A 72,089-nucleotide genomic window follows, 5' to 3' on the forward strand; every position below is an offset into this window, starting at 1 on the left:
ACGTTACAACAGGCAGCGGCAGGCGACAGCTAATTGCAGGGGCAGCATCACAGGAGGACCGTGTGGCGGCTGGGGGGGCGACCTACCTGCAGGCAGGGTCAAAGGTCGCTCCCTTCACCGCTGTGCGGCCTCCATATGAGGGGCTGTGGGAGGGAGGAGCAGCTGGGAGGCAGGAGCAGGGCGGCGAATGGGAACAGCGGGGGCGGGGCCGCAGGGACGCAGCGGCGGGAAAAGTGGCACAGAACAAAAACGGGGAAAAAGGACACGGAAGGCAAATCAGGGGAGAGGGGCACAAAGGGCACAACAGTTGAAAATAGGTGGTACAAAAGGCAACAGGGCAACAAAATACAAAAGGCAGCAAGGCAACTGGGCATCAAAATACAAAAGGCAGCAAGGCAACAGGGCAACAGAATACAAAAGGCAGCAAGGCAACAAGAGGGGCGAGGGACAGAGACCGGAGGAGGTAAAGGGGACGGCGGAGGACTCACGTTACAACAGGCAGCGGCAGGAGCAGGCGACAGCTAATTGCGGGGGTAGCGTCACAGGAGGACCGTGTGGCGGCTGGGGGGGGCGACCTACCTGCGGGCAGAGTCAAAGGTCGCATTCCTTTTCCTTTTGCCTCATCTTGCTTTTCTTCTTGTTTCACATCAACAAACCCAGTTTGCTTCACACGCATGTGTGTTTGGTGAAAATGATCGGTATTTGCCGCTACTTCTGTCGCACAATTTATTTTATTGCTACAAGACTGCCAGAGCAAGGTTTGCTTTTGTGGCTTAACAATACTTTGCATTAACCAGGATCAACATGCCAAGCTTCCACTGGTGTGCATGTCTAAACACTTATATGGACCAACATGTGAGACCGATTGGCTCTACCAATGCTTGTTTTTATTTAGTTACTGTATAGAGTGGCCGTCAGACTGCTCGAGGGGGCCAGAGTGCTCCTCATATTAGACATATTAAACAGAACCAAAGTATAATACAGACATGCTTGCTGGTCTCAAAATTATAGTTGGTCATATCCCTTGCATCCCCCACTTAAAAAAATGTGTTTGCTTCCCAGGTCTTAACTATATTCCTTTTCATTTTACTATTTTAATTTGCTGTCACAACTACAAGCAAAGACAAAATCTATGTAATTTGACTAGGTTTTAATAGTTTCAATGCAGAAGGAGCAATCTCATGAATCTTGTGAAATAAAGGCATGCCACAGTACAAACTCCTTGTTATTCTCTGCCAGGAACAGAGATATGAAATGTAACAAAACGAATGACTGGCCACAGCGGGAAACCATTTGTAAAACAGTCAACGAATGAAGAACAATACATTTGACTGGAAAAAGAAGAGCTACGGCAGACAAGAAAGCGGGCGGGAGGGAGAGTAAGTGTGCATTATCACAAGAAAGGCGCTATTTGTTAATGAGATCCGTGAGACAAAATGAAGTCCTGTAGCTGTCACAGCACTTGCAATGGTAGAAATGTGGCAAGCAGTGCTGGATTAAAACGTGTTAATATAAATTTATTTTCGACTGTTGAGTTTCTGCCGTTTTTAGGTCGAGCCCGAGACCGCTAATGCTCTGCATGCGCTTTCGCTTGCAAGACACTATTGTTTGCAACAAGCATTGGCATAGCCAATAGGTCTCACCACTGGGACCTTATAGGTATTTAGCCACAAAACACATTATCCTGGGTTTTGTGCCACCAGGGACTGAAGAGCTATAAATTGCTACACACTGGGACTTGCAGTCCTATTCAGGAACACGATTGCCTCTGCCATGCACTTCTTCTTCCTGGGTCGCATTTGCAAATTAAAAGCCACAACAGAAGGGTGGGGTACATTGAAAGCAACTACGGGACGGTGGGAGAGAACTGAAAGCAAAGTTGGGAGGATAAGGGTAATTGAAAGCAGCAAAGGGGTGTTGGGTCAGCGTTTAAAAAAAACACAGTGAGACGGCGGGAAGGTTTGAAAACATTATTCCTAAAACTAATGGTTCCAGCCTGCAGCAGATCACAGGAGCATCAGGGCAACCTTGTGATTCGCAGATACTGTGTCAGCAATTAGGGCGGGGTATATAGTATAAAAAATGCCACTCTCTCTTCCATTCTTCTGCCTCTGGGCTCGTGGTGTAACAGAAAGCAACTGTAACCACACACAACCGCAGCATGGTCCAGCCCTAGACACACTTCTCCAACTCCAGTCAACAATTCCAACAAGAGTGCTACTGCTAGGCTACTCATAATGCCTACTCTTCTCACTTTCTTGCTTATGTAGTAATTAAACGAAGTTCGTTTTCACACATTTTGGTACACAAGATAAAACTATTAACTGCGCACCCATCGCACTCACAAGTCTATGCTGAAGTCACGCTTCGTGGGTATATCCTCTCTAGTGATTCAGCTTCAGAGATCGAAGCCAGCAGTTTTGGGTTCAAATCAGCACATTCTCCCTTGATCAACCTGTAAGGCGTTAGGCACATGGAGTGCTCTTCACATGGCTACCAATTATTCAAGCCTGCTGTCAGGACCACTGGAATTAAGTAGCGGATGCAGTGTGGGACCAAATAATGAGCATGTTGACAATATTATGCGTCGAGAAGGCAAATTATGTGGTGTAATGTGGCACATTTTCTGATAGTATTACTTCATCATTTTGTTATTTTTACTTGTGTCATCGCAGTCTGGGCAAAAGTTTCACCTCATTAGTACAAGTGTAACTCCCGAGCACAACAATAAGCAACTGACAAGTGATCAGCCAACCTTTGTGAAGTACCTTCCACTGCCCAGCAAAAGGTGTTGCAGTGTTTTTAGTATCTTTTGATCCATTTGGGCTAGAAGCAAAAGTTTTTGTTAAAATCTGCAGATTATGCAATGTATGATGGATTATGTGGTAAATCCATAACTATTCAGGAACTCTACCAGCACAAAACTGCATAATTCCAATGGCCCTGCCTACAGTCCATTTAGTTGGATATGTTAAAAAAATGTAATGCTGAAAAAAATTCTATAATGATGATCAGCACAGTTACACCTTCATTTATTTGGGTCGTAGGAAGGAGACCAGATGTTGCGAGGAGTATAGGAGTACGCAAACCCTGCACAATTGATTCTCTTTAAAAACATAACATATAGGAAAATGAAAGGGTGATGTTTATCGTGACTCAAACCGTGGGTGAGGCTTCTCCTGTCATTAAAAGAAATAGCAGCTAAAACTTTCAGGGTGGGTAGGCTTAAAACGAGACCTAAGCTCATTCTTCTTCGGCGATTCGTCTCACATGTTGCAACCCAAACCCCGAGCAGGAAAACAACTACAGTCCGGTTACAATAGCCTTGAAATCCCAAGTAGCGGAAAGCAGGCCTCCAAGTGCTTCAAAGTTAGAACTTTGTGTGTAATGAATGAGGCAGAAAAACAAGTTCACAAAAGCCAGACATGGCATTCAATGTAAGTGTAGTCAGTCTGCTACAATCGAGACCCTCTATCTCACTAGTGCATTCCCCTATAAAGTTCTCTGCATAAGTGTTCTTTGTGTGAGCTTTATCTTCTGCTGTTGGCAAAACACACACAGGTGATGTACGGAATGCAGAGCAAATCAAACATTCACCCTTAGTCAGAGATCTGGTTTAAATCCATCGTTCTTTTGCTCACATTGCAACCCCAGTTTATACCCAGCCATATGCAAATCAGTCTTGACTCTGTGCCTCATGGAATCAGACCAGCCATAACTGCTAAGACAGGTCCTCCCTGAACCGGAAACAAGCATCCTGGGACCAGTTTCGGGCCATCACCTCTCATTAGCTAGGCTAGCTTGAATCCAGGGACACAGTGAGCCAGGGAACCACGTCTGGGCATAACCGGCGAACTGATGGTGAGAAATCAAAAGACACACAGTTGATAGACGGAATGCAGAGCAAATCAAATGTTCACCCCCCCCAGTCAATAGATCTGAGTTAAATCCATTGTTCTTTTGCTCACCATGCAACCCCAGTTTAGACCCAGCCATATGCAAATCAGTCTTGACTCTGTGCCTCATGGGAACAGTCCAGCCCAAACTGCTAAGCCAGGTCCTCCATGGACCGGAACAAGCATTCTGGGACCGGTTTTGGGGCATCACCCCTCATCAGTCAGGCTAGCTTGAATCCAGTGACACAGTGAGCCCGGGACCCACATCTGGGCATAACCGTAAATTGGGATGAGAAAGCAAACGACAAACATGATGGACAGAATGCAGAGCAAATAAATCATTTACCCCGTCAATAGATCTGGGTTAAATCCATCGTTCTTTGACTCACCATGCCACCCCAGTTTAGACCCAGCCATATGCAAATTAGTGTTGACCCTGTGCCTTACGGGAGCAGTCCAGACTGAACTTGAAGGAAGTGACCCATTTAGGGCCACCGGGTCACTCTCCACCTCCTCTAGCCTTCCTCTAATGAAGAGTCGATAACACAGTAGAGAATACAAGCCAACTAGTTTATACACAAAATACACTGCAGTGGAGTCCAATCTGACCAGACTCCGATGATGGCTGATGAGGGACTGCCTGAAACAAGCACAAAATTACATTATGTGTGTTGCAGAGCCCACAAAGATCCGCCTACTATGGAAAAACACGGGTAGCTGTCGCAATACAATGGGGGTACAGAACAGAGGTTTCAATTCCACAGCCTGGTACAATTTATCTACTACTCAAGGTCGTCTGGCCTATACTCCCCTCTAGACAGGTGGGAGAAAGCCTCCATGTAACAGAAAAGGTATGCGTTAATGAGCAAGATTCAACATTGGAGAAAGAAAACTTACTGAGGGTCATTTCTTGTAAATGAGCAAGTAACAGTTTCGATTATAATACAATATGGCATCTTCAAGAACTAAAATGGTGGCACAGTTGTCAACCTAATGAACGCAACAGCTGCATTTACTAATCGCATATACATACAGCATGCATATATAATGATTTAGCTACCTAATGCCAACATAAGAACTGGGTAAAATACGAGTAATATGGCAATTTTACTTTTCGATTCTAACACACTGCCAAGCCAGGTCCTCCCTGGACCGGAAACAAGCATCCTGCGACCGGTTTTGGAGAATCACCCCTCATCAGCCAGGCTAGCTTGAATCCAGTGACAGTGGGCATACCAGGCACACTTAGGGCCAGAAAGCAAAAAAAAACAAAGATGATGGACGAAATGCAGAGCAAATCAAACATTCACCTCCCTTCAATAGATCTGGGTTAAATCCATCGTTCCATCTTTCTTTTGCTCACCATGCCACCCCAGTTTGAAGTTTTTACAGTTTACATCTTTTTATTGTGTTTTCTGAACAAAGATCACCACCTACATCCTACCGGCCAGTGGGGAAACATCATAAAATAGATGAGGAAAAAGGGAGATTCTGACTAGAAAGAGAAGGAAAGAGAAAGAGAGGGGGTAAGAAACCCTGAACTGGCTATTTTTGTTTGTCGCTAGCGTACATCATCTTAAGTATTAAGTTCCTGTTGCGAGGCTATCTTTGGGTCTTGAGAGAAATCTCTAGTAGATGTATGATTGAACAACTACTGCCTAAACTACGAATTCCTTAACCACGAAGACTAAACAACGCACATTGCCAAACAACTACATTGTTAACAACGAGTTCCTAAACCACGACTTCTTTAAAATTGCTCATTAACCATTTTCTCCACTATGTTCTCGCCCATCACATAATTTATAAACCACCAGCACACATTGGCTGAAGCCAGAGCATTCCATGTGACGCTATGCCCCCGACGTGCTGCCAAGCTGGAAGGATGAAGGCAGTCTGCAGCCTGCGCTCGTCAGAGCCTGCCAGTCTGTATGCTGCAATGCCGAGTAATCCACCACACATCCCCGCATTCTAACCACCTAAGCAAGCGTGTGCCACCGGCAAGATGAAGGCAGGCTGCAGGCTCGCATTCTAACTACCTAAGCAAGCGTTTGCCACCTGCAGGATGAAGGCAGACTGCAAGCAACGTAATTAGTTTTGCAGTCCTTCCTCTGTTTTTCCTAAACATTTATGCGCATCACTTCCCCGATGGCTATGTGCCCTAGAGGGAAGTGAGGAATTCAAGTAGGGGCCCTCTGTGTAACAGAGATGGAGAAGTCAGGGGCGGAGTTGTGTCCGTCTCCTGCTTCGAATAAAAAACCAGCTCCGCGGCCAGCCACAATTCCATCTCTCTCCCTGACGGGGAGAGACCTTGTTAAAGCTAGCAGTGCCCTCCACGCAGGAGAGGGGACTGTAAGAGCACCATTTGCACCCTCTGCAGCATCCTTGTCAACTATTCCCCATGGTGGGGTAATTGGATTAGTGACGCCTCGGACGCGGTGGAGGTGCTCTCGCCTAGAGTGGCGTGTGACTGGCTGGTTAGGATAGGACAGGCTGGGGTGTCTAATGGACGGGGGAGGGTATTAAAAACGTGCGAGAGGTTGGTCAGCACCAGCCATAATAATAGTATGGATTTTTTTGCAGATTTATATAGTGCGAACTTGGCCCCAGGACATAAGAGCGCTTTACATGAGCACTGGGTTACATTACACGAGGTTTGATTCATTTTTAGTTCTCGGTAAAAGTACATCACGCCCATAGTTTACCTTTTGCCGGCTTTATTGTTGTCACTTTAATTTCCTTGTTAACTATTCCCGATTTATTATATACTGTTCATTAAAATCACGTCAGAGCCCTGATGCAGAACTGGTTTTTGTGGTTTATGTTAGTCGTTGTTAAGGATGTCGTTGTTAAGGATGTCGTGGTTAACTGATTGGTCGTTGCTCGGGATTCGTGGTTCCGGTCATTCGCTAATCAAACTTCGTTGTTAAGGATGTTTCCCATCTCTAGTAAGTCCGAGCACTCGTAAGTACATGAGACATGTAAGTTTGTTAAATTTAGTTGATAAGAACTCCAATGTGGATAAGCAGGGGAGTCTACATGATATACTAGCTGTTATCTTTTCCATTCCTACTACCTCCCATAACATATGCAAGCAATCCAACCTGGTCGGGATGTCCTCCTTGCACCATCTGGCCAAAATCACCTGTTCAGCTGCCCCCAGAGCCAGCGTAATAGCTCTTCCCCAGCATGATCCCAAGGGGTATGTTCAAACGTTAGGGAGGCCAAGGAGTATGTAACTTGGGAATCACAGCAGGTCGGTGTCATAAGTAGTGTTTAAGTCTGGCAGTATGGAGTCCCAGAATATCTTGGGGCATTGCCACAGCAGATGGGTCAAGGTGCCTATTTGGCCGCAGCGGAGCCAACATTGAGCGCCCCCCCCCCCCCTGGTTTCCATCGCGCCACCCTGTCCGGGGTATAGTACCAATAATGTGCTATCTTGAGGAATATCTCCTTACCTGCCGTACTGCAGGAGGAGGCTCTAGCTCTGTGTACTATGTCCTTCCACTCTTTTGGAGAAAATTCCAGCGTACATTCTGCCTCCAATCTAACTTCACTGTGTGGGTGTAAATAAAAATGCATATATGTCTGACAGTAAGAGTTTGTCTGACTGTCTAGTTATGAACCATTTTTCAAATTTTGTTAAGGGGCATCCTGCGTGTACACTAATATGGGGTTGTGTGACCCAGTGCGTTAGGGCGAGGTACTGCCAGTAAGTTGTTTTAGGGAGACCGTAGCTCGCTGACAGCTGCAGGAAGTCCATTATCCCGTTCTCATCAAAGAGATCACCCACCCTTTTGCAGTTGGCTTCGTGTCATGTAAGTAACCTTGTCTAGAGCGAGCCGGCGGGAACTCCGAGTGACCTATGAAAGGGGTCAAAAGGGAAATCGGAGTAGATAGACCCTGAGCCACCTAAAGCCTATCCCATGCAGTCATCGTGGCCCTCAACACCAGGGAAATTTCGACTTCCACTGGGCGGTGTAGTCTGGCTAGCCATGGAACCATCCACATATGTATGCCCGCTAATACCCGATCAATGATGCACCAATGTTTTTCAGACATTTGCCTGTACCATTCTATCATGCACCACTATTGGGCCGCTTGGTAGTACCGTACTAAGTGTGGGACCCCCAGCCCACCATCCGCCTTTTTCAAGTATGTTTGCTAGTGCGTCGTACAAGCTTTTTTCCCACCCCAAATAAAATCCACCAAAAGGTGTAGTTTCGCCAATACCTGAGGGGGGGCTGCAGCGGGAGAGTCTGCATTACATGCAGTATGTGGGGCAGTATAGTCATCTTTACGGGGGCAGCCTGCCCTCAAGATAGCATGAGTTGTCTCCAACGCTAGAGTTTTGCCCAGGTGTTGGTCAGTAGGGTGCCGCAGTTTTCGCGTGTCGCACGATCAAGCGTGGAGAATATTTGCAGGCCTAGATAGGGGTTGCCCACCCAAAGGGAAAGTCCGTTTTTAGCCACCCTAGTTCGGTGTTGGGGATGTTTAGGCTAAGAGCTTGTGTCTTTTGGATATTAATCTTAAAGCCTGAGACCCAGCCAAACTCGTGAGAATTCCTGCAGAAGTGGAGGTATAGAGGTGAGTAGTTGAGGGAGAAAGAGTACCACATCATCAGTGTAAATGGAAATCTTGAGTTCCTTGTCCCCATGTAGATCCCAGCGATTGTGGCATGTTGCCGGATGCGCTCCGAGAAAGGCTACATGTACAGAACAAATAGTAGGGGTAATAAGGGACATCCCTGCTGGGTGCCTCTCCAGATTTTAAAGGGTTGAGACTTTGACATCATTCACACTAATTCTTGCCTCTGGTGCTTTATATGTGCCATTGACCCACTGTATGGCCGCAGGTATGGCCACTGGACCCGATCAAAAGCCTTCTTGGCATCTACTGTCCGCAGCAAGATTGGTTTCTGGGAGCGCTGAGTTTTGTCGAAAAGGTGACACAATCTTCTGGTACCGTCAGTACAACCTCTTTTGGGTATGAATCCTGACTGGTCAGGATCCACCAGCCCCTGCATTTGTGGTGCTAGGCAGGCCGCAAGTATGTTAGTGAAGGTTTTAAGATCTACGTTCAACAAAGAAATGGGGCAGTATGAGGCACACTTCTTCAGATCCTTGCCTGGCTTTGGCAAGACCACAACTGTGGCCACGCGCATGGCCGAGCGTATGGATCCTTCTTTGCTGAAGGAATTAAAGAGTTGTGTGAGAAGCAGGATCAAGCCCGGCGCAAAGGTCTTGTGAAATTCCGAGGAAAACCCATCCTCCCTCGGAGCCTTGCCTGATGACAGTCACTTGATCACTCTCAGTACCTCGTCTGGCCTTACAACCGCATCTAACTTGCCTGCCTGCGCATCCGGGAGAGAGGAGACCTGTGCCTGAGCTAAGTATGCCGCCGCTGCTTCATCATCATCTAAAGAGTCTGCCATTTAGAGAGTTAGGTCATCTTCTTGCAATGTATTAGCGTTAAGCCTGGGAGTAGTTCGCGAAGTTCCGCAAGTGGCGGAGTGTAGTGCAAACTGCGGTTCACACTTGTCTTTCTGCCGCTCGGGTAGAAATTCTCCCCGAGCGGCAGCTCGCTCTCACAAACTTACCATTCATGAGCGCAAGTGGGGAAAAAACTCTGCTGCACTACGTAAAGCAGAGTTATATGCACTCCACGAGCTCTGTAGAACGAGGAGTGCAGCGAAAGGAGGAGAGTTTACCACCCAAGCCTAACTACATGTGGGGTTTCAATATCTACTACGCGGCGTTGAATTATTTGGGAGCGTATCTGGCACACAAATAACTTCCCGGCCTTATTCCTCCCGTCATAAAAGCGCTGCTTGGTGCGCAGAAGGGAGAATTCGGCCCTATCGTGGTCCAGTGCTTACAGGTGCTTGCAAACATTTGCAAGTTGGCTGCATGTCTGGACAGCGCCTGTACGGCGGTGCACCATTTCCAGTTCTTTGACCTGACCTCCAGTTGGCCCTTTTTTCCTTCCTGTCCTGTTTCAGTTTGGCAGCTATTGCGAGAAATTGTCCCCGAATGACCGCCTTCAAGGTGTCCCCTAGTAAGTGTACATTCGTGTGACCATTATTGTTGTTGTCCAGAAAGGTTTGTATACCCTCTTGGACTTCTTTAATGTTGGCATTATCCGTAAGCAATTTTTAGTTAAGTCTCCACACCCTATGTCTCTGAAAGTCCCCTTCTGGCTGCCAAGAGAGGCTAATAGGTGAGTGGTCTGAGAGAGATGCAGTGCCTATGGTAGTGTCTAGTATCCCTAGAGTAATTTGTGATGTAGTTAAGAAGAAATCTAGGTGAGCGTAAGACCTATGTGCCGCTGAGAAAAAGGTGTAGTCATGGGCCGTAGGATTATGCTGCCAACAGGCATCTACCAGTCCCACCCTCATCAGCCACTGTTGCATTGACGCCAATAGCGTCCCTGGGTGACCCGTCCTATGCTTGGTTCTGTCGAGAGCAGGGTCCTGTACTATATTGTAGTCTCCTCCCACTATAAGATTCTCACCTGAGGTTTCCAGGAGCAAGCTTAATGCGTCCAGAAGAAACGCCTCTTGTCCCTAATTTGGTCCATATACTGATACCTGTGTAGAATTGTGACCTCCCACAACCACCCGCAGTGCCAGCAGCCTGCCTGGTATTTCTGTCTGCACATTCAGTATCTTCTCAGAGAAGTGTTGTAGGAAAGTAGTATCTGCTTCTTATGGTTTCCCCCACTTTTTGCTGATGTCACACTGTTTTTGGCCTAGTCTGGCTGGGATCCTGCTGTCCAGGACCCTAGTCTATCTGCTTTCTCCTGTAAATTGTTATACATGTACGTTAGGTACACTCCAGATTGGATTCTGGGGTACCCTTATCAGTCCCTAGTATATGGTACACCATGTACCCAGTGCATAGGTAGCCCAGAGGCCTCCCATGGGCTGAAGCATGTATTATGCCACCCCTGAGCGGCCATCCAAATTGACAAGACAAGCCTGCTACAGCAGACTGTGTAAGCTGGTGCTTGCACCACTAACTTAAGATAATGGTTCACTATATCTATCTAAATCAGTACACTTAAATATCTATCAGTCGCCCCTATGGCAGGCCTTAACAATCCTGAAGTCATGGTGCTGGGTTTTACGTGAGAGGGTGCCCCTGCATGAGCAGAGCTTTTCTGCAGCCTTCGGAGACCATTCTCCGGAGATGTCTGTGATGCAGCCAGACAAATATGTTTAAGTGCATTATAACCTCGCGGCAAATGCTAACTTTAAAATGGCTGCTTAGAAACACGTTGTGTTTGGTGTCAAACACCTTGGAATCATACCTCCACACCAGTAACTGGCGTGGGAGGTATGATTCCACCCTTCTGAAGGGACATATGTGGGTCACCAGTATACCCGGTACCAGCTTTCTCGACCTGGGCAGCACAAAATGGATGCTGCCAGCCACAGACATGATTCTGCTCTCCTGTTGCTGAGTCAAGCTCAAGCAGAGGAAGGCATGACAATAGGCATCCTGTCACAGGGAGGTGTAACCACCTCCCGGACAGGCTTTAGTGTATTGGGGCTGGGTGGGTGCACTCTTGAAGTGCCAGAAAGTCTGCTCTGGGGCCACATTTGGTGTCCCTGTGCATAGTCCAGCTCAAACCAGTTAGAGGAGCCATTTGCTTCTGCTCTGGCGCAAAACTGGACAAAGGACATGGGTGTAGCCACCCCTCTGTCCTACCCCTCCCCTAGGAGGGTCCACAGAATATTTCCAACCCCTTCCCATGGGTATAAAGTGGGTTACCTGGCTACAGGACTTTAGATTTTACCTGGACAAGATTCTGCTAAGAGGAAACCAAGTACTTCGACTGCCTGCATGACGCTGGACAACTGAAGTATCTCCCTTGGAGTAAATGAGTTATTCCCCGGCAAAAGCAGGCACCTAAACGCATCTGACTGGTTTGCTTCTCCCGAGCTCCTGAGGACTCTGAAGATTTCAGTAACACAGGAGGTGGGTTTCCGAAGGTCCCTGAGGTTGACCAGTATCCCTCGTGGGGACCGTGCCACCCGAACCTCTGTGCACCGCAAACTTTTGCAAGTGCATGTGCTTAGGACTCCATGTAGTCCTGACCCCGAGAAAGTATTTGCACTGAAGATTTCCGGTCTCCACTCCACGAGTGTCCTGTGGGCGGGTGCTTTGCAGACTTGCTTGAGGTCTCCTTGCGATCCCTAGTCCGTTGGCCTGTGGGTCCTGGTGAGGGTCACCTTGCTAGTTCTTGGGCTTAGTGGGTTGCTTAAGACGTGCCCTGCCTCTCCATTGCTTGACGACTCCCCTGGACCCTGCTGATCCACACCGTAAACTGTTTCCTCTGACCGAATGGGTTGCAGTTTCCAAGGCTTGTTGATGCTCCAGCCTGACATCGACCCCTCAGCCATCGACATCCTTCACGGGACAGCTCACCTCTGGACTCTGGCCATCCTCGACATCTCCTGGCCCCGTGGCTGCAGAGTCAAGCAACCCTTCTTCATCCCTGAAGCACCCAACATCGGTGGGCATTCGACTACCGAGCCCCTGATCACCTGAAGTGACCCAGACTCTGTCCCCTCTGCTTTCAGGTTCGTCTCACCTCAAATCCAGGCTTGAATTCCACCAGACAGTCTTCACCCTCCTGGCAGCAGGACTTCTTTGCAACCCTCCATTGAAAACGACAAAGGTTTCCGACACCACTTGACCCCTATGCAGCCAGCTCCTCTGGGATAGGTAACATGGGTACTTCGGTACTCATTGTTGGGCTGCCCTTAGAATCTCCTAAGTTCCAAAGGGTTTGCTCGAAGTCCTCTTAGAAGTGTCCTTAACTTGAACATTTCCAACTGCAACTTTCACATAGAGTTGTGCGGAGCACACCTCTGTGTTTCCTCACTGCACCCGTCCTCCGTGGGCTCCCTGTGTCACTCCTCTGAGTGGTTCCTTGGGGTCCTGGTGATTCTACTTGCTCTAGGCACTGTGTCTATTTAAGTCGTTGTTGTTATACCATTTTTTTAGTATATGGTTCGGTCTCCCCCTGGAGCCCGCTGTGTATTTCGCTATTTACGAATGTTCTATTGATTTACTATTGTGTGCTCTGTGCCCTAGTCTCGTGTAGAGACAAGTAGACAGTGTTGTATTAATAAATACATATTTTTATATAAACACTGTGTGGGTCTGCTTTCATTTAAGAGGTGATATTCTGATAAAACAAGCTGCTTTACATTCCTTCAAGATTAAGCCTGAAGGCTGCTCTCCATAGCTACCACTAGGATAGCTTTCAATAAGGTTATCTTTTTCCTCATACATCATAAGGGTCGTGTGGCCTGGCACACTTTAACAAGTGGACAGCATATACCAACCCACCTTCTCACAAGTGTGTAGTAAATAACACCGCTACACCCGCTTTCTTCCCTGACATGGAGGAAAAGAATTGGTGATCAAATCAGCGAGACAGAAGGAGTGTCCAGTCTGCGCGTTTCAAATGAGTTTCTTGCAGAAAGCAAATATCGCATCTAATTTCTTTGAGGTATGTCAGGAGTGCCAGTCATTTTGCTGGAGAGTTAAGTCCCTGGACGTTGAGGCTCACTATTAAGATGCTAAGGGGCACCATGGGGACATTATAGATGTGTGTCCGTCAAGCTAGGGTTCCCTCCCCTCCTGTCAATCAGATGCCCTTTCCGCTTGGTGTCCTCCTGGTGATGGGTGTTACCCGGGTCTTCCCAATTGGGGAATTCCCAACCTTCTTCCAATAAAGTATCTGTTCCTTCCCTTGTGTTGCATAGGGAGTGAGAGGACCCTGTTTCTAGCTGTGTTGGCCCCTGATTGGCAGATTGTCCCGCCTGTGCCTTGTCCCACCCATGTATGTATGTCTGGGGCTTATAAGGAAGCCCTGCGTAATGTTCATCCAGAAATCCCCGTTCAGGGTCATACCCAGTCTTATCAGCCTCTCACAGCATATGCAGCCACAAGTTATCCATGTATTCACAGTTCCTAGCTGGGGGGAGGGGGTGCGTCAAGGGGACACAAGAGAGGGAAGAAGAACAAGAGTTATCTACGAAAGATGAACTTAGAAAGTGTCAACAACAAAAAGACTGCCCATCCTTGGGCACCTATAGGGCCATGGCGCATGGGTCCATCTGGCCGGTGACATTGCAGCACCATCTATTTGTACAATGAGTGTGGGGTGGGCTCCGCCCACGATTGCCATTCTTATACATCGTCCTGGATTCACCGACAGCCAACAGGTTTCTATGGTCTGGCAGACGTGTTTGGGGCACCCTAATTTTGTTTCTTAGTCCCCTCTGCCATCTCTGGGCTGCAGCTGCTTAATGAGTGCCTCTCGCTCTTTCTGATTTTCCTTTTCTGAGGGTTGTGTATGCGAGTCCTTTCCAGTGCGGCGTCCTCTTCTCAGCTTTAAGGTTTGCTCAGCTCCCTCATCACTCAGGTGTTAATCCTCTGAATCACCGGCTGTAAAGTCAAACCCCAGGGCTGTCTGCGCCTCCTGTCTCACTGCATTTGCCTCTTTATTCCATATGAAGAGCAGTCTAAAGAGATGGCCCTACCTGTAGCGAATCCCATGATGCCGCAGGAATGTGGTGACAGGGTGCAGGGTCCTGAGGCACTGGGGCGTTAGCTGGGAGAGGTCCTGGTAAATACCCACTTGTAGGCCTTTGAACTGGATATTTACATTATCCCGGTGGCTGCAATAATAATTTCTTTTTGCCGATATGAATGGAGGCACGTGAGGATATCCTGGGACTGGCCTGGGTTTTTCGCCGGGCAGCCCGCCATGTGCGTGCGATCCAAAACGTTCTCCTGGCCCTCTAATGCCGGGGCAACGCTTCGAAAAAGCCGGGTCACAAAGTCCTCTATTTTCCCTGTGTCTGCGCAAAGGAGACTCCTTTAATGCGAACATTAGAGCACCGGGACCTATTTTCCAAATCTTCAAGACGCAGGCATAATTCTTCATTACGGTCTCTTAGGTCCATTAGCTCTTGTGCATGCAAGTTGAGTTCTTTCCCCCTTCCATCGCCTTCCTCTTCCAAGGAATCCACGCAGTCCCACAGCTTGCTAATGTGCATTCTGATCTGTTTTAGATCCTTGGAGACCTCTTGGCGCAACTCCGAAAAGTCGTCCAGCAGCATCGTAAACAGCTGTTCCATGAAGCGCCGCGTCATCGGCTCCTCTTTTTCCTGGTCAGGCTGGCCTAGATCCCCTTCCCGGCTTTGAGATGGTGACAAATCCACAGCTTGTCCGTTCAGTCTTTTGCCCCCCTGGTTTCTTTAGGAGGTCTTTGATGTTAGCCTCCTTCTTGGTACGGCTAGATGTCATTTTGGTAGATCCCCCAGTGTATGCTAAGCAGAACACAGGCCGACTCCGGCTCTGTTGGATACTCTTGGCTTCAGGTGAGTTCGGTCGGGCAGTTCCCAGCAAGCCTCATCACATGCAGTCCTCAGGTCTTTGCCTCACCGCCCAAGCTTCTGTCATGCTATCTCTGCTGGGTCTCCCCAGCTTTCCACCTTGTAGACCAGTGGGGGCCTGGCCTCTATGGAGCTATGTGTCACTGACTTTTATTGGTCCCTCAAATAGTTCCATAACCAGATGGCCTCGGCCGCCTTCCACTCCCAGGGTGGCCCTGGCTTCACTTGGAGCCTGTCACCACCAACTTCTCAAGGCCTGAGTAGGACCCCGGGTATGGAACAGGCCCACCGACCTCCGGCATTTCCATCGGGGCTTCCTCTGTACCGCATGCAGTTGCGCTCTGGCCGGGGGCCTCAGGCAATGTCTCCTTGGGCCTGTGCTATGGGGCCTCTTCGCTGCGGCCGTGACTCAGGGCTCTCATCTGAAGCCAGCCGCTGCACTGCTTGCAGGCCCTGCCAATCCCAGTTTCTTTACCCACAGTCCTCTCTCCTACTCTTCCGTGGCATCGCAGGCCTTTCTTGCGTGCTTACTAATCGCCCAACTCACCTAACCTCACCGTACAGGGGAGCGGACTCCTGACTTTGCACGGGGAAGACTTGTATCACTCCTCCGGCCGACGGTCAGAGAAGGCCCACCTAGCCCAGGGCCCACGATCTATGCCTCTCTGTCGTCCACTTTCTGTCAGTCTGCTGGGCCTCACCACGACACTCGCTTTCGGAGACACCACCCGCTGTTTTACCGGCTTCTCTATGCTCCCCACACCGGGATGGCCTCCGTCGTTCCGCTGCCTGCGGATGCTGCGGCCCGTCTTCAGTAATGGTGGCCGCCGCTCCACCGGCCGCTCAGGTCCTGAGATGTCTCGGTCGGTCGGGACTCCTCTCCTTCACTGCAGCCACTTCTCCTGCCAGTCACCAATAGCCCGGGATGACTGCCAAAACTGCTGAAATTCGGCCTCGATTGGTGGGGCACCGTGAGATGGCTGCTAATCCTCCGCAATCTTGCCACGCCCCCCAGTTTGAAGTTTTTAAATGCTGTTTCAGTTAACAAAAAACGAAGAAATGGACAAGTATTGCAAACTGAGTAGCTACCAAGTCAACTGCCCTCAAAGCACCATCAGTCTTGCAATGGGTTGCTAAGTACTCACCAAATGCCAATACTACATGTGTTATCAGCAACACAGAGATCCAGCACGGGCTTTTCATTTATCAGCATGATGCACCCTGAGAGCGGTTGTCCAAGATTATCACAATTAGAACAAGTAACGTGTCAGGAAGGAGAGGGACGGGGACCCTGCCTACAGCTGATTTAGTTGAATATATTTTAAAAATGTATTGCTGATAAAACATTCTGTAATGATGAACGGTACAGTTACATTGTCATTTATTTGGGTCATGGGAAGAAGCCTGGATGCTGCGAGGAGTATGCAAACCTGCATAGTCGCTTCTCTTTAAAAAACATAACATATAGGAATGTATGAGTGCGATGTTTATTGTGGCTCAGACCATGAGCAAGGTTTCTCCAGTCACTGAAATAAATAGCAGTTAAAACTTGCAGGGCGGAGAGGCTTAACATGAGATAGAAGCTCATTCTTCTTCGTTGTTTTGCCTCACGCGCTGCAACCCAATCCCTGAGCAGAAAAATAACTACTGTCCAGTTACACTAGCCTTGTGTCCCCAAGTAGCAGAAAGAAGGCCTCCAGCACTTCAAAGCTAGAAGTTTGTGTATACTAAATGAGGCAGAAAAATAGCTCCACAAAAGTCAGACATGGCATTCAGTGTAAGATCACCACAATTAGTAACATTGCGTGAGGGGTGAGGGACAGGGACGGGAGCACCAGGCATAAGGGGGAGGTGGAGGGGCGTGCAGTGACATGGGAGGAGGTGGGAGGAACGAATGCTGCATTAAAATGCAAACAGCTATGGGTGCCAAAGCTGAACACAAGCAAACAGTAACATTAACAGGACACCAAACAAAATTGGCCCACAAACGAAAAGATAAACAACCAAAACATAAAGATACAGTACTTCATCGCTGCCCTATGTAAGGAAAGAAAAGGCAAAAACGAGGTACAAAGAGGAAGGATTCACCACTAGCAAGCAATGGGCAGGATGTAAGCCCATAAACTGTATACAATACGTCTCGTAGCCCGCCAATCCCTTACCATTTGTTGTCGTCAGAGTCACTATTCTTTGTTGCCTCCTAATTGGCGAGCACATGGGAAGCTTCACTTCCATTCCTTTCTCTGGAACATGGACCAAGTGCAGCTTGATTCAACTTAATGAGTGCCCCTCCGCCGCTCCTGACATGTTTCAGGTACTATATCTTCTTCACCCTCCTGCACTTCATCCCCTCCCATCCAGCCTTTCTCAATGTTGCTGCCCCCATCTGGTGCTTCAAGACTAGGGGTTGCAGATACTGTTGGTACACCGGGCTCCAGTGACTCAAGGGGCCTACTGCACCCAATTGCTGCTGTTTTCTACTGCTTAACAGGGGTGCACAATAAATCCTGTTCCTTGTTGGTATCACTGCCCAGGAACTCTTGCTATCTCACTGCTCAGGACACCATGGGACCCACAACATATTTTCACACTCAAGTAGCTTGAACAGCGAATGTCTGTGCCCTAGTCCTTCCCAGTCTTTTGGCGGCTTGTCAGAAATCTCCCACTTCTTCCATAGGCCAATATGCTTGTCATGTCAGCAGAAACCAGCTGCACAATTTTAGTTTGGTAATTACTCAGTTGCATGCGATTTGCATCCATTGTCCTTGTCCAGTGGTGAGAAGCATGAAACTCAAAAGGTGTGGAGCTCTGTATATTTTTGGTCTAGATCAGCTACCCCCAGTCGTGCTGGGCCTGAATGTGCACTATGGTAGACAGCAGGATATCGAGCCCCACTTTCTGCTACCGATGACAACTCCTGTCTGCGGATGACATTTTGCATACTTACAATAAACTCTGTGCATGTTAAGAGCACTTGGCTATGAAGAAAGGGCAAAGACAGTTGTCTCAATGGGTTGCATAAGCTGGAAGATATTTTACTCCAGGTTTTAATTAATTTTGCTGACATCACCTCACTCACTTCATGTTCTCCAAAAGAAAAAAGCACCGTAAAGGATATATACCATGAACACAAGTGACACACACCTTTAAGTAAACCAGATGCACGCTTGTATGCACAGCGGCAACGGCTTGTCAGGTGTATCAAGGTCTATATAAACACAATTACAATACAAAACAATAATACTATACATACACGAATCACTCAACCACTTTGCCCTCACACACACACACAATGAAGCAAATACACAGGTGCCAGCAGCTCCATTGTAGGGATTTTTTGCCTGGTGGACAAAACTCAATTTTGTTGCTCGAGTTCTCCCTTTTCCCTAGCATCTGATCAAAGCCTATTGGTGGCCATTTGTAGCTAAGTTGCGTCCTTCTGAGGCCATATTTGGAGGAACCTTCGGATCGTTGCTTACAGCTGCCTTAAACTAAACACCCGAAACACCAAGTTTGAAAGAATGGTAAAGAGTGAAGGACCCTCAAAGGGCCATAGAAAGTGGGTCACAGTCAGTGTAGAGCCGGTGACTGAAGGAGAGCTGCGTCAACTTTGATGCGTAGAGAAGGAAGGAAAGAGTGGGTCAGGGAGTCCTTTTCCTGCCATCACATTGCATGCAGGCATGCAGAGGCACAGGCAAGAGAGGCCTAAGGCAGCAGTTACTATGCCACTCCCTCAAGAAGCTGCAGGATGTGACAGCCGCAGCACAAAGGCACCCTCAAGTTGTAATGTTTGAAGCTTTAATGTAATTATCGCCACCTCATATAGTAATTTCAAACATTTCCATACGGGCCAAAGCATCATACAGGGACATAATACGCATGATTTTAAAAAAATTAAACGAATTTTGTATCTCAAGCACTATACCCACACGCTCTGTGTTCCCTCGCTCTTTTTCAGCCATCCTGAGTGACTTTATTGCACAAGTACACTAGTACAGCAATGGCTGGTGGTAGCTGTATCAATATAACACATGAAAGTGACACGCTGCAAACACACACACAGTCACATTCATAGGAAACCACGCAACAGCTGTAAAAAGATCTCGATCGGATCAAACGCAAGCATTTAAACCTACACATCAGCCACCGCACTGGAGTAAATAGAGAAACTGACAAGCTGCACAGAGCAGCACATCCAGGTGTGCACGCACAGCTACACTAAGAAAGAGCTGCCAGGAACACGAACAGACACAATTAGATGTACTCCTGTTTACACCATGTGTGCACAGACGTACATTAGATCAGCAGAAATTAATGGAGTCACACCTTTAACTTGTGTGTTCTTTGACCCCTTTGATGCTGCGTTTCTTTCTTTTTACTTTTATTCTTGATTTGCTTTTACTGGATGGCACCTTTTTAGGTCTCGCCTACACAGCATGTGCTGTGAGACATATTGCTTACAATTCAGTTGTCTTACAACCCGCCCAAGGCATACCATTAGTTGTTTCATTGTTACTCTCATTTGTAATCTTTCGATTGCTTAGCTCCCGTAGGCTTCTCTTCTTTCTTGCATTAGCTCCTCCCTGGAGCATGGACCAAGTACATGTGTTCTTCCTCATATTTTTAAAACACGCATTTTCTAAATATTTTATAACCATTTCAGTATTATTCCTAGACAGGCAATGTGCTTTCCTACTTTTAACACAGGCAAAAAGCTTCATATTTATGTTGATTTCACCCTATCTACCGTCTTGATTGATGCTTTACTTACACCCACAACGGTACTACTCTACAGCACCCTACGCTATGCCACTCTAGGTCATTCCACTCTACTCCACATCACTCCGTTACATGCCACTCCATGACACTTGATGCCACTCTACGCAACACCGCTCCTCTCCACTCTAAGCCACTCCACTCAATGCCGCTCTACTCTGCACTACTCTACTCTACTACACATCACTCCACACCACTCTACTTCACGCCACACCACTCTACTCCAAGCGACCCCTCTCTATGTCATCTCATTCTAAGACACACTTCTCTATGCCAATCTACTCCACTCCAAGCCACTCCATCCTACTCTACACCACTCTACATCATTCCACTCCCTTCTACGCTGTTCCACTCCATTCTACACCACTCTTCCCTACGCCACTCTACTCCACTGTACGCCACTCCACTCAACTCTACATCACTCCACTCTACGCCTCAATGCCACATCACTAACTTTTAACCATGCTGAACAGCAGCTATGCTGCTGGACAATATAGTTAAAAGGCATTGGCAAAGCCAATAGTTCTCACATAGGCGAGACCTACTGCCTTTGCCAATGCTTGTTTTTTGCAAGCCATATTACGTTCATCATTATGGGGCACATTATCAAGCCAGGAGATAAAATTATCGCCGCTTTCGGCGATAATGGGCTTGATAATATCCTCTATGGAATTCCAATTGAAACCCATGTTAGATGTCCTTCACATCTAACATGGGCTTCAATTGGAATTCCATAGAGCATATTATCAAGCCCATTATCGCCGTTTTAGCAGCAGTTTTCTGCCGCTAAAGCGGCGATAATTTTATCGCCTGTCTTGATAATATGCCCCATAGAAAAAAACGCATGAGAAAGACCGCAGAGCTCATCATACCAGAGCGAGATTAGAGCCAGCTAATTAGTTATTTTATAACCAGGAGGTAATCCTCTCACAAATCACGGGATAACTCAAACAAAGCAAAGTCCAAAGCACCGTTGTTGGTGTCTGTACGAGGCCAACAAAGGGGCAAACGGAGAAGCGAACACCCCGAGCAGAAGGAAGGAGCGAGGCTGCGGGTCGGTGGCTCTTGCTGGGGAAGCTGACCCCCGAGCCATGGGGTATTTATTATCCGCCTTTGTTCGGGAGCTGCCTGGCTGGTTTCTCTTTGGTGGCCTTTTCCTGCCAGTCACCCTTCTGTTGCTGCTGCTCATTGCCTACTTCCGGATCAAACTAATGGAGGGTGAGTAGCGTCACGTGCTCGATCAGGAGGGGTAGCAACATGTTATAGGGCCACGTGACATATAATCGATCAGTGCTCAGCGATGTCACAAGACCTGGGGAAAGGAGACTGGGGGTTAAAACTGAATGTTAGGGAGGAATAAGGTTCATGGGAGAGGGAAGAGCTGGAGGCACCGAACCTCGGGATTAAAGGTAGGATGCAGGGGTCGCGGAGGTTCGCTCAGTCAGTCTGCGCGTCGACATCTAATCACGGAATCAAGTGGAAATCAGGATTAATGGCTCGGGGACTGGCCTAAAAAATAAGGTTCTATATTGTTTTCCATGAAGTGAACCCCCACCCCCAAAGCCGTGCAGGGGATGTCAGAGGCCACCGCCCTTGTGGCCTGTACACGGAAGGGGCATTGGATCCGGGGTAAAAGCTGCGAGTGACCTGTGCCCCATTTCAAGGTGCACTCCTGCTTTACCGGGTCACTAGCACCAAAACATTCATTAGTAAAACAGTGACGCGCCACTGACTGCAATCACTCATTTTTCAAAATATAAATGAGCATTAAAGGAATTCTGCATGTTCTCGTGCAGGCGCTCCTTCTCCTATAATAAAGAAGTTACTTCTCTCTCTACCTACGTGTCCCTGTAGTTTATGTGACGGGGACACATTGCAGGAGATGGCAGTACTGCCCTTTTAAAAGTATCCTCGATCTGTAAATCAGATTTAAGCAGAAAATACACAATACGTGTTGTCACAAAAATGCCTATATTACCCTTTTAAAATCACTGGCTTTACTGACTGCGGAAACAGAGAGAAGTCAAAAACACAGGCTGAGGGCATCACACATTTAGAACGTTTATTTGAGGGAAAACCTGCAGTTTGGGCTTGTAATTCTGCCGCCTTGGGCCTCACACGAGGTATGGAAAGAGATCATACAAGGCAATGCTGAGGTCCAGCTCAGACGCGCAACACCCATTGGACTCAAAGGGCTTCAGCCCCCCCCCCCCCCCCCCGTCGTGTGTGGCAGCCCGAGATGAGACATCTTCCCGGGTACAAACACAGCCGCACCCGAGCACTTCACAGGTCTTTAAAAAGACCATTTGCATGCTAATGAGGCCTTGCTGCTGTTTCACCCCTTCTAAGAGCCCCTGCAGATCCACTCTGCCTAGATTCTGCCCCCCCCACCCCCGAAATCAGCGCCACTCTGCCTACTGTTTAAAGATTCAGCCCCCCCCCCGAAATTTTTGCTTATCCCCCCCCCCCCGAAATTTGGCTCTAGTTGCGCCTCTGGTCCAGCTTCACTAAGTTTTCATGCAAAGCAGCGCAGGGTCCAACTCTCCTGCACAGCGTTGTGCAAGGGAAGAAACACAGCGCAGAGCCATGTCTAGTAAGAATCGCCTCCAGCTGCTGCGCTGTAATCCCCTGTGCTGCTGCGCTGTAAAGGCGCCTCTGTAGGACACACAGCCAGGGACATTTTAAGGATTTTGGGGGCCCTGGGCCAAGCATATTTTGGGGGCCCCTGTTAGGAACAGTTTTGAATTCATGATCCAATTTCAGCTTTTTCATGCCCTCTTTGGCTGGGTCATTGAAAATGCACATGCGCACTCGTCCAAATTCTAATGATATTTACATGTGCATGGGCGTAGGAAGCGTGGGGGACGCGGGGATATATCCCCCCCAGATTTTGGAGTGGGGGGACACGGGGGACAAGGGTGGGGGGGACGAGGGGACAAAGGAATTTCCCCTCTCCCTTCTGTTATCGCAGGGCCATTAGCACGAGAAAGCGCTACCTAATGGCCCTGCACTTGACCTGCGTGGAGTCAGAGGCCACCCGCCCTCTGCCTTTTGTTATGCTGCAGGAAGGCTCATCCGGTCTGGGAAGGGCAGAGAACGGAGAAAAAATAAACGCTGTCTCTTTTCCTTCATAGCAAGGACCGTGTCCACTACTCCTGATCTGCCTCTGGCGGCTGCCCTCCTCTCTTTATTCCTCCATATCTTCCTGTCTCTGTCTCGCTCCTGCTTACGTGCTGATTTCAAGAGGCAGCTCTTAAGGTACTCTCTCTTGCCTCTCCTTTTCTTTATTTGTTCCCCTGTGAAATTGATCCAAAAAGGCTGAACACTTTGGCTGTAAATGTCTGACCGTTTTCTATTGAAAAGAAACACCTCGGAATGGAGAGAAAAAATAGTTAAATACCTAAATAAAGCAATACAGAGTGGACAGCAGACAGGCCAGACTGTTATTTACACCCACACACATTAGCGCCACTTTACAGAGTTTGCCAGTGAAAGCGCTACTTTCTTTTTTATCTTCTTTCCTTGAACAACATTGTTTTCCCAGGGTGGGTAAGTGCGCCATTCCTAAAGGGACTGAAATACCTGGTTGATGGGTAGAGTGGAAACGTTTAATATGATCGTTTTCAACTTTTTAATTATTTTAGCTTATAAAATGCGGCTCTGTGTTTGGGGATGTGGTCTTTTTTAAACCAAACTGCATACATTTTGAAAGGATATAAGCAATGGACATTGAAAGGGGTCCCTTCCTGGTCCTGTAGCCATGTCTTGAACTTTTCAGGCAAAATCACTTACTGATTTCTGAATAATGAGTTTAAAACCGTTAAGGTAACCATGTTTTTTTCTGATTACAGTTCACATGCTTTGCTTATTCTTGCATTCCCTATGAGTGTTTGCTTTTTCCAGGGTGTTATTCATTTTTTTTCAGGCAGCATTTTACTGTTGTCTAGTGCATAATTTGAATTTAGTCGCAGCACAATTGAGTTGTGCTGAAGGCAGTGCGAGTTTCTCTCAGTGGGGCAGTATGTTGTTCAGTGTGGGAGAGAATGTGGCACTCTGGCCAGAGCGGCTGAATTTGGAACTGGAGAACCATGTTCAGACCTTCATGACCAGTTCACCATACCACACTCCTGACAGAGCTTATTCTGATGCTACACCTTAGAAGGCCCGATAGTCCTTAGAAGCCCAGGTGTCTTAGCACCCGCAGGTGGACCTGTCCACCACAATCCATACTGCAGTTCACTTCCAGTCTTACGGGCAGGCATATGAAGAAGCACATCCTAGATCGACAGTGAATCTGTCACTGAGGTCACAAGACCCTTGAGGCCAGTCCACCTCACCCATTGGTACCTCCATTGGCCTTTTTCCAGCACTAGCAGTGCAACTTGCCAGGGGTTGGCAATGTAGGATTTGCATGCACACCAAACTTAGGGGGTGATTATAATGGCAGTGGGACCGCCACGTCACCCCGTCGGTGGCGGTCCCACCGCCATTGGTGACTGCATCACAGCCCGCAATATTACAATGGCGGGTGGTTACCTGGCGGTCGGAAAGACCAACCACCACGCACCCGACGGGCTTCTTGAGCCCGCCGGTGTGGTGGAGGGGCTTGTGGTTCCTACAATGCTGGTGGTGCCTACCATGCACCGCAGCAGGGATTACGATGTCCCTTACCCGCCAGCTTATCAATGGCGGTTCACCTGCCATGGAAATGCTGGCGAAAGGGACATTGGGGGCCCGTAGCAGGCCCCTTTACCCCTGGCCCTCAGACATGGGTCCTGGGGGGCATCTATGATGCCCCACAACATATCACTGCACCATGTGGCAGGCACCGATATATTTAACATGTTCCTTTTTTTTTTACTTTGCGGCGGATGATGCAGCCAGCAGCACCTGCTGCAATGTAAAAGATAGGCACTGCGAACACCGTAGTGGCAGTCACATTGTAATGCCTATCGTGGGGCCCCCACCTGGAAGGCCAGCGGTCCCATTCCCTGATTCGATGGCGGTGGTACTGAAGTCCGCCTGCCATCGTAGTCAGCCCCTAAGTTTGCATTTTATGAATATGATTCAGCGGGAAATAAATTGATGTTTGCAATTTAATTGACTTTGGTTGGCCTCTTATCTATGAGATTTCCCTGTTGAATGTGCCTTTACATTATACATTTTTGGTTGTATGAATTGATTGCATACTACACTCTCCTACAGGTATTAATTTGAGTGTCATTAGGAGTGTCTGGGACCAATTGTTTTCTTAGGAATTGTTTTCTTTACTAACCTTTGCAAAGGGCCCTAAACTTCACAGCAACACAAGTCACATTTATTTAAGTAATTTGGGATCTGTTTGAGCTACAAAATTGTTTTGGAGGAAATCGTTAGATTATGCAGCAGATGATGTATTATGTGGCAAATATGATACAGCCATAGTTAAGTGTAAAACATTTTTCCACTTAATTTTGCCCCAACATTGTAGTTGATCAATTTGTAAGTTCCCCAAACCCAAAAGTCGAGTTTGGGCACAATTTGCATTTTAAAAGCAGCCCTATAACACAGGGCTACTTTTAAACTGACCTCAGGCTTCAGCAGTGCACACATGCAAGCGCAGAAAGGGCTGCTGGCCTCTAAACTGCCATGCCCTATTATATTCTAGGGACTTAAAAGTGGTTCTAATCCCCCTGCCCTATTATGTACTAGGGCCTTATAGGAGAGGTCATGCCAATCATAGGGGTACCCTAACCCATAGTGCACCCTAGTGTATGTAGGTGTTTTCACTGTATTTTTAAGTGCCTCTTTCAGAATAGCACTGGCTGTTTAGGCAGAGGCCAGGGTCAGTCAGTCAGGTACCACCAGTACCAGTCAGCATAAAGTTGGGGAGTGCCAGGGCGGCTTTGCAACACTAGAGAAACACAAACTCAGAATGTAAAACATAACACCATGTTTGGGGGGTTCTCTTCAATAATCAGAATTGATTTCTATCCTAATGAACCCATTTTCCAACATTAGGATAGGGAAAGACTGGGGAAAAATCACAACGTTCTAATCTATACAGTGAAGTTTTTATGCAGCTCTTTGATGACGGTTAATAGCTCACTGTTCAATGTTAGGATTTTAACTTATAAACTTCAAATACCAAAAGAATATCACGGACAAAAGCAGTAACTCACTGACCTATTGAATTAAAACTTTCAATAGACAAGCCTTCGATCTCTCTCAAAAAAAGAACGTTAATCACCAAAGTTATCTTCACATTTTTATTGTTGCCTGAAAATTGCTGGAGACCAGGAATGCAGCAGCAGGTACTTTTCAAACCCTAATGCACTTGCAAACACGACGCCCCGACCCTAAGTCAGCGGCCTTTGTTTGCTTTGTGCATTAAGATGCAAGATTCATATATATGTTTTTTTTAAACATTTGGTCTCATTACTATATGAATGTAAATAACAATAAAGCATACATGCAAACTGTGACTACATGCCCGCTTTTCTCAATATTTCACTCCGAAAGTATGCGATTGTATTTGTTTAACGGGCGGTGATTTGTATAGGGTCACTGGAAAGTGCACAAGGTTGTCCCTGTCCCCCCCAGAATTTTAGTGTCTCCTACGCCCCTGGTGATGTGTGTTTTCAATATTGTAACGTAGCAGCTGCTCACTAATATTACTGCAAATAATCTCTGTGACACTCTCCCATTTCTCATATGTGTGGTTCTGATTTGATTTTATAACTTGTTTATGGCTGTTGCATGTCACATAAACACAACTTTTCTCTACAAAATGTCTATAATAGACACTCACATATCAATCACATGGAAAATAAAGCAAAGGAAAACGGTATTTGAAATAATCTGTGTAAGAGTTATTCAAGGTCATCAGGGCAAGACTGCAGAACAGAGCTGGGTCTGTCAGGGGGCCCCCTGAAGGTCTGGGGCCCTGGGCCAGAGCCCACTTTGCCCCTGCCTTAAAACGTCTCTGCACACAGCCTCATACAATGATCCGCAGTGGACGTGCGCCGTCTAGCATTGGATTCACACTGGAAGCATACCCTTCCTGCACACATTCCTAAGTCTAGACAAACGCACTAACGGGTATATTTACTAAGTTTTAGTGCCGCGTCATAAAAGTGACGCATATCGAGGCTAAATCTTTTTTTACTAATTTTACTTTCCAGCGTTAAGCTTGTTTAGCGCTGGAAATTCACTCGAAGGTAGCACAGAGCACTGCATAGCACTGCTGTGCTTTACTTAGCGCCAAGGGGACGAACCATGGGTGGAGGCGGCGGGCAACTAGAGCCAAATTTCGGGGGGGGCTGAAAAAGATTTCGGGGGGGGGGGCTAAGTCTTCCAGCCATATTAACGTGTAAATGGTCTTTTAAAGACCTGTGAACTTCGTGAAGTACTCAGGTGCGGCTGTAATTAGACGGACGCCAGCCCGCGAGGCTGTCTCAGCCGGGCTGACACACATGAGGGGGGGGGGGGGGGGGGGCTGAAGCCCGGTGAGCCCAATGGGTGTTGCGCGCCTGGGTGGAGCATGGGAGTTCCAATGCAACCACCCAAGGTTTCTGATGCTAAACCCTATTTACGAAACAAGCATTTGCAATGCAATAGGTCTCGCATTTACGCGAGTTTGAGCTATTGACATTGCAAATAACAATGCCTTTTATTTTTGTTTTCAAATCATAAATAAACACATTTTCATTTATAAATAATGGCAATAGCTTAAACTCGCGTAAATGCGAGACCTATTGCATTGCAGTCTTTGGAAAGAAGAGATGTCAATTTGCAGAAATGTAATAATAGAAGTTCAGGCAAACATGTGACGGAGTAGGCTGTGTTCAGAGAAATAAGGTGCACCGCGATGGAAAGTATGAAAATGTAATTGAAGGAAAAAAGGAGAGGAGACAAGCTTAGGTTTTAAGTGGTGGTGGGTTTATGCAGGGTTTTAGGAATATAGAGGAGGCTTTTTCATTTAGCATGCAATCTGAGGATGCCATACTGTAGAAAGAAACATCATTATTTGCATGGATTATAGCGCTGATTTCGATACTTTGAACAGGCACGAGATTCAGGTGAACAGTAGTCCCACTGCTGAGATACCACTAGAGCACTGCCTGAGCAAGAATAGCTGATCAGCCCAGGTCTTCACAGACCATGGAAGTGTATTGCCTCCTTCCTGTGGGAGGGAGACAGTGTGATCACTGAAGTGAGAGAAGGGGAGACAGGGCTACCTTCAGAAATGCATATGCACTTTGTTAGCAAGATAATTTCTTCCTGAACACTGTCCTTTGTTAGATCATTGGGGGAGGGGGCTGTGGTTTCTGTTCAATCTGGGGATGTTTCTTGGCCAGGCCTGTTCTTTTGTCTTTCTCTGATTGCTGTGTCAGGAGGGTTGGGGTGTAGAGATCCCACACTTCCTCCTGCCTCTGATGTGGGTACTCCTGCTTGGAGCCAGCCCTGTGCTCCCTGCTGGCTGAGGCATGACTTACACAAAGACTGTGTGTGGGCGGCTCTAAGCAGGACACTTAAAAGAGAACATTCCTAAACTGATCTGCAGCAAGATTTAACAAGAGCAGGAAAAAATGCTCCTTCAAATAAAAGTGAGGTGCGTTCATCAATATAATCGGTTTCCGCTCTGTGGTCTCTGTTCCTCACAGGTCATCTGTAGCTTTCAGAAGCTGGAATACTGCTGATAGTGAGTTAAATGGGCTCGGGGACTGCTCACCTACAGCAGCAAATCAGGGAGCAACAGGCTTTCCAAATAGGCATCAACACAGTCCAAACTGCTGCCCAGAGACTCCCATAGCGCTTGTGGATTCGAAACGAAAGGAGGGAAGGGCGGCATCGCATGTCTGGCCCACGCTGTGCATTGTAAAAAGTGGAACTACGAATTCCAGAATGCAAACTGCTTTAGACTTTAAAAAGACAGTAGCTCCAAGTGTCACTCCTGGTATACGGGCAGCTGAGCACTCGCTCAACATCTGTGCAAGGCCCTTGTAATTGTGTTACCATAACCGGTGTTGGCGGTGTATAGCGCCCAGAGAGCATTTCGCGGGATTTGTGATTGACCTGATTGCTTGAGGGTCTATGCATCAAGCAATACATTGTTTAGGTGTACTGCTTGTGTCTGTCTGTCCCTTAAGTGTTTGCGGAACAGAACGTACACTGGTCCTGCTCACTGCAAGTTCACACTCTTCTCATTCAATTGGTGGCCTCTTTGCTGAGGCAGTGAGTGGAAACGCTATTTAGAATTAATTTGTATCAGCGCAGAAATTACATGAGCTACGAGTAGTGAGACCACCCAACCATGCCCATCCGTTGCCAAGTAGACGAACACTCCCATTCTGGACTTATTAACTATCTGCCCGCCCGCTGCTTGGTCTGATAAAGAGGGTGCCTGCCTGTGCCGAGGGAAACAATAGTCACAAATGTATGTTCACACGCTTTAAAATCATTTTTAAGGAGATAAACGTTCCATTAAAGCACATCGCAGATGCTGCCTGTAGACTCGCAGGTCCCTAGGCCCCGAGGAGTGGAAGGTGAATGGTGGGGACATATCCTGCTAAGATGTGCTTTAAGTAGGCAGCTGTCTTTCAGGTACTAGTTTGGGCTTGTGCGCAAGGTTTCGGGGAGCATGGCCCTATCTGGCGGCTCAATGGACTGCCCTATAGTCAAGGCTCCACACACTCTTCATCCAGTCGCCTTTCAATAGCGGCAAGATGCCCCGTTGGAGAGAAACAGTGCTACAGATATGTCTGTTCTGGATGCACAGTGATGTTCAATAGGTACAGTTTGCAAAATTCAGAAGTTCCTTGGAGTGGAAGAGAGGCACTTAACAGGCACTCAGTGCACACCCTTCTCTTGGGATCGCATCCGGAATATGATTGATGCGGTAAAAACCATTTTATACTTTATATTCGGGGAAAACGCTATTACTTCATCAAGGAATGCGGTAATACCAGTTACAAATACTCTTATTTTATAAGAGTTTACCAGACGGTACATAACCCTGGTGTACAATCTCACGAGTTGCAAGTAACAGTGCTTGGATACCCCCGATCTGAGCGCCATAACCACACCTGTCTAAAAAAACAATTCCGGCCTTGAGAAGAGGGATATCCGACCAACCCTGGCACTTCTGCACCCCTCGACAATATGAAAAATAGATCTCACGTGCTCCCCAGTGAAAAAAAGAAGTAAATAAACCGAGCGCGGTGTCCCAAAAGCGGGCGCCGCGCTCAGTCTTAAAGTGTAAAAAAAACCAAAAAAAAACGAGCGCAGTGTCCCAGAGCGCTGCAGCCGCCATTGTCCCCATCAGTTTCCATTTAAAAAAAATAGTGCTCACTCACCAGATAAAGCTCGACGTGTAACGCCGCAAGGAAACAATCCGCTCCGGATGGGCCGTCGCAGAAGGAGACAGGGCGGTAACAAAAAAGCCTCACTTTCAATCGGAGGCCAACGTTTAACATAAATGATGATGCCGGCCAATCAAAATGATGGGCGTGGCTACAAGGCCACTACAGAAAATTTCTCGCTCACAATAAGCCTCGCATGCGCGCTCCAGCACTAGGCAAGAGGTAAAAAGGAGACACAGCTTAGTGTCAGAAAATAGCACCCACTTCAACCAGGCGCTATCATGGAGAAATGCTTTTATGTCTCCTTTCTTTTCCGACTTTGCATGTGTCCTGCACTGTACAGCACACCTGGTGGAGGGTGAGAAACTCTTTAAGGTTAGTCTAAGCATAGTATTTTGTACTAGAAAAGTATCCTTCCGGTACAAAACCGATGCTTGTAGTACATAGACACCCTTGCACTATGGTGCAAAAGTGTTTACGGCCACAAAGCAGCACGTTTTTGCACCAGTGCTAGGGAGAGGGGAGGAGAGTTCCATATTTCTGTAAATTTGAGGCTCTCCTGCTCTCTCTTTCTGACGCAGCGCAGAATTTGCTGCACTGAGTTGCATGTTTATCTAGTAAAGGTGGGCATAAATGTGTTCTGTGCACTGCAGCATACATGGAATTGGTCATTTTTTTAGACATGAATATATTTCCTTCTGCCTGCTTCAATCAGGTTTTCATTTTTAATGCAAACCCCAGTCTGGCTGAATTAGTAGTAGATCAGGGGTTGCATCAAAATAATGAATGTTTGCAATGATCCACCCTTGCACCGTCCACTTGATCTAAATCAGCGGAAAGTGTTTTTTTGCACTCAAAAAAGGTGTCCCTCCAGCCCTAAAAACCTATTGTGCTTGAAAGTAAATATCATGAACTATTTTGCTTTGCATCGCCACAGGTAATTGGTTACTCTGGATATAAGGGAATAGTATACCTGTACCGACTGGCAAAGAAAAAGCGCTTGTGATGCTCTCTACTCTTTCAAAATACTGACTTATCTGAACCAGCTGAGACTTCCAGCAGCCGTGCATGCAGAATGTGTGTAAAATACAGTGCTTTTTGATCGGATGAACTCGTTCACTGTAAATTCACCTTGACAGAATGCTTGTGCATTAATTGTATATATGTAGGTATAGCAGTTATGATCATTTTTCATGTACAGACTGGCACATTGCCAATGAAGAAAGGGGTGCATGAAGAATGTAGCTTACATATTGCACATACATACTATGAGAAGGTCTTTTTTCTGGCCAATGTATCACCTTTTAGCTTAATATTTATTCTGATCATATGTCTCTTATTCTGTATTTTAATGGATAATTCATATTTCTTCTACCAGCTTTCCTGATTTCAGACCAGTTCTAATGAGGGAGCCTTACTGGCTCTATTTCACCACAATGTGAGCAGGCATGTACCCCACAGTTGTTAAAACTAACAGTCCCAGGCACTGGCAGAAGGCCCAACCTCATTGGTGATTGGAGTATTCTGCCAGCAATGCGAATTCTTTTGTTCCTGAATACCTAAGCAAACTAGTCTTGACTACATCTCGTACCTCCTTCTTCCTCCATCATAAGCTTCATGTCCATTTATCTCCGGCAGGTTCTTTTTCATTCCTGATTTCTCCTGTTGTCCTTCTCTTTCTCCCTTTTCTGCCTTTCTCTCTCTTGCTCCGGTCCATATCAGATTATGAAAAATAATTCCCAGTCAACAAAAAAGAGTATCCGTGCCACCCACCAGCAACTACTGGCATGTTAAGCACAGCTGGTATGCGAATAGTTCTGAGGATTTTTTTTATAGCTCAAATTCAATTCTGTGGTCTGCATGATACACATTCTCTGCAGCAGGCACGTTAACCCTCTGCACTACTTTATGATGAGTCAAAACCACCACTAGACAAAACTCCAATCTCTCACCAGCAAGAACATTAACCACCAGTGTTATCTTGACATTTTTATTGTTGCCTGAAAACTGCTGTAGACACAAGGAACTCTGCAGCACGTGCTTTCAAATCCATGAGTTGACGGGCAGAGCTTGATGCAGTTGGAAATGGTGGCTCTCTGCTGAGGATCGAGGAGGAATTCGAGGCCTGAACCTTTTCCCGGATTCTCCAGCACGCCTCATCACGCTGTGACATTGGACGATCTCTCCGGATGTCTTGTTGATCCTGATGCACGCCTTTTCTCATATGGGAATGCGCCCATTGTACTGATATTCTGGTTTTATGAGTACGGCAAACGTTGAGGAGCCGGGGAACGCGGATCTGAGCATCCCAATGTGAGCATGATCACTGAATGGGAGATGTCGGAAACCGCCACTGTGCAGTGGGAGAGCCACGGGGTGGCAGCTCTGAGGTATTGTTGAATGCAACAAAGAATGTCCATGCACACGTTATGAGTAAGTACTGTGTCAATACAGAAAGTAATGGTAATGGTAAGAACAGTAGTGTAGACCAAATTACAGTAATCCAACACGATTCTTTTTCTTTGTTTAATAACACGTGTTTCGTCCGGGTGTAAGACCCACGACTTCTTCAGGGCTAAAAAAACACACAAAGATATATTGTAGACACACAAACAATAATACAGGGTGTCTAATGAAAACAAAATACATAATACATAATAAGCGTCAGACACCGTGACCGACCGCAGTCACCCAAAACAAATCGAGTTAATGTGAAAGGTCTAAGGAAAGACCCCAAGCGCAAGGAGTATGACATACAAATTTCAAAATTAGTGAAAAACAGTAGATAAATCTGCATAAAACTATATAAATAGTTACTAGTCAGTACAAAGAGGAATATGTATTAAAATATATTCATCAGGATACAACAGGTTTAAAATCGTCTCATCATTAAGTAGGCCAATACTAGAAAGTGCGAATGGTTCATAAAGAAAGACAGAAAGAAAGAACAGAGGGTGAGGAAAAACAAAAACATAGTGGTGGAAAGGTATAAAAAAGAGGGTAAATACAATCCGATCATAAAGTAGGGAAATCACAATGAATTATTGAATCTTACCATAAGGCGCAACGTGAGTATTAAATGAATCTAGACATATAAGAGAAAAGTATAGATCTTAGTAAAGCATCATTACACCCTGTAGCCTAGAAACTACAGTTAATGTAGAGTATGAAAAAACAGTTAATGTAGAGTATGAAAAAACCGGCTCACCTCTCCGCCGGTTATAATTGTTGAATGCAAATGGACCTCGATGAATCATATTGGACTCAGCAGAGTCTTGCTCCATTGAATTCCAGCAATTAAGAACACACGCTCCTCCCTGGAAACTTACGACATAAAGGAAATAGCACACTGAAGGAAGAGAACATTCATTTATCTCCTTTTTCCCTCCCAATACAGTTCTAATTAAAACACAAAGAAAAGTTTTTTTCCCCGCTTCCCCTTTTAGCTTACAGCCTGTCTCCTTAAATGCATCAGTCTCATGGGGCCTGAATAAAATCAGCTCAGTTGAAAAATATTGGAACTCTTAGGATATGTGACAATTGAGAACTCCTACCCTTAACCCTTCTCCAATATACTGATCTAAAATAAAGTGAGGAAGGATAAGGAAAGACACGGGGAGATGACAGGGGTTATAGGGGATGGACTGAGAGGAGAGAAGTGCATGTAAGGTGATTTAGAACCATCAAAGAAAGGAGAGTGAAAGACAGTGAGAATAGAGGGATATAAATGAGAGATTAAGTACAACGTCAAAAGTATACAAAGAACCACAATCTTTGAGTGACTGTTTCGTTGTGGTAGTAACCCTCTTTGGATCTTTCATCAACAGCTTTGCTGAAATGGGACTTAACACTGAACTAATCTTGCATCTTTCATCAATATGTTTGGTCCAGTTTTAACGTAGGGAAGAGGATCATTTCCATTTTCCATTTTTATTCCCATGTTAAATTTTAAGCACATTTGACATCTGTCATATAGTGAAGCCTTAATGACAGACCCAACTAACAAAGACCCTCCTTCCACCATGGCAACCTTTCAGGATATCCCACTGACAGCAATGGATACTTTACTTAAAGAACTGTTAGACATTAAGAATTTGATTGCCTCAGTAAATAATGGAGTATCTGCGAATACCCTGGAAGTACAGTCTCATAGAGGGGAAGTTGACCAATTTCAATCATACATGTAGATAATGGGTGGTTACCTCACTGAGGTTGAAACATGAATTGACAAACTTCCCGAACACAGTCAAAACATTTGGTGCCTTCTACAAAAAACAATTGACTTAGAAGATCGCAGTAAAAGGGATAATATTAAAATTATTGGTCTTCCGGAACAACTGGAAAAGGATGATAGGTTAGCAAGAAATTGTACGCTATTTCCAACTCTCATGAAACATACTTTTTCTCCAAAACTCAAATTTCTACACGTCTATTGAGTATGTTCCAAAAACTCTATTCATACTTCTCAACCTCGCCATATCCTGGCTTATTGCCTAAATCATCAACAGGCTCGACAAATCATAACGGAAGCAAAAAAACTAATTTTGGCTCTCCGCCCTCTAAGGAAAAAAGGGGAAATTAAATATGGACTTCTGGAAATGGCAACTATGATCATAACGTATCAAGGAAAAACCAAGGACTCAACTCACACTATTTGGAAACCTTCCTAAATTACCTGGATGAAAATGAATCAGAGATGGAATATAAGTCTACTTCTCCTTCAGCTGCACATAACCCAAAAAGCAATACTTATTCAGACTCAGACAAATGTGGTACATTGAAAACTGTGACTCGCAATTGGTCTCATGGTGACAAATTTAAAGCTTGAAAAGGATAGACATCAAGAGATAAATCAAGATCACCACTGAAAGCATGAACATGGACATCTTTTATATCCATATTTGTCATCCTTCTCCATGAATCACTAACACATTTTCCATATATTCTCGCCCTTTTTTTTCTCTTTTTCTTCCTTTTCTCCATTTTCACCTCCCCTTACATCACACATTTGAATGTTATTTTACGCACATCCCTTTTTCTTATTGTTTATTGTGAAATGGTTTACATGTATACTGTTTGGAACAATTTCTTCTGAACAAGCACACTTTACAACTCAGTTTATATATGGGGCATTGTTAATTGGCCTTCAGAAAGCTGATGATATCTCTTAACACTACACCACGTCATCTTATACGCACCTTCCCAGTTAAAAGTTTGTATATTGTTGTCCAAACATTTGCTGTTGGACACATAACTAATTATCAGTAGAATAGCTGTAATTTCTATTATCGTCAGATCATTTATTCTACTAAGTCCCTATTAGTCAATCATCTTGGAATTGGAATCTATTGTCTTACATCAATAATATACTCTGCATTATTCATAAACTCTTTTTGTACACATTTGTAATTCCACACTAACGTCTACTTTTAAAATATTAATCTAACCTATGCAGTCAATTTACACAAGATTGTTAAAAATTACCTCACTGAATGTACATGGTCTGACACACTTTCTCAAAAGGAAAGTGTTGGAAACCGGGCAACCGGGTTAGCAGTCACCAGGTTCCCAGCACAATGGTAGCTTGGCTCGAGCGGTCGGGGGTCAGGCACCGTGTTAAGCGTACGTCACACCCGCACAATAACCATGCGTTCATCCGTTCCAAAAATGACACTACACCGTAAAAATTATGAAAGAAAGTAGTTTGTCTTTATCTTATTTTCTCTTAGTTGCAGGTTTCAAAACACACATACAATACCATAAGACTTTTCTTGAAAATAGCAGGTCAAATAAATAATACCAATAAATAGGATCAGGTCATAAATAACCACGGAATAAATATAGGTGCAATAAATACAGATGGCAAATAAATACAGTCAGGAATAAATACAGTGCAAGACAATAAATAAAGCACCCTCAATAACTTAAATAACACAATCAATGACAATTACAGTTCAAATCACTTTTCACGAGGTAGTTTGGTTTCACTTTGCCCAAGTACAGATTGTGGTCATTTGGATGACATGGGGGGTGTCCCACCTAGATTGGTCAAGGCTGGGCCTGAACTGAGGTAGAATAAGGGTAACCTAAGGATCTGGCTCTCCCAAAATACACAACCCCTCACAGAGGTCACTGCACCAGTCTCAGTTCACCCCTGGCACTCCCAAGCTGGTTCTAACACCCCTCTAGCCCCTAGAATGGTCTTTTAGGGCTCCACGGGGCCTCAGACGCCCCCTCTACCACTTACTGCCCTTTTCACGATGATCGGCTCCGCTCGGCGCCGGGTCGACGTCGCTGGACGGCTCCGGTTCGATGTCGCTGGGCGGCCTCGGTTCGGTGTCGCTGGGCGGCTTCGGATCGAGGTCGCTGGGCTGTTCCGGATCGATGTCGCTGGGCGGCCTCGGCTCGATGTCGCTGGGCTGCTCCGGCTTGATGTCGCTGGGCTGCTCCGGCTCAATGTCGCCTTCCGGCGTCGCAGGGTCACGGCCTCCCCACTTCCGGGTGTCTCCGGAGTGCGACCTCCACTCCCGACCTCCGGCGCGCTTCACCTCAGATTCCGGCGTCTCCGGAGTGCGATCTCCACTCCCGACCTCCGGCGCGCTTCACCTCGATCTCCGGTGACTCCGGAGTGCGATCTCCACTCCCGACCTCCGGCGCGCTTCACCTCGACCTCAGGTGACTCCTTACTCGACCTCCGGTGCCTCTCCACGACCTCCGTCGGCGCCCTCACTCGACCTCTGACGGCTCCGGGTACGACGTCTGCTTTCTGTCAGCGCCGCTTCTCCACCTCAGGCCTCAGGTCTCCAGGCTTTTCGACGTCAGGACTCCAGGAGGACACCGCTAAACAGGTCAGGAGCTTGCTGGTCTTCTTCTTTAAGGCCTCTTCACAATATGTAGGTCCTTAAGATGGTTTTTCTGGTCTTGGTCCCACACAGGGCTCTAGGCTGGGCTTGGTCAGTAGGGACTAGCATCAAGGTTGGGTTTCTGGACCCCACTCCAAGCACTGGTTTCCACCCCTGCTGCCTTACTCCGACCTCCTTCTGAACTGGTCCTCTCTCCTCTCTAGTCAGATGCCAACTGCCACTCTGAGATGGCCTCCCAACATTCTAAACTGCCTCCCACTGTCACAGGGTTCTAGAATGTTCTGGAAACCTCCAGTGAGTTCTGGTGATGTCACAGGTGACAATAGGTGGCCACCATTTTGTGTCTCAGGCCCTCAGACAGAAGTTCCAGGGGTAGGGAAAATGGCTCCCTGACCCTGCATCAACACTAAAAAGTCTGGTGGTTCCCAAAAAGGAAAAATTATAACAGGGTTTGAGGCAAAAGTGGGACAAAATAAATAATGATGAGGAGGGACCACCCAAAGGGCTGACAGGTCTAACAGAAAGAAATACTTTTATTGGTGAAAGCAAACCAGATATTACAAAATTGCAAGAAACCCACCTCACCTCACAGGAAAGCAAAATGTTAAATCGAGATTTGGTTGACCATATCGTAAATGCAAGTATTACTTCCGAGAAGACTGTTAATTAATGCACACTTCAAAGGAAATGTGGTTTTGCCATTCTGTTTAATAAACACTTGCCCTATAAAATTTTACAAACGTGGGAAGGAAAAGAGGAACATTATAGCTTTGCTAAACTCCAAGTTCGTAACACTATTTTAACTGTATGATCAATATGTGCTCCTATGGGCTTTAAAATTACCTTTCTATCCGAGCTAAGCAGATTACTGGCATCCTTTCGGTCATCACGAGTATTAATAGAGGGAGATTGTAACATCACCATTGATACATTTATTGACAGATTAGGCAAACCTGACATCCATCAAAATAAAGATAAACATATGCTTTTGGATTTAATTAGCAATCATTCATTGCAGGAATGCTGGAGACTGTCACACCCAAATGAGAGAGACTATACCTTTACTTCATGCTCTCACTCAATATGTACAAGAATCAATTACCTTTTGGTCTCCTCTTCTGCTCTGAAATTGGTAACGCACGCAAACATAATTCCCTGTAGTATATCGGATCATGATCTTATTGCTATCTGCATAGATTTAGGGCTCTCCCAATCCCCGAAATCCCCTTGGAGGCTCAATCTCTGCCCATATAAGAATCACCAAGAAAAGCACCAATTATGTCTGTGCATGTGGAACAGTTCCTAATGGATAACGAACATTCAGTCTCCAATCACAAACACTTTGGGGTGCTGTAAAAGCAGCACTGAGAGGCTTGTTAATGAGGGACACAGCACTTAATAAAAAACAAGCAAAAACTGTAGGAATTAATCTCGAAATGGAATTTTTAACTCTTATAACCACCTATTCTCAAACACAATCCCCAGACATATTAAAGAAATTGATATCTGCAAAAATTGCCCTTAATAATCTTTACACATCTAATACAGAGACATGTTTATTTTGTATTCAATAACGACACTACAAATGTGTGGAAAAGGCTGGGAGACTTCTAGCTTGCCAATTATGTCAACAATAATCATCTAGAGTGGTTCCTCCTATTAGATACTCTAAAGGTGAACTACTCACACATCCCGCAGAGATTCTATGCCAAGTTCAGAGTTATTACGAAACACTCTACACATCCATAAACTGCTTAGATCAATCAGAAGATGCTTTCTTTTTCAAACTCAATATTCCTAAATGAACAGAGGGACAGAAGGAGGACCTAGAAGGAGAAATCATAAGGGTTGAGATAATAAAGGCAATTGACTGTTTGGCCACTGGTAAGGCCACTGTGGCAGATGAGTTTCTTACTGAATTTTTTAGGATCACCAAAAATTACACTGTCCCGATCTTAAAATCTGTCTTCAATAAGGCACTACATTTGGTACATCTACCGACTGATTAGTTAAGGGTCTGTATTACTGTTATCCTTAAACAAGGTAAAGATTCTTTAAAATGTTCTAGTTATAGACCAATTTAATTAACTCACATGTCAGAATTCTAGCCAAAGTTTTGGCCAATCACCTTAGCTCGGTTATTACCTCTTCAATACATTAATTTCAAGTTGTGTTTGTCCCAGGTTGATCCTCTACTAACCATCTTCGTACTGTTTCACATCTACTATGGCAGCTGTGAAACAATAAAGAAGAGAAAGTCAGTCTCTCTTTAGATGCGGAAAAAGCATTTGATAGGGTAGAATGGGGCTATTTATTCTGCACTATAGAGAGATTTGAGTTTGGTAAAGATTTTATCACCCTAACTAGTGGCATGTAAAATTCACCCATGGTGACCGGTACCTGTGGTGGATTCATGTCCCCGTATTTCAACATCTAACGTGGTACCAGGCAAGGTTGCCCGCTCTCACCATTTTTGTTCCCGTTAGATTTAGAACCAATAGCTATAGCCATACGGTCTAACGCTGATATCAAGGGCATTGACACTACTGCTGGGGAAATCAAAGCCTTTTACTATGTAGATGATATTGTTTGGACTCTCTCACATCCAAAATGATTTGCAACCTCTTTAATTTCTCAATTAAATATATTCTCAAATTTCTCTGATTATAAAATTAATTAGACTAAATGCAAAGCCCTATTGATAACTCCCACTACCACAATAGCGTCTAATAACTGACTTATTTATAAATGGCTACACTTGAAACTAAAATACCTAGGGATATACCTTAATAGTGGTCTGAAGGATATGATTAAAGATCATTTAAATCCTATAGTTGAACAGATGAAAAGAGATTTTCAATGATGGACACTTCTGAATTAACCACTCTGGGACACAGTACAGATTATAAAAATGAATACGATTCCTAAATTCAACTATATTTTTTTAATGATTCCACTTTCTAGAACAAGATCTTTTTTCAAAACAATGACATCTACTATATCCTGTTTCATATGGGGCGGTGATAAATCTAATTTAAGTGGTCCTCAACAAAAGGGTGCTTATGTCTTTCTCAGCTAGAAAATTATTTATTGCACAAGAACTAGCTCACTCTATGTATATGTTACCCACCCATAGGAATACTCCACTTTGGGTTCATCTTGAACAGTCCCTACTCCACTCCAAACGGAACTGGAAATTTAATATACTAAACATTTACTGTTTACAAACTGTATTACCTCTATCATTTACTTCTCAAAGCTAGCTTGGCAGAAGGCATATAGGCTTACGAAATCTCATATTCTTCTACATTCCCATGCCCCACTATGGATTAATGCAGATATGACATACAAAGGGATTGAATTCAATTGGACTATTTGGGCTAATCATAAAATACACAGTATTGCTGATGTGTTCACACAACAACATTCTTTAAAATCATTCACATGTTCAAAACAAGAATTCAACTTCCCCTCATTACAACTTAATAAATATTCACAATTTTCATCTGTCCTTGCTGTAAGCATGACAAAAACTCATGATATTATATCACAATCCCCAATTGCACTGTATATTCACACCTAAAAATCTTAAAGGGTACTGTCTCCGGTCTTTATGCCAATCTAATTAATTTTTCCTTGTCTGCAGAAACTTCTAATAACTTAACGCTGTAGTAGTCCTTACGTTTAAACACAGAGTTTAGAGACAAAGACTGGGATACTTCATTGGAAAACTATAATAACGGGTTCAGAGATTCTCATCTTGAATATAATTACTTCAAAATACTACACCAGTGGCATTGGTCCCTGGCCAAGATATACTCAGACAAACTTGGCCACAATTTCTTTAGTTAGAGATGTAGTGCATCAGATTGTGGCATCATTCATATATTGTGGGATTGCCCAAACATTCGCATGTTTTGGGTTCAGATTGATGATTACTTCAAGGAACACTCTTCTATTAATCTTTCTTTCAAAAAGAGTTTATCATTTTTACACCACACTTCAGAATTACCCCCATGACCATTCATATCTTTAAATGGCTTTCCACTGCTCTCAGGTTAGCCAAAGGTAATATATTACATTTCTGGAACATCAGTATTATTTCAATGATTCATTTGTGGCTTGAAAATATGTATGAAGTGGCTACATTTGATAAAATGATTTATAAATTAAAAGATAATTGACAACATTTTGATCATATGTGGGGCCCTTTTCTAGCTTCCTGGCAATCCAGACTTTTATTATTGTTAGATTTATACCTATTAAACCTCTTCAGTGCTCATGATGGAATGATTCTGTCATGAGCACAAGTGCTTGTGTGCTCATGACAGAACCATTCCGTCATGAGCCCACTTGCACAAAATCTATCTGCAGTAAACAGTAGATTGATTTTCTTTTTTTCTTTTTTACCTTGAGAGGTGCGGAAGAGCTTCCCAAACCTCCTGAAGCATATTTTTGGTTTTCGTTGTAATGATGATCGCGCGCATAGCTCACTGAAGTCATTACACCGAAAACAAAACTGAAACTTAGTTTCAGTTTCACTGTTTCGGTGCTCGTGGGGCTTCCCTGTGTAGGGATCCCAGCTTACACTAGGCACCAGGGAGGGGGGAGCAGCACCTTAGGTAAGGGCCTTAACTCCCCCATTAAATTATGACATCATCAGTCATTCTGCCCCCCCCCCCCACCCGGGGCGCAGAAAGCACCCTAGACATGAGCGATCCTTTTTTTATAGGCATGGGGTGGGGGCTGTCCAGAATGGGCATGCCAATGCCCCCACCCTTTCCCCCCAAAATGACACAGCCTTTCTGCTCCCCCAGGAGGCAGATGTGGGGAGAACATCGTTCCCCTTGGTCTCCTGAGTAAAATGATACCTCACTAGTGTGGCTGTCCAATACAGAATCGTCTTAATATTTTTTCTTTAAATGCAGTGCCTACATTTCGCTCATGCTATACCCTTAAGCCTCTATGTTTTTGGCCCTTCCCAGTCACAGGCCCTTGGCCCACCCACACAAGTGAGGTTTCATTTTACTCAGGAGAACAAGGGAAATGCTGGGTGATAGGACATTTGTGCCGGCATGGTGATCCCACACAAAAATGTGTGGAAAAAGTGATTTTTTTTTCAGCAAAATTTGAAGTTTGCAGGGATTCTGGGTAGGGAACCGTTGGGGGATCCATGCAAACCATACCTCCCTGGCCTAGTTTCCAAAGATGTCTTGGTTTGGTAGGTTTCCCTAGATGTTCGCCGAGCCCGGGTCAAAAACCAAGGTTACTCCCCCTTGCAAAACCAGGATGTTTTGTGATAGGTAATTTTGATGTCTCCACAATACATTTTGGGCCCCTGCCTGTCACAGGTATTTGGCCCACCCACACAAGTGAGGTGCCAGTTTTATTGGGAGACTTTTGGGAATGCAGGGGAGGTGGGGTTTTGTGGATCCACACAGATTCCAGAACTTTCCATCTCAGAAATGTGAGTAAAATGTGTTTTATTTACACAGTTTGAGGTTTGCAAGGGGTTCTGGGTAACAGAACCTGGTGAGAGCCACACAAGTCGCTCCCACCTGTATTCCACTGGGTGTCTAGCTCTTAAAAATGTATAGGTTTGCTATATTTTCCTAGGTGCCGGCAGAGCTAGGGTTCCAAATCCACAGCTAGGCACTTTGCAAAAAAAGGGTCAGTTTTCACTGTAAAAATGTGATTTGTCCACGTTGTGTTTTGGCCCGTTTCCTGTGGCGGACACTAGGCCTACCCACACAAGTGAGGTACCATTTTTGGGGAATGAGGGGCTGGTGGAATTTTGTGGATCCACGCCGATTCAAGAACTTTGCATCACAGAAATGTGAGGAAAATGTATTTTTCTTTACAAAGTTTGAGGTTTGCAAGGGATTCCGGGTAACAGAACCTGGTGAGAGCCACACAAGTCACACAATCCTGGATTTCCCTGGGTGTCTTGTGTTAAAAAATGTATAGATTCACTAGGTTTCCCTTGGTGCAAGCAGAGCTAGATTTCAAAATCCACAGCTAGGCACTTTGCAAAAAAAAGGGTCTGTTTTCGCTGCGTTTTGTCCATTTCCTGTCGCGGGCACTAGGCCTACCCACACAAGTGTGGTACCATTTTTATCGGGAGACCTAGGGGACACATAATTGTAGAGCAACTGTTATTACCTATTGACTTTCTATGCATTTCTGCCTTCCAAATGTAAGACAAAGTGCAAAAAATAGATCACTTTGAAAAATGTCCTACAATTCACATGCTAGTATGGGTACCCACAATTTAGGAGATGTTCAAATAGATACTGCTTGTAAACTCTATATTTTACTCCCATTTTGGAAATACATAGGTGTCCTTGATCAATTTTTCACTCTTTATATTTTACCAAATGAATTGCTATATACCCGGTACACAATAAAAAACCATTGCAAGACGCAGGTCAGTTACAGGCACTGAGTTTCTCGGTTTCTTAGTTAACCTACAAGTCCTATATATCCCCGACAACCAGAAGGGTCCAGCAGAAGTAGTGGTATATTGCTTTAAAACAATTGTCATACTTAGAAGAAGTTACAAGTGAAAACATTGGCACAAACGGCAGTTTTTTTCAACGAATATTACATTTTCCTTATTTTCAACTGTTAGTTTCTATACCAAAACTTGAAGGATCCACACAAATGACCCCTTGCTAAATTCAGAATTTTGACCACTTTTTAGAACTGTATAGCTGTCCAAGATCCATTATTGTTTTCACACCCCTTTCTACCACTAACTAGAGGGAGGTTGGAAGCACCAAAAGTAGCAAAATTAGGCTATGCCCCAGTAAAATGCCAAAACTCTGTAAAAAAAAATTGGTTTTATGACAAAAGTCTTCATTTCCCTGAAAGATGGGAAGATGGTGATTTCAGCACCACAACCCTTTGTTGATACCGTTTGCAGGGAAAAAAACAGATGTTCTTCTGCAGCACCTTTTCCCCGTTTTCCCCCCAAGAACAAAGTTTAGCTGTATTTTGGCTAATTTCCGGGTCCCCTCCAGGCCAATCCACAAACCCTGAGTACCTTTAAAATCCCCATGAAGTTGGAAGAAAAGGACGCAAATTTGGCGTGGATACCTTATGTGGACAAAAATGTTATGAGGGCCTAAGCACAAACTACCCCAAATAGCAAAAAAAAGGCTTAGCAAGGGGCGGAGGCCTGGCAGAGAAAGGGTTAAAGTATATATTGCTGAGAGGTTCTATCAATTATTTATGTGAATGTGTCACTTTAAAAAAAATCTTTTGTTACTTTCCTGTTACTCTTTGCTAATACAACTGAGGCATGGAGCATATGAGTGCCATTTAACCCACTTGTCTATCCTTATTAATACTCCACCTATGAAAAGACTTGTTTAAACATGTAAAATAAAATATTTATTGTATTTTCCATAAATCTGTTTGCATAATACAAAAAGAGAAAGCCAAAAGCATTGGTAACTTATTATGATGACACAGAGTGTAGCTATCATATATATGCAGATGCACAGTGTGAAAGACATACTAGCATTGATGCATGTTGAGAGAGCCTAGGACTCACAATTAGTGAGGCGTCAAGATGGCTCACACCTCCATTTCTCCCTAAGCCATGGTAGTAAACAGCATGTTCCTCTCTCTGGATCTGCATACATGGTTCATGCTGTGCTGTTGATTAATTTATCCAGAGAAGGGGCAGAAGCAGTACAATTGGGTCAGTACAATCACAGTAAGAAAGTCTTACAGGTATAGGTACAAATATTTTCCCATGTAAAGTGATTGCAAAAAGGAATCACTGAAGGAGTAAGCATTGCGTTCCCCAGTGAGGCTTTCTATAGAACTGTAGTCCGTATGTCTGTTGCACTCTATGAGTGTCAATGTGTGTTCATTGCAACATTTAACCCAATATACCTTATTATTGGACCACATTTATTCTCACTAACATCCTTTGTATAGCATCAAAGCAGATGCTCAGAGCACACTATGCTATTCATCACCCTTGTTGAGTTAGGGAAGGACCAGATGCCTTTTGAGAAGTAAAGCCTTGAGTGTGGAAGGAGGCCCTCCCCTCCCTAGTCATTGGTAATAAATAGCCTATTCCACTCAGCGCATGTGCATATACGGTTTATGCCATCTTCATGTGTACTCAGTTTAAAACAGGCATCCAATCAAAAAAACAGGATGCAAGAGGTTTTACATTTGTGAAGGAAGGTAACATATTAGCAAAGTTGTTTCCTTTTTGGTAATATGCAGTCTCTGAGGCAGTAAACAGTATTTGTGCGAATGTGTGTCTATTTGTACAGTTGTCCTAAATAATGTGTTCTTGAGCCACCTATAATTTCACTTTTGTGGTATAAACGTGATTATGTATAGGATAACATAAAAAACGTAAGTGACAATAAACATATGCTTTCCATTCGCTAGCTAATGCCGACCTGGCCAACATTTATGACACCCGGGATGAAGTTATGGATTGCTGCTTCCACAGACCAAGACGATGGAGGAGAACAGGATTCACCAGTTGAATAGTAAACATAAAAAATTGCCGTATACTGGGAGCAAAGCAATTCCCTGGACCTCTAAACAGGGACCACAAAAAACTGCAAGACAAAATCATGCAATAGATGTTACTTAGCTGAGGGCCATAGCTATCAGCAGCATGTATAGTGGCACTGTGGCTCATGGGTGCCCTCCGCACCCCAACTATGCTGTCTTTCACTCCTTAACCTGAGGGCAAGCGGAGTCCATTTTCCATTCGGGCCCATAGCATCCTTACTACGCCACCGATATAGCTGGAATCAGAAGCCACAGGACAGCCATTGTTTATAAAATCTTCCTGGAGAGTTTGCTTGTTCCTCATGATCATGGACTACTGTTGAAGTTTTTTTCGTTCACAATATGTTTCCACTCGTAGTGCTTTAATGAAGTTTGCTGAGCTGGTATAGGTTTTAGACCCATAAAGATTATGAAATAACCGTACATTGTAAAAATGTGCACAAAAGCACAGGACGATGAGTTGTACAAATACGGTATCCTTTGAACTCCTAATTATTCCCAGGTTTTTGGACAGTATAGGTCACATGCTCAATAAAAATGGTGGTTAGTCTATACGTATATATTTTATGTATGGAACATTCATTGAACATGTTATGCATGAAATATCCTATGAAAGTATGCACATATATGAAATGCCTATCTTTAACCAGATTGCAATGACAACAGCAATAAATAGCTTGCTAGACATGGCACATAAGTATTAAGAAAACTCCATATCTGTATGCAAAACCAGTTCTTTGTAATGTCCCAATGTTACTGTAAACATGTTTGGGATAACTGATAAGGATAATAAAATAATCCATATTAACAAGTCACGTAGACTTTTTTCAATTTCTGCATTGGCAAGACTTCATAAAACATTTTTTATCTCCAGGATGTATCAATACATGTGAATAAGATTGATAGAGGTCAATAATTCAAAAAGGAAATCTGCAGCAATCCCATCCACAATCCCCCTGTTTAGTCTTCAGTATTCTGTTTCCCTCACTGCCCTATCAGAATTTAGGGATGCATTTTCAACATTTTCCAGCGAGAAAGTGCAGCAAGCAAACATTCTGGACTGCGCATGTAGGAGAGTAGGATCTGCACTTATGTTGCCCCCACTTTTTTTTCCTGATGTATACACTGGTTTCTGGCTATAGTCAGGCTGGGTCCCTACTAATCAGGGCCCCAGTCTCTCTGTTCTCTCTAAACGACTTGGTGTGCATATTATATGCACTAGTGATTGGATACTGTGGTACCTTATGAGCCCCTAGTATGTGGTACCTTAGGTACCTAGGGCATAGGCACTTGACAGACCTACCAGGGGCTGCAGCATGTATTATGCCACCCCTGGGAAGCAGACTCAATCTGACACCACAGGCCTGCTACTGCAGCCTGGGTGAGGTAGTGTTAGTACTCCTCACTGAGGTATAGGTTTCTATATCTCACAATACACACACATATAAACCTATCAGCCACCCCTATGGCAGGCCCTATCAATCCTGAGGGCAGGGTGCTTGGTTTACAATGTGAGGGGGTGCCTCTGCATGAGCAGGGCCCCTCTGCAGCTCACAGAATCTATTCTCTGTGGCGGTTTGTGGATGCGGTTAAACCATATACTCTTAAGTGCATTATAATGCTAACTTTGGAATGACTGCATCAAAACATGTCGTGTTTGGTGTCAAACAACTTGGAATCATACCCCCACATCAGTCCATGATGTGGGAGCATTGTCCCACCCTTCTAGAGGGGACAACATGTGTCTACTGTGGTAACACGGTAGAAATCTGAAAGAGCCCTGGCATCACAAAATGGATGCCACCAGCACAGACACTGGGCTGCCCTCCTGCTGCTGACTGAAACTCGTAGTGGAGGAGGCCCAACAATAGGCATCCTGTCACAGGGAGGTGTCACCACCTTCCAGACAGGATTTAGTGTATTGGAGCTGGGTGGGTGCACTTCTAGAGTGCTTTGAAGTCCTGCACTGGGGAGCAGTAAGCTCCTCTGTGCATATCCCAGCTCAAACCGGTTCAGTGGCTACCTGTCCCTGCTCTGGCGCGAAACTGGACAAAGAGAAGTGGGTGTAACCATCCCCTACCCTGACCCTCCCAGAGGAGTGGTCCTAGAGCTAGTCCCTCCCCTATCTTCAGTATAAGATAGCAAACCTTGCCATTGCAAAGTAGATAACCCTGGACGACGCTCTACAAATAAGATTCCTGGCCCTTCGACATTCCACTACCTTTGGAAGATAGAAGAATCTCCCTTGGAGTCAAGGAGTGACTCCCCTGCTTCGCAGGCACCAGAAACTCTAATCATCAGTCGCAAACTTTCCCGCTCCCGCCGGAGTCCGAAGTCCCTGCAGCCCCAGAAGTAGATTTCCTGACTTCGCAACAGCCATTGTGAGTCCCCAGCAGAGCTGAGGTGGGTGGATCCCACGAGTGACGAGGAACAACAATATCCGGGTACCATGCACTATTGTCAAGTGCAACCCCTTCATGACGTTCTAAGAACTTGTGCTTTGGACCACTTGTGGCCCAAGCCTCCAGCAGGCTTTGCAGTGAAAATCAGAGGCCTACCCCATCCCGAGTGACCGTGGGCTCCTGTAAAGCATTTCCTTCAGAGGCATCTTTGCGATCCCGTGCCCGTTGGCTTGTGGGTCCCCTGAAGACTTTCTTATCAACTCAAAGGGATCCCCTGTTGCTCCAGGCCTGCCCTCACTCACCTTCACTGGGTGAGTCCCTCAGACTTTGCTGGTCTGCACCATCGACTTTCTTCACTCTACACAAGACTTGCTGTTGCCAAGGCTTGTTGGCTCCAATCTGGTTGCTGATACCGCAGTCAGCTCCATACATTGTAGGACACTCTGAATCCAGCTGCTGGTCATCATCAATCCTTCCTGGATCTCGTGAGCGAAGAGTCAAAACACTGTTGATCACCTGTAATCACCCGACATCCGTGGGCATCCATCTTCCAGGCCCCAGGTCACTGGCAAGTGACTGTGAACACTGTCCCTTCAATTTTCAGGTCATCTGCATCTCCAATCCACCCTTGGATTCCACTGGACACTGCTTCAGTCGCCGCAAGCAGCAAGTCTTCTTTGGTCTCCATAGAAAACAGCGACGCGACCCGACACCAAAAGACACCTATGCACCCGGCTACCCTGGGTGAGGTAACTTGTGCACTCCAGTGCCATAGTGTGTGTTGGCCCTCGAATTACTTACCTTGTAAGTGGCTTGCTTGTAGACTTCCTCGAAGTACCCTAAAACTTTAAAAATCAAACCGCGACTTGCTCCATTATAATCAATAGGGAACCTGCGGCTGTGTTCACACACTGCATGCGTCTCCTGTGGGTCTGTTACTTACCTGCTTTCACTGCAGTAGTGAAGTCCCAGTGATTCTACAGGCCCTAGGACTTGTCATTTTGCAAGTCGACTTTCCTAACCCTCTTTTTTAGTATATGGTCTGGTACGCCCCTAGGGCCCCAGCCATATTTGTGCTTAACTTATTGTGAAACGTTGATATTTGAATGTGTTCCTGGCTTCTAATCTCAGAAAGAGATTAGTAGAGTGTGTCTAGAAATAAATACATATATATTTGATATATATACCTGTGTGGTGTCCTTTCATTTAGTAATTCAAGAGATTATAAGGTAAAACAAGCTGCTTTACATTCCTCTGAGACTTAGCCTGAAGGCTGCTCTCCACAGCTACCACTAGGATAGCTTTCTTTAAAAGGTTGTCTTAAACCTATCTACCATAAGAGTCGAATTGGACTGGTGCAAGGTGGCCACTATAACTAGTGACCAGCATATGCCAGGCCAACTTCTCACATTGGTGGGCAGCGTGTGGGATTCCAGCTTGCCATTGTTTACCAGAAAATCTCTATTTGAATTACTAACTGAAAACCACTAAAGGTGCTCAAGGTACATATAAAAGTCAAGCTTAGTATCAATAAGTTCTACTGAACTTAGAGTTGTTTGTGAAGGGATAGCACACCCTTGCTACAGCTCAAGCTAGGATCAGTAGGCCACAAACTAGTGTAGGTAGTGCAACACTGCATAACACTAGAATGTCCTCAAGGGATGGAGCCAGTGGGTCCACTCAACCCCAGTATAAGGACATGGCCTTCTTTGACTTGAAGGCCATTTGTGTTGCAAAACACCTGGGATTAGGACAGAATCCCTCCACACAACACCTGATAAATCTACTAGTAGCAGATGATCTTAGACTAGCTATTGGTGCTAGTGGCTCTGGATCAGGGGTTGGGTCAGCCATAGTCTCTGGGTCTGATGATGAAAATCAAGATGACCTGGAATCTGTGATTGAAGGGCCAGACCCAGAAAGGTCTGAACAGGGCAGAGGAATTCTCCCTAAGAGAGTTGGCAGAGTGGAAGAGAGGTCTAGGTCCCTTTCAAGGGAGTCTAACCACTCATATCACTCTGACAAGGATTCAGTCCATCAGAGGAACTCATACTTACATAGAGAGACCTCCTCTGAAAGAAGGTACAAGATGTTCCGGTATGAGGAAGCTAGACTTGCCCTCAGAACCAAGCAATTGGCCTTAGATAGAGAAGCCTTTGAGCTCCAGAGAGCTTCTAGAAAAGAGGGGTTAGATACCCCTGGTGGCAGCAACAGTGTCCCTAGAGGCAGAGATTACATTCCAGACCATAGGAACCTGTCCAAGGTTGTTCCTCCCTACCAGAGTGGGGATGATATCCACAAATGGATAACTGCTATGGTGAGGGCCTGTAAAGTTCAACAGGTCCCCCAGAAACAGTGGGCAGCAATCTTGTGGCTCTCCTTTTCTGATAAAGGTAGAGACAAGCTCCTCACTGTTAGAGAAGAAGATGCTAATGACTATGAAGCCCTGAAGAGGGCATTAATAGATGGGTTTGGCTTAACCACTGAACATTACAGGTTGAAGTTCAGAGATACCCAGAAAGCACAGACTCAGGATTGGACTGACTTTGTTGATTGTGCAACCAAGGCTCTGGAAGGTTGGCTGGTTGGTAGTAGAGTTACTGATTTTAAGGGGTTGTATAATCTTATCATGAGAGAACAGATCCTTAATAATTGCCAAAACCAGTTGTTGCATCAGTACCTGGTAGACTCTGATCTGACGTCTCCCCAAGAATTAGGAAAGAAGGCAGACAAATGGGTCAAAACCAGGGTGAGGCAGAAAACCCAAAATGAAGGGGGTGACACTAAGAAGCAGGATCCTAAAGGCTCAGATAAAGGTGGGGATAAGGCAAAAGACCAGAAGTCTTCACAAGGGCCCCAAAAATCTGCATCTGGTGGGGATTCACAGTCTACAAAGGGAAAAGCCCAAAAGAAGCCCTGGTGCAAATTCTGTAAACAGAAAGGTCACTGGACTTCTGATTGTACCAAGTCCAAAGACCAAACCACCACCACTCCAGCCCCTAAGGCACCTGTTCCCCTTAGTGCAGTCATTGGTGGAGGTGGTAATCAGAAAAAAGGTGTATTAGGGTTGACCCTGGGTTCTGATGTGGACTCTGGCCTAGTCAGAGTACCAACACAGGCATTGCTAGTTTGTGAGGGAGACCTTGATATGTCCTTCCCAGTGAGCCCCAGTAATCTGGGCAAGTACAAACAGCAGCCTATCATAAATGGCAAACAGGCTTTGGCATTCAGGGACACAGGTGCTAGTGACACCATGGTGGCAGAGGATCTAGTGGACGCTGCACAGATCATCATGGATTAAATGTACCAGGTTACCAATGCAAGCAATGTAAGGACCAACCATAGTCTGACAGTTGTGAATTTCTCCTGGGGAGGGGTAACTGGCCTCAAAAAGGTAGTAGTCAGTGCAGACCTCTCTGTCGAATGTTTGTTGGGCAATGATCTGGAGACTTCAGCCTGGTCTGAAGTGGAATTGTGGACTCATGCTGAGATGTTGGGCATACTTGCAGAGGTATTTGCTGTGACCAGGTAACAGGCCAAAATGCATAAAGCTGAACCAGCTCTGGATCCTGAAACTATGGACCAGATGCTACCCAAGAGCAGGAGCAGTAGGGTTAAAGCTGTGCCTTCCCCTCTGTCTCAAATCTCAGATTCCCCTCCTGAGGGAGGAGAAGCAAAGCCCGAAGAAGGAACTGCCCCAGAGGAACTTGAGCCTGGTCAGGTTGAGTTCTTGGGGGCAGGGGGACCTTCCAGGGAAGATCTGAGTAAGGAGCAACAGTGCTGCCCCTCTCTTGAACCCCTCAGACAGCAAGCTGCTGTGGAGGCTCCTGGGAGTGCTAGTGGGTCCAATAAAGTTTATTGGGATGAGGGACTCCTATATTCTGAAGCTAGAGGTCCTACCCCTGGAGCCACCAGGTGGTTGGTAATACCTCAGAAGTTTAGGGGGTTCCTCTTGACCCTAGCACATGACATCCCATTGGCAGGACACTTGGGCCAAAACAAGACCTGGGATAGGCTTGTCCCTCATTTTCATTGGCCATACATGTCAGAGGACACCAAGGAGTTTTGTCACTCCTGTGTCACTTGCCAAGCCAGTGGCAAGTCAGGTGGCACAACAAAGGCCCCCCTGATACCACTACCTGTGGTGGGTGTTCCCTTTGAAAGGGTAGGGATTGACATTGTTGGTCCCTTTGCCCCTCCAACAGCATCTGGGCACAGGTTTATCCTGGTGGTAGTGGATCATGCCACCAGGTACCCAGAAGCAATTCGCCTCAGGACCACTACAGCCCCTGTAGTGGCAAGAGCCCTCATTGGAGTTTTCTCCAGAGTGGGTTTCCCTAAGGAGGTTATATCTGGCAGAGGTACATACTTTATGTCAGGGTATCTAAAAGCAATGTGGAAGGAGTGTGGTGTAAACTACAAGTCCACTACTCCCTATCACCCACAATGCAATGGGTTAGTTGAAAGGTTCAACAAAACCCTAAAGGGAATGATCAAAGTCCTCCCAGAAACGCTTAGGCAAAAATGGGACCTTTTACTTCCCTGCCTTCTGTTTGCATACAGGGAGGTCCCACAGAAGGGGGTTGGCTACAGCCCTTTTGAACTTCTGTTTGGACAATTGTCAGAGGCCCATTATGTTTGGTGAAGGAGGGCTGGGAGTTACCTCTCAAACCTCCCAAACAGGATGTGATGGACTATGCACTTGGTCTCCGCTCCCGGATGGCAGAGTACATGAAGAAGGCAACTAAAAACCTTGAGGCTAGCCAAGAATTACAAAAAGCTTGGTATGACCAAAAGGCTGTCCTGACTGTTTATCAGCCAGGCCAGAAAGTGTGGGTGTTGGAGCCTGTGGCCCCGGCAGCTCTCCAGGATAAATGTAGTGGCCCCCATACAATTGTTGAGAAAAAGGGAGAAGTCACCTACTTGGTGGATCTTGAAACTCCCAGGAGCCCCCTTAGGGTGCTCCATGTCAACAGATTAAAGCCATATGTGGACAGGGCTGACATGGGATTGCTCATGGCAACTGATGAGGACCAGGAGGAGGAGAGCGACCCTCTCCCTGACCTGCTCTCACAGAACCCTGATGATGGGTCAGTTCATGGTGTTGCTTTGGCAAGCAGCCTCACTGATCATCAGCAAACTGAATGCAGACAAGTTCTTCAACAGTTCAGACATTTGTTTAGCCTGACCCCAAGTCCGACTTCCTGGTGCACCCATGAGGTGGACACTGGAGACAGTCTGCCTGTCAAGAGTAAAATCTACAGGCAACCTGACCATGTCAGGGACTGTATTAGGACTGAAGTCCAGAAAATGTTGGAACTAGGTGTTATTGAGCCTTCAGATAGCCCTTGGGCTAGTCCAGTAGTCCTTGTGCCTAAACCTCATACCCAGGGTGGTAAGAAAGAAATGAGGTTTTGTGTTGACTACAGAGGCCTCAATGCAGTCACCAGGACTGATGCCTATCCAATTCCCAGGGCAGATGAACTAATAGATACTTTGGCCTCAGCCAAGTACCTCAGTACATTTGACCTAACAGCTGGCTACTGGCAAATCAAGTTAGCTGATGATGCCAAGGCCAAGACAGCATTCTCAACCCCTGGTGGGCACTATCACTTTGTGGTAATGCCCTTTGGTTTGAAAAATGCACCTGCCACTTTTCAGAGGTTGGTGAATAAAGTTCTGACTGGTATGGAAACGTATTGCTCAGCTTATCTAGATGATATTGCTGTCTTTAGTTCCACCTGGCAGGATCACCTGGTCCACCTCAGAAATGTTTTGGAGGCCCTGCAAAAAGCAGGCCTCACTATCAAGGCCACTAAGTGCCAGATAGGGCAGAGTCAGGTTGTGTACCTGGGCCACCTTGTAGGTGGAGGCCAGGTTCAACCATCGCAGAGCAAAATCCAAACCATAATGGAATGGGTAGTTCCAACCACCCAGGCGCAGGTTAGAGCCTTCTTAGGCCTGACTGGGTACTATAGGAGGTTTGTTAAGGGATATAGATCTATAGTGACCCCCTTAAATGATCTAACCTCTAAGAAACTGCCAAAAAAGGTTCAGTGGACAGCTAGCTGTCAAAAGGCATTTGATGACCTCAAGCAGGCAATGTGCACTGTCTCCATCTTGCAGAGTCCAGACTACAAAAAGAAGTTCATTGTTCAAACAGATGCTTCAGAGCTGGGTGTGGGAGCTGTACTGTCTCAACTTAATGATGAAGGCTAAGACCAGCCAGTAGCTTTCATAAGCAGAAGGCTGACCCCTAGAGAGAAACATTGGTCAGCTATAGAGAGGGAGGCCCTGAAGAAGCTGAGGCCATACTTGTTTGGCACTCACTTCATAGTTCAGACTGACCACAAGCTCCTCCTATGGCTCAAACAGATGAAAGGTGAAAATCCTAAACTGCTCAGGTGGTCCATTTCCCTGCAGGGGGTGGACTATACAGTGGAACATAGACCTGGGACCCAACATGCCAATGCAGATGGACTCTCAAGGTATTTCCACTTAGAACATGAAGACTCAACTGGTCAAGGTTGGAGATCATTTCAAATCGGAGACGTACAAGGAGGGGGTCGCGCTGCCATCTCTGACCTCCCAGAACTGCTGGGGCCCTGACGCTGTGGTCGCCCCCGCCGCCGAGCAGTTGACATCGCTCGGCCGCGGAGTGGGGCGGACTACAGCTCCCAGCCTGCCTCGGGACACCGCCCACTTCCTGGTTGCCGCGCCTGGAGGCGATTAAAAACAGGCAGCTCCCACAGAGGAGCGGGGATCATTTCAAATCGGAGACGTACAAGGAGGGGGTCGCGCTGCCATCTCTGACCTCCCAGAACTGCTGGCGCCCTGACGCTGTGGTCGCCCCCGCCGCCGAGCAGTTGACATCGCTCGGCCGCGGAGTGGGCGGACTACAGCTCCCAGCCTGCCTCGGGACACCGCCCACTTCCTGGTTGCCGCGCCTGGAGGCGATTAAAAACAGGCAGCTTCCTCCGCATCGCGGACGCGCGCGGACGGCGCCGGGCTGAGCCCGGGCAGAGGGCGGGCCGTCTGTGGCCATCAGTGGACGACGAGGGACGGGACGGGCTCACCCCCTGAGCGCTCCATATTACCATGGGTAAGCGCAAATTGCAAACATCAACCCTCGGGGGGGCGGGGAAAGTTAAAGTTCCCCGTAAATCTTCAACATCAAATAACATCATGTCTTACCTTACCTCTGCCGTGGGGAAACTCAATCATGAGATTGCGGAGAAAGAATGGGAACTAGGGTTGGAAAACACATGGTCGGACACCCCTGTGTCCCCATTGACCAACAGACAAGTCATACCTCTGGAGCCTGCGATCCAAATCTTCACAGCTAAGGATATGTTATCCCAAGCCCAGTACACCACAACAGGCCCCGGGGAGCTCAATCCATTATGTACAGACATTGCTCCAAGTCCCACACGAGAGGCTGCTGGCACAGCTACTAAGCATGTTAAAAGGCTGATAAGGAGACCGATAAAGAAGGCCACGCATTATTTCACAAAATCGCGCCCAGCTATAAGTACCTTTGAAACACGCATGAGGGACATGGTGGAAAAAGTACTCACGGATAAGATAGAAACTACCCTTGCCCACATTGCAAACGATATAATTGAGACTTTGAAAGAATGTGTGTCAGAAATATTAGGGAAATGTGATCAGTTAAATAAGTTGGTATCATTAAAAACACTTAATTGCCCGCAATCTAAAACACTTAGGACTATCGCTCACCATGACTCACCCATGGAAGTGACAGGGAACGACACGTCATTAGTCTTAAATCGGCCTTCAGTCCCACTCAACCAAACATGTTCAATACCACCAAAAGCAGTTACTTTAATAGCTAAGAATAATGATCTAACGGAACTGGGCCATGAAGGGGTCAGCTCCAATGCCTCTCCTGTAAAAACTGTTGCAAATAAAGGTGGAGCACTACAGGGGGAAAGGAGTCAGTGTCTGAAGCCCCGTGTAAACCTACCACCTGAGGCAACCCCGTTTGTCGCCGTCCTAGTAAATATCCCACCTTTAAGCCCAGAGGAGGAAGAGCCCCAGGGTACTCTATTAGAGAATGTTAAGTCATGGTGTGATGAAAACTGCACAGGCCCTAAGAATATATCTACTCACATCACGATGGTGAGACGAGTTAACTGGTTGGGCCACACGGTAAAAAAGTTACCTGGAGACTGCATCATAGTAAATTTTAATAGACCCCATGAGGTTGCACGTTTGTTCTGGGACGCCACTGATATTAAGGCAGGAGGGGTTCGTGTGGTACCTTTAGGTTATTTTTATCCCCGGCCAAACTTTCCCAAACCATCTTTGGATAATGGTGGTCAACAAGGTGCCCCGAGACGCCCAACTGGTTTGTCGCCCTGGGCCCTGCAGACACCAGGTTTCATCCCAAGACAGACTGATACCAACAGACCAACTAATAAGGCCACTTTGAATCTAACAAATAGATATACAGCCTTATCACACCTGGATGAAAATGATTGACTGACCTGCTACGCTACCCATAAAAAACAGATATATGGTACCCCCACTGTAGATAGGGGAGCTGGGAAACCAGTCAAATTCATAAACTGGAATATTGCAGGGCTTCGCTCAAAGAGGGTTGACAGTATATGGCTGGAACAATTAAAGGATTACGATGTAGTGGCACTCCAGGAAACCTGGGATAGGGAATGTAATTTCTGGTTAGATGGGTACTTATCGTATTTCGAAGCTGCCCAAGCATCAAGCTCAGGGAGAGACAGAGGGGGGCTTATGTTCCTAATTTCTGTGAAACATACGGGAACTGCAAAAATCCTAAGCTCCACATCCCCTAACTTTCTAGTCTTGGAATTTACTTTGCCAAATAAGCATAAAATCTTGTATGTTAATTTCTATAATGCCCCATATGGTACGCATTGTAATGAAAACATTAATGCATTAGCAAAGTTTTTAATGAATTATAAGAAGCGTCAAACCACTTTGGTTTATTTAATCCTCCTTGGGGATTTTAACATACATTTTTTGTCAGCTAAATTGCCAGTATAGGCGAAAAATAGATATAGATTACGTGCCCTATTCACATTTTGAACATTCAACAAAGGGGGCTGCTCTTGAAGAACTATTGTCTGATGTTGATTTAGCCGAGCCGGAGTTTTCTGACACCAATGACCGGGTAGCAACATATAGTGCTAGGGACAGTAATACTATTATAGATTTTATATTTGTTTCACCAGGCATGCTGCAAAATTTCATTTTTTATAACGCAACACAATCTACATTTAGTGATCATAATCCAGTGGTATTGGAATTGCGCAATAACAACCCATATTTACTTACTGAAAATATAAATACAGTACCTCCCTTGGAGTTAATCGTTCAGGATCAGGGGAGACGGCTAAAATGGAGTAAAATTTTCCCAGAGGTTTTTCACACCACACTAAGTAAGAAGGTGGGCAAGGAAATTAATATCTGTTTAGATCCGCTAGGGCTGGGTGGGGATATTATCTCCTCATTTGATTTAATTTGCCAGCAAGTGGCCGTGGACCTAACATGTAAGACAACACATAAGGAGCAAAAACCACACGGGTGGTTTGATTCAAAGTGCTCCAAAGCCCATAGAGATTTATTGGTGGAACTAAAAAAGATACCCCGAGATAACGAGGAAGTGGCCAGGTTAAGAAAACATTATAAAAAGACTGTTGAGTCTCGGAAGAATGATATAAAAAAAAATGCATGGGACTCATTATATGACAAGGCTACCCTGAGGGACAGTTCCAAATTCTGGGAAATCATCAATTCTCCACTTTTTAATGATAAGGAAAATACCCCGCTAGAACTACACATATCAGAACGAGAATGGCTAGACCATTTTGAGAAAATTTATGGCAGTAACCTCCCGGTAGATGTTTTTGTTCCTATAGTGAGCAAGCAATTGGACTCTCCATTGAGATTTACAATCAAAGAAGTACAAAAGACCATAGAGGACACGGTTGGTCATAAGGCCCCTGGCCTAGATGGGGTGCCAGCTGACATGTTTAAAGCACACCCTAAAATATGGTCAATAGTTCTCACTAATGTTTTTAATATAGCCTGTACTGATAATAGCAGATTGCCTATATCTTGGTCACGGGCTATTATAGTCCCGATTTTTAAGAAGGGCCAGAGGGGGGACCCAAGATGCTATCGGCCTATATCATTACTGGACTCGTCATTTAAAATACTAGGGAAGGTTATTCTGGCTAAGATCTCTACATGGGCATCTAATAACGACATCTTGTGTAATGCACAGTATGGTTTTAGAACCGGACGAGGCACCGAAGATCAGTGCCTGAATTTACATCTAATAGTCAGCAAATATACTGTTGCAACAAAAGGGGCAATCTACCTGGCTTTTATGGACTTGTCCACAGCTTTTGACCTAGTTAATAGGTCAAAGCTGTGGACAATGCTCCTGGAGCTGGGTTTAGATCGGGCCCTGGTGAACTTCCTGGCTGAGCTCCATAGAGATCTGACAGCGGTCATTCGTATGACACAAGATGAGAAGTGTACCGCTGGTCTTAAGTCCGGCAGGGGAGTGCGCCAGGGGTGCATCCTGGCCCCAATGCTATTTTCTCTGTACATAAACTCACTGGGTCCTACCTTGGCGGCAGCATCCGTTGATGTCCCGCGCATGGGGGGAACCCCAGTGCCTATTTTATTATACGCTGATGACACGGTGCTGCTGTCAAGGACCCCTGTGGGTTTACAACATCTACTAAATTCCTTTGGGGACTTTATGCAAAATCTGGACCTCGTGACAAATGTAGAGAAATCGCATGTTATGGCCATAGGGAAAGGTAGGAACAACATGAAAACTCTCTCTTGTAATGGCTCAGTAATAACGAGAGTGAAAGTGTTCACCTATCTTGGCGTAGTGTTTGACGACACAGGGTCCTGGGCACCCCAAGTCGCTAATAAAGTAGTAGCCGTGAAAAGATCATCGGCGGCTATATTAGGCTTCGCGAAAAGATTGGGTGGCAAACCTACTGAGGCCATACTGACGATCTATAGATCAAAAACTCTAGCCATAGCAAGGTATGGGGCAGCAATCTGGGGCTATAAAGATCTAGCCCCGATACAGAGAGAAGAAAATAAATTTCTGTGATCTCTCCTGGGTCTCCCCCAATCCACATCATCCTTTGCAGCCCACTTGGAGCTAGGGTTAGGGTACATTACAGACATGTTAAATATGGAGCCGCTTTTATTATGGATCAGAACTTGGCTGAACCCCAACCTTACACTAAACCACAAGATTATTAGTGATTGTATGGGGCGGGACAGAGTGGCGGATATTCAGTGGTTGACATTTATTAAAACATTAGCAGTACCTCTGGGTCGCCCTGAACTATATTTGAAACCGGAAAACCTGACCAAGGAAGATATTATTTGGGTAAAAACTCATTTTATAAAATTGCGAGAATTAGAACGAGAAGCAAAGGAAATTATTAAGCCAACAGTAAGGTCACACTATTTGTTGATCTTGTCATTGTCAATTCAACCTTACTTGTCTACTGTTACCAGATCCTATCATTGGTGGCTTTTAACAAAATTTAGATTTAATCAGGCACATTTTCTGTTGGGTATTTACGATAAATGGTGCACCCCAAAAGAGAACATGCCATGTGAATGTGACAATTTTTGTGATCAGGATCAGATACATTTTGTGTTTTTCTGTTCTTTCTTTCTGGAAAGCAGGAATACATTCATTAAACCACTGTTAAGGGAAAAGGGGTTTGTACAGCTTAAACCCGCACTGTATTATCTACAACTAATGAAGACCCCTTTAGTGATGTTTGGTGTAGCCAATTTTTTGATTGCATCAATCCGCGCTAGAGGGAAGAGACTCCGGATGAATGCAGGAGCTGTTACTGCAAATGTTCATTTTAGTTCAAATAATATAACATAAACCAACTTCCATGTAATATATGAAATGTCACTGTAATGAACCATGTAATATCTGCTACCATAAATTTTTTGTGTATATTTGTGTTGATCCATATGTATATGCCACTGACTTTTTATATACTTAAAAAAAATCTTTTATTTGTATATGTTCTGGAATTTTTTAACATTATGTATTTGTATAGTATACTTTTATGATTTTTAAATAATCGAATAAAGTGTTTTGACTTGGTCAAGGTTAGTTTAATGTCCCTGCCTTGGTGGAGGGGGGTTGTGTAGGAGAGTAGGATCTGCACTTATGTTGCCCCCACTTTTTTTTCTGATGTATACACTGGTTTCTGGCTATAGTCAGGCTGGGTCCCTGCTAATCGGGGCCCCAGTGTCTCTGTTCTCTCTAAACGACTTGGTGTGCATAATAGATGCACTAGTGATTGAATACTGTGGTACCTTATGAGCCCCTAGTATATGGTACCTTAGGTACCTAGGGCATAGGCACGTCACAGGCCTACCAGGGGCTGCAGCATGTATTATGCCACCCCTGGGAAGCAGACTCATTCTGACACCACAGGCCTGCTACTGCAGCCTGGGTGAGGTAGTGTTAGCACTCCTCACTGAGGTATAGGTTTCTATATCTCACCATACACACACATAAACCTATCAGCCACCCCTATGGCAGGCCCTATCAATCCTGAGGACAGGGTGCTTGGTTTACAATGTGAGGGGGTGCCTCTGCATGAGCAGGGCCCCTCTGCAGCTGACAGAGTCTATTCTCTATGGCTGTTTGTGGATGCGGTTAAACCATATACTCTTAAGTGCATTATAATGCTAACTTTGGAATGACTGCATCAAAACATGTCGTGTTTGGTGTCAAACAACTTGGAATCATACCCCCACATCAGTCCATGATGTGGGAGCATGATCCCACCCTTCTAGAGGGGACGGCATGTGTCTACTGTGGTAACACGGTAGGAATCTGAAAGTGCCCTGCCATCACAAAATGGATGCCACCAGCACAGACACTGGGCTGCCCTCCTGCTGCTGACTGAAACTCGCAGTGGAGGAGGCCCAACAATAGGCATCCTGTCACAGGGAGGTGTCACCACCTTCCAGACAGGATTTAGTGTATTGGAGCTGGGTGGGTGCACTTCTAGAGTGCTTTGAAGTCCTGCACTGGGGGAGCAGTAGGCTCCTCTGTGCATATGCCAGCTCAAACCGGTTCAGGGGCTACCTGTCCCTGCTCTGGCATGAAACTGGACAAGGGAAAGTGGGTGTAACCACCCCCTACCCTGACCCTCCCAGAGGAGTGGTCCTAGAGCTAGTCCCTCCCCCATATCTTCAGTATACGATAGCAAACCTTGCCATTGCAAAGTAGATAACCCTGGACGACTCTCTACAAAGGAGAATCCTGGCCCTTCGACGTTCCACTACCTTTGGAAGACAGAAGAATCTCCCTTGGAGTCAAGCAGTAACTCCCCTGCTTGGCAGGCACCAGAAACTCTAATCAACAGTCGCAAACTTTCCCGTTCCTGCCAAAGTCCGAAGTCCCTGCATCCCTGGAAGTAGATTTCCTGACTTCTCGATGGCCATTGTGAGTCCCCAGCAGAGCTGAGGCGAGTGGACCCCACGAGTGACGAGGAACAGCAATACCCAGGTACCGTGCACTATTGTCAAGTGCAACCCCTTCACGACGTTCTACGAACTTGTGCTTTGGATCTCTTGTGGCCCAAGCCTCCAGCAGGTTTTGCCGTGAAAATCAGAGGCCTACCCTGTCCCGAGTGACCGTGGGCTCCTGTGAAGCATTTCCTCAAGAGGCGTCATTGCGATCCCTTGCCCGCTGGCTTGTGGGTCCCCCGAAGACTTTCTTATCAACTCAAAGAGCTCTCCTAGTTGCTCCAGGCCTGCCCTCACTCACCCTTGCTGGGTGAGTCTCTCAGACCTTGCTGGTCTGCACCATCGACTTTCTTCACTCTACACAAGACTTGCTGTTACCAATCCGGTTGCCGATACCGCAGTCAGCTGCAGACATTGTGGGACACTCCGAATCTAGCTGCTGGTCATCGTCGATCCTTCCTGGACCTCGTCAGCGAAGAGTCAAAACACCCTTGATCACTTGAAATCACCCGACATCCGTGGGCATCCATCTTCCTGGCCCTGGGTAACTGGCAAGTGAGTGTGAACACTGTCCCTTCAATTTTCAGGTCATCTGCATCTCAAATCCACCCTTGGATTCCACCGGACACTTCTTCAGTCGCCGCAAGCAGCAAGTCTTCTTTGGTCTCCATAGAAAACAGCGACGCGACCCGACATCAAAAGACACCTATGCACCCGGCTTCCCTCTGTGAGGTAACTCGTGCACTCCGGTGCCAGAGTGTGTGTTGGCCCTCGAATTACTTACCTTGTAAGTGGCTTGCTTGTAGACTTCCTCGAAGTACCCTAAAACTTTAAAAATCAAACCGCGACTTGCTCCATTATAATCAAAAGGGAACCCGCGGCTGTGTTCACACACTGCATGCGTCTCCTATGGGTCTGTTACTTACCTGCTTTCACTGCTTTCACTGCAGTAGTGAAGTCCCAGCGATTCTACAGGCCCTAGGCCATGTCATTTTGCAAGTCGACTTTCCTAACACTCTTTTTTAGTATATGGTCTGGTACGCCCCTAGGGCCCTAGTCATATTTGTGCTTAACTTATTGTGAAACGTTGATATTTGAATGTGTTCCTGGCTTCTAATCTCATAAAGAGATTAGTAGAGTGTGTCTAGAAATAAATACATATGTATTTGATATATATACCTGTGTGGTGTCCTTTCATTTGGTAATTCAAGAGATTATAAGGTAAAACAAGCTGCTTTACATTCCTCTGAGACTTAGCCTGAAGGCTGCTCTCCACAGCTACTACTAGGATAGCTTCCTTTAAAAGGTTGTCTTAAACCTATCTACCATAAGAGTCAAATTGGACTGGTGCAAGGTGGCCACTATAACTAGTGACCAGCATATGCCAGGCCAACTTCTCACATTGGTGGGCAGCGTGTGGGATTCCACCTTGCCATTGTTTACCAGAAAATCTCTATTTGAATTACTAACTGAAAACCACTAAAGGTACTCAAGGTACATATAAAAGCTTAGTATCAATAAGTTCTACTGAACATAGAGTTGTTTGTGAAGGGATAGCACACCCTTGCTACAGCTCAAGCTAGGATCAGTAGGCCACAAACTAGTGTAGGTAATATAAAAATATGGGTTGTACCATGCGCCCAACTCACCTGCCCGGTGCAGCACTTCCGGAGATGGTGGTGTGACGTTAAGTCCATGAACAGGAAAGAGAAGGACTTTCTTCCTGCCCAGTGAAATGCGACTTTAGACTAAAGCTGGAGCTGCTCTCAGAATGACAGCAGCTCCAGGATTGGTGGGAGCAGGCTAACCAAGTGTTCATTTTGAGGCTGGGAGCCTGTGCCAGCAATCCTTCGGCTGTTTAACAGCCCGGGGATTGCTTGGTGTACAGTGCACATGTCGGGCTGGGCTGCCCGTAGGTAGCCAGCCTCCCAACCCGACGTGTGCTCTTAAATGGGCAGCAATAATCCTGCAATAGAAGGATTCAGCCCCACACCCCTGCCTCATGCACGCTCTGTGCGCAGCACGAGCTGGTGGCAAAATAAAATGACATTAATATGCTATTTTATGTATTAATGTTTGCCTGCTGTGCTCGCAGCAGGCAAGGCGACCCTCCCCCTCCATTTAGGAGGAGCCGTCCCTGCAAGCTGCTACTGTCGTCCCCTTAGCTGGAGCTCTAATTAGACTGCTTTTTGCAAATCACAGCAGAGCATCATGGTGCAGAGGTGAGTGTGTGCAATTTGTCCCCTTTCACTACAAATTCTGATTCTTAGAGATGTTAAAGAAGGATCCTAGGCACTGGATCTGTGGTGTGCACTGCAGCACATGTAATGCATGGGTTTTTTATTGAGAAATAACAACATTTCCCCTTGTTAAAACCTGTTTCAAGGAGGAGTTCGTTTTTGATGAAAAGCTGGGTCAGGCTATCTTAGTAGATTGGGCTTTGTATGAAAACCTATGGGTGTTTGCACTTATCCAGCCAAGAATCACTCCTTCGAATCAAATCATTGCAGGAAAATCTCCACCTAGAAAAAGGCGCCTTTCTAACGCAAATAATTTTTGTGTGTTGGAAAATATATACCAGTTTCTCACTTTTGACAATGCAACGCCTTGGGAAATCTGGGTCTTAGAGTATAAACACAGAAGCAGTTAGTAACCATGATTGGCTTCTAACAACTCTCACTCCTGAAAAATAACTCCCTGACATCGAGCAAGCCCTCCATGCCTCACTTATTAAGATGTCTAAGCTTTTTTTTGTGTAAAATTTTCTTTATTGAGATTTGCAATGAACAGTAGCACTAATATTACATGATAATATATAGCATCTCAAATCGATTGATTTAAATCAATGACAAAAAAAGCATAACCCAGCAATAAACAGGGTATAGGGAGTAAACTCCTGAATGATTGGCAATAATGCTCGCAATGTATTACATCAAATGCATATGTTTTCACAATTCCGGCAATGGATCAAGGTCTGACTTACATTTATAATGACTATTATCAAGAAACCAGACAAGATCATATTATACTCTCCCAGTGCTCTATTCCGTTTAACTATGTCTACATGTGTGTTTCAATCTGCGTCAAGGGGGTATGACAATAAGTAATTCTTCAATGGTTGCTAAATGCCTCGTGGGCGTGAAGTGGGTAGTAACAGAGTGGTGCATACATCACTCATAGTGTCGCAATAAATCATGTCATGGAGCCAGGCCCTCACAGTCGGTGTTTGGGTTCTGCCCCAATTTAATGAAATGTGCTGCTTTGCGATGAGTAAAGCCATTGCCGTGAAACTTCTGATACTTTTCTTTAAAGGTTGAACATACCCCAGCAACGCTATCAATGGTGAATGTTGTATAGTCTGCTCCACCATGAGAGATATCTGTCGAAAAACCTCCCCCCAATATGCCTGCACCGGCACGCAGTTTCACGCCAGGTGCGTGAAGTCAGCATCAGAAGCAGCGTATCTAGCGCATGTTTGCAAGATGTTAGGGTCCATTTTAGCCAATAACCTCGGGGTTACATAAGTTCGGTGTATTTAAAATGTAATAATTTATGGTGATGGTTATTCGAAATGTAACACGTTTGTGCGCAACAATTATGCAATATGGTGTCAGTTATTGGTGTACCCAGGTCCCGTTCCCAGGCCGCCCGTGCTTTGGTGCCAACCGCTGGATGGAGGGATAATGAGAGATGATACAGGCGTGAAACCAAGTAGGTACGGTTCGGGGAGGCTATAACGAGTGTGAGAGGGAAAGTCCTCTGATTCCGCCGAAGCGTCCGGCACAGCTCCAATCAGGGGCCAACAGACCCTGTGAAGGAGGAATCTGTCCATGTAAGGAGAATACCCATGAGAAAGTAGTCCTGTCATAGTACCGATCGCAAATCTTTAAACAGATCTCCAACCTTCTGGAGTCCATGTTTGGTTAATGCACGCTTGGTAAGAGTTTCAGTGGTGGGGGGTAGCTTCGGATTATCTGCCAATGGTATATGTGCCGAGTATAGAAACACATTTTGTAGATACCGCATTTCAGGGGAACTCGAAATCTTCTTGGGTAGTAGCCGGTGTTAACGGGAAAAGTTACGACTTGGCCCCGTTAATGACTAACCCAGAGTACAACCCAAATCGGACCATTTCACGCAATAGTGGGGACAGATTCGTTGCCAGTTTCTGCACAAATAGCATGATGTCGTCGGCATGGAACGAGGCGGCAAGAGGACCCATGTGAAACTGTAAGCCTCGATGGAGGTGTCGTTGCTGTATGTGTCGCGCAAGGGGATCCATGGCAACAATAAGCAATAGGGGCAACTGGGCCAGAACATAACAGGCGTATCAAATTTAGAAATCCAACTGGAATACCAAGTTTCTGCATCACTGCGTACAGGAAAGTCCACTCCAGAGAGTCAAAAGCCTTTTCGGCATCAAGTTGAACGACCGCAGCTGGCAATGCAGGCTCCATTTGATTCATCACTGAGAAAATAGTGCGCAAATTAAGTGCAGTAGATCTGCCAGGGACAAAACCCGCATAATATGGTGTCTACAAGTAATGATAGATGGGTAGCCAATACTTTGGCAAAGATTTTAAAGTTGTGATTGAGTTATGATAATGGTTTGTAAGACGTACAGTGGTGTGGCGATTCACCAGGCTTGAACAGAAGGGTGATTATAGTTTTGCGCATATAGTTGGTGAGAGAGACCAGTTCTGCAGGGCTTTGTCATATACCTCCAGTAGTCATGGGGCTAGCTCGTGTTGATAGGCTTTATAGAACTCTCCCGATAACCCATCAGAACCCAGAGCACTGCTACTGGCCAGGTCTTTTATTACCTGTTTAATTTCTTCTTCATCTATCGGGGAGGCAAGAAATTTGTGCTGCCCCTCCTCCAACCAGACCATGGCCACCTCTTGCAGATAGTCCGTCAGGGGCCGTCCCTCTGGGGGGTTGCGTGTTGTTTATAAATGAGTGTAGTAGGTAAGAAAAGTTGCAGTGATGTCCGTCCCCTTCGCCAATGTGGCATTAGTGTCCAGTTCAAGATGTGTGATGAATGCTGATTGGTATTGGGGCCAGAGAAGATGGGCAGCGTCCTGCCAGGTCTCTCACCCTCCCCGTACGCCTGGGCCATTGCGTATTTACCGAGATATTTAACCTCTCGGGTGGCTAAGTCAGTGAATTTGGTCAACAATGCTGCACGGTCACACATAGATTCGGGCAAAGAAGTGATCTGTGCAGCTGTGTCCATATCTTTTAGTTTCCCCTCTATCTCCTCCAACTCCCCCTGTATTGAGCAAAGCACTCCAGCATGCTTAGAGTTACTGACCCCACATATGTATGCCTTAAAGGCGTCCCATATTATAGATTGTGATGTCACTGTGCCTTCGTTTAACAAAAAGTACTTGCTGATGGCGTTGCCCACCTCACTGTGAAACACGGAGTCAAGCAGAGCTGAGGGGGTAATCTCCATAAAGGCCGTTGTTTTGGGATCATGGTGAAGTCGACCCGAAAGCAGCACAGGGGTATGATCGGACAGTGTACGAGGCAGATAGTCAATCGTTTGGACTTCCAATAGAAGCTGCGGTATAAGGTACCAATGGTCTATCCAGGACCATGTGCCGTGAGGGGCCGAGTAGAATGAGTAGTTTCTGACCATTGGATGTTTAGTGCGCCAGGGATCCGCTAACAATGCGGACTTCAATAGGGTGAGAAGGCCCTGTGTTGCATGTGGTTTCGTGATACATCCTGGGCCAGTAGTGTCTGCAATGGGGTCTAATGTGAGATTGAAATCACCACCCATAAGTATATTCCCAGCGTCAAGGCGGTCAATATGTGCAGTAATGTTGGGAAAGAAGACAGAGGTGTCTATGTTTACTGCATATACATCAACTAAGAGCAGTGGTTCTCCTCCCAACAGACCCGATACAATAATATATCTGCCCTCATCATCTGCCACAGCCTCCGAGACCTGAAAAGGGAGAGATCGATGGACCAATATACACACCCCACGTGAATATGAGCTGTAGCTGGAAGAAAAAACGGTGGCTGCCCCATGACGACGCAAAGCCATGCACCGGGAGCGGTGCATAGTGTGTCTCCTGAAGGAAGGCAATTTGAATAGTATGTCTGGCCTGATAGGCTAGGACTTGACAGCCCTTTTTGGGATTAGACAGTCATCTCACATTCCAGGATCTGCATTTAAGGTGGAGACAAGAACTGCGCTCACCAGGGGAAGTAATCTAATCAATGCTAAGCAGTCCATTGCATCCTGCTAATACGTAAAAGTCACACCATGAGTAATACAACGAGATGTTGCTCCATACCAACAGAAAATCGAACAAGAAACAGCAAAAAAGAACAAACAGTACCACCCTCACCCCCCACCCACATAGGATACATAAAAGGAAGCCCTCGGTGAATCCCATTCGAGAAGTGATAGAGACGGGGCGAAGGGGGCGAGAAAAGGAGGAGAAGAGCAGGAAAACATCCTGAGGGGGAAGGCAACGCTCCAATGGAGCCATCTGTTTGTAATAGATGTAATAAACTGGATCGTTTCCGCACAGTATATATTCCCACAACCCTTAGACTACGTGCAATGTCTTCCAGCAGCCTAAAACATAGTTTGACGGTCTTCTCCGTTTCATGTCGATAATTAAGAATGTTCCAAGCGCATTTCAGGTTATGAGGCGGCCACTAGCCATCAAGAACCAGGGTCTCAGCTTCCACCACGTCCAGTCTATCCGCGCTCTGCTGCTGCTTCCAGGATTTCATAGCTTCGTCAGGAGTATGAATCTTTGAATCTTCACTTGTCTGCTCTTAACTTTTCTTTGCTTCCTTGTTGGTTTCAGTGTATTCGCACTGAAGCTTTCACTTTTTCTGCTGTTGGTCGGCTGGTGTTTCCCTGTTCTTTTGGATTTTCCAGAGATTCTTGGTGGAGATCCATTCTTTATTCTGGTGTTACTTGGGACCCAGTACCTCCTGGTTGGTTGATATCACTGTTTCTTAGATCTTCTCCCATCGACGTTCTACTGGCTCTCTGTTGCTCTCTTGGTCTTGCAGGACTTTAAACTTGTTGCTGAGGGTGACTAAGTATTTACTCCATCTCTGTGTATCTTTGAGGAGTTTGGTGTTATATTACTGGCATCCATTTGTTGGTTCCACCCTTGCTTTCTTCAGCTTTAGCCTCAACCTAACCATGAAAAGGTGATGGTCTAACACCATGTCTGCTCCTCTCATCATTTTCACATTCTGCAGAAACATCAGGAATATCTTAGCAATGCAGACATGGTCCATCTGATTCTCTGTTGAATGGTCTGGTGACACCTGCGTTGATTTGTGGATTCTTTTGTGTGGGAATACACTGCTACCAGACTGTTCAGGGTGCAGAAACCTGATAGCCTTTCTCCATTCTCGTTCAGGACACCAAGGACATGGTTGCCCATGACTTCTTTGTATCTGGTGTTGTCGCTTTCAATCATAACCCCCATCAGTATAGTGATGTCTCGCTCAGGGCATTTCTCCAGTCTGTTGTAAACGTGTCCTTTTTCCTCTTTTTTGTTGTCATTTATATGTGCATAGCACTGGGTAACATTCACGTTGATCCTCTTTTTCTTTGTGCCTTTGTGCCGAAGGTCGCTATAAGGGGAGAGGATGTGGCGCAGTGGGAGACTCAGAAGCTAAGGATCCGTGCTCGGCTCAACATCCTGTGATTCTAGGCAAATCACTTAATCTCCTCGAGGCAATGGATACCCTCACGGGTGATAAGCCGTGAGATATATATATCTTCACAGACGGGCCGGCCATTTTAATGAAATCAGACAGGTGCCCCCAGGCGAAGTGCACTCTCCATTGTGGTACAGGGAGTCCCTATATGACCCAAGTGGGTTGCAGTGAAACATATGTCCAAAATTAACTTTTTCACTGCCAGTGTCCATAGTGTCTGTTGGAGATGGCCCTTTTTACAGGGCTATCCCCAAACCTTTTGCTGCTTCCTCCTATTTTTTCCTGACTTGCTGTTGTTGGTTTTAGGACTCTGGGCACTTTATCACTGCTGATCAGTGCTAAAGTGCATATGCTCTCTGGGTAACTTGTGTTATGGATTGGTGTTTCCAGGATTGGCATACTTGATTTACTTGTCAATCCCTAGTAAAGTGCACTGAGTGTACCAGGGCCTGTAAATCAAATGCTACTAGTGGGCCTGCAGCACTGATTGTGCCATCCACATGAGCAGACCTGAAAAGGTAACTCAGACCTGCCACTGCGGAGCCTGCCCGCAGTTTGTAACTGCCATGTCGACTTGGAAAGTGCACCCACTTGCCAGGTCCTACCCTTCCCTTTTCTTACATGCAAGTCACCCCTAAGGTAGGCCCAAGGTACCCCTGTCGGCAGGGTGAAGTGTATGTGAAAGGTAGGACATGCCCTGATTTGTGTGGCATGTCCTAATAGTGAAATACTGCCAATTTTGTTTTTCACTATTGAAAAGCTATCTGGCCCATAGGAAAGCATGGGAGTTAATGTATAACATCTTATGAATATAACTTCCCATTGGGACCAGATGGAAAAGTAAAGTTTAGTATGCCTGAACACAGAATCCAAAGATGCATCTTTTAATAAAGGTGATTTTTACATTCTGTATCTGAAAATTCCACTTTTAGAAAGTAGGTATTTTCTTGCTTAGCCATCCTGTGTTCCTCTGCTAGGATGTGTATTGACTGTCTGGCTTTGGAGTGACAGGGGTTGGGGAGGTGCATTCTCTCAGATGGGGTTGATGTGTGTCCTGCCTTTCCTGAAAGAGTCAGGGCTGGGCTGCATAGATCTGGGATGCATTCAGAGTGGTGGGACGAGTTTTCACTAGCACCTGAATACGCCTCGTCTGCATTAAGAGTGGTGGGAGGAGATTTCCCTTGCACCTGAATAGGCCTTGTCTGCTTCTGACAATGCTGTATCCACCTTCTGCTAGGAAGCTGCACCAGAGAGGGCAGAACTTGTATTAGCTGGGCACACACAATCTCTGCCGGAGAGGACAAAGGATTTTGGTCTATAAAAAGTGGGTCCCAAACCCCTGCACTTTAGAACTCTTTTGGATATAGAAGAATGCCAAGAAGTAGAGCTGGAGAAGCTGTGAGGATAAACTACCACTTTGCTGAATGCTTTGCTTTGTTGAACTGCAGCGGCTGCTTCTGTCTTGGGCAGTGAAAGGACTGGACTGAACTTTCTACAACTTTTTTTTTGAGTATCTCCAAGGGCTTGAGGTAGAGCTTGCCCCCTGTTCAAGAAGTCTCAGAAACAGCAAAGACTTTAAGTTCTTCTGCCATCAGCACTGGGAACTGTGTGTTTTGTGCTGCAATAGAAGAAAAAGCAACCTGAAGCTGTCTACAATGCTGCTGCCGACTCCGGGTCCTGAAAGCACCGCAGAGGGCACCGCCGCAACGCTGCACCGCGACCCTGGTCTCACCGACGATGCCGTCTGACGCTGTTACCAATCCGGTGCTCACAATGTGACCTGTGGGCACCGCACTCCGCACCGCCTCATGACGCCACCTTGGTATCCCCGATGACGGCACTCCATGCCGAAATCGATGCCGCTGCTTGCACAGTGGTTCGAGGGCACCGCTCATAAAGTTACACGACGCACCGCCCTCATCCTGCACCGCAGGCTTGGCCTACCGAAGCCGGCGCCATCGACTCCAGTTCGGCAGCCGACGACAGCACTTCAGCAATGACGACGACGCTGCTTGCACCGTGACCTGCCAGTACCGCAACGAGCACCGCATCACTTCGCACCGCTACCCTGGTCTCACCGACGACGCCATCTGACATCGCCACCGAGCCGCTGCTTGCACCGCAACCTAAGGGCATCTTATGCCACACCACTGCTCGTACCGCAGCACCCGACGCCTGCCGACGCCAGTGCTCCTAACTTCAACTGAGAGGAGTTTGATCTGTAATGCATGTGACTTCAAGGGCCCGACGACTCCTGCACCGACCTCCGGAACTGTCGCCTGAGGACGCCTTGCTTTTGGAAGCTCAACGAGAGGTCACCAACGCCCTGCATTTCTAAAGGTACTGTTTTGCAGGTCTCACCTACACTGTAGCTGGCCCGCGACGCCGCGGTCAGCCAGAACTGTTTGGATTTGTTTGTTCACAACGCCGTGATAGCCACGGACTGAGCTATCAACTTCAAGGAACTTTATTTCAAGGTTATCTTGATAACTGAAGATTTCTAAGTACTGTATTGTGGATTTTTATCGTTTTGGGTCTTCTCTTAAGTATATAAAAATATTGGATATTTTTCTAAA

General features: G+C 45.8%; 1 protein-coding gene across 1 annotated transcript; it reads left to right on the forward strand.

Moving 5' to 3' along the window:
• Window positions 1-21,028: 21,028 nt before the first annotated feature.
• Window positions 21,029-46,659, forward strand: SMLR1 (small leucine rich protein 1). Its single transcript, XM_085611876.1, has 2 exons — window positions 21,029-21,309; window positions 45,716-46,659. Exons 1-2 carry the CDS (start codon window positions 21,183-21,185, stop codon window positions 45,814-45,816), a joined length of 228 nt encoding a protein of 75 aa, XP_085468002.1. The 5' UTR covers window positions 21,029-21,182; the 3' UTR covers window positions 45,817-46,659.
• The last annotated feature ends 25,430 nt before the right edge of the window (window positions 46,660-72,089 follow it).

Source organism: Triturus cristatus, chromosome 6 (assembly GCF_964204655.1).
Source record: "Triturus cristatus chromosome 6, aTriCri1.1, whole genome shotgun sequence".
Lineage (NCBI taxonomy): Eukaryota > Metazoa > Chordata > Amphibia > Caudata > Salamandridae > Triturus > Triturus cristatus.

Excerpts from the sequence above, each read along its gene's own strand:
- SMLR1 (XM_085611876.1), top strand. The coding sequence starts at position 21,183 with ATGGGGTATTTATTATCCGCCTTTGTTCGGGAGCTGCCTGGCTGGTTT. Across the intron at positions 21,310-45,715 it reads CCGGATCAAACTAATGGAGG|CTAATGCCGACCTGGCCAAC; the intron begins GTGAGTAGCGTC and ends TCCATTCGCTAG.